Source organism: Carya illinoinensis, chromosome 3 (assembly GCF_018687715.1).
Source record: "Carya illinoinensis cultivar Pawnee chromosome 3, C.illinoinensisPawnee_v1, whole genome shotgun sequence".
In the NCBI taxonomy this organism is placed as follows: domain Eukaryota; kingdom Viridiplantae; phylum Streptophyta; class Magnoliopsida; order Fagales; family Juglandaceae; genus Carya; species Carya illinoinensis.
Genome location: NC_056754.1, coordinates 51181748 through 51242695, shown reverse-complemented (window position 1 = coordinate 51242695; position 60948 = coordinate 51181748). Strand labels below are relative to the sequence as shown.

The 60948-nt window shown below is 36.4% G+C and overlaps 2 protein-coding genes across 4 annotated transcripts; one reads left to right on the top strand and one right to left on the bottom strand.

Annotated features, from left to right (window-relative positions):
* Window positions 1–6850: 6850 nt before the first annotated feature.
* Window positions 6851–9699, top strand: LOC122305179. The gene is made up of 3 exons (XM_043117529.1): window positions 6851–7790; window positions 8570–8754; window positions 9077–9699. Exons 1-3 carry the CDS (start codon window positions 7256–7258, stop codon window positions 9590–9592), a joined length of 1236 nt encoding a protein of 411 aa, XP_042973463.1. The 5' UTR covers window positions 6851–7255; the 3' UTR covers window positions 9593–9699.
* Window positions 9700–10932: 1233 nt separating this feature from the next.
* On the bottom strand, window positions 10933–37830 carry LOC122305178. Of its 3 annotated transcripts, none has more exons than XM_043117526.1 (6): window positions 37731–37830; window positions 36333–36370; window positions 15658–16484; window positions 14412–14532; window positions 12675–12734; window positions 10933–12562 (listed from the first exon to the last, which is right to left on the bottom strand). In XM_043117526.1, the coding sequence occupies exons 3-6, from the start codon at window positions 16419–16421 to the stop codon at window positions 11183–11185; spliced, it is 2325 nt and encodes a 774-aa protein (XP_042973460.1). In that variant the 5' UTR covers window positions 16422–16484; window positions 36333–36370; window positions 37731–37830; the 3' UTR covers window positions 10933–11182. The 3 variants fall into 3 exon arrangements, with proteins under 3 accessions (XP_042973460.1, XP_042973461.1, XP_042973462.1); XM_043117527.1 differs by having other exon boundaries at window positions 15658–16543; window positions 37731–37827; XM_043117528.1 differs by lacking the exons at window positions 36333–36370; window positions 37731–37830 and adding an exon at window positions 16938–18011.
* Between the last annotated feature and the right edge of the window lie 23118 nt (window positions 37831–60948).

Sequence of the window (60948 nt, the reverse complement as noted above, 5' to 3'; positions counted from 1 at the left end):
ATCAATAGATTTCTTGGAGAGTGAAGAATTAGATTCATCAAATACTACATGCATAGATTCTTGTACAGTCAAAGTCTTTTTATTGAATACTCTATAAGCTTTACTATTAGTAGAATACTCGAGAAAGATACCTTCATCAGATTTTGCATCAAACTTGCCTAAATTATCCCTGTCATTCAAAATAAAACATTTGCATCCAAATACATGAAAGTAACCAATGTTGGGTTTTTTCTCATTCCAAAGCTCATAGGGGGTTTTATCTAACTTAGACCTTAGCATAACTCTATTTATAACATAACATGCAGTACTTACCGCTTCGGCCCAAAAATAACTAGGCAAGTTGTTCTCATTGAGCATTGTTCTTGCCATCTCTTGAAGAGATCTATTTTTCCTCTCTACTACCCCATTTTGTTGAGGAGTTCGAGGAGCAGAAAAATTATGCACAAAACCATTTTCATCACAAAAAGTTTCAATATTTTTATTAACAAACTCTTTTCCCCTATCACTTTGGATACTTGAAATAGTATAACCCTTTTCATTTTGAATTCTCTTGCATAATTTGGTAAATACATTATGTGCCTCATCTTTATGAGCAAGAAAGATGACCCAAGTATATCTAGAGAAATCATCAACAATAACAAATGCATAATATTTTCCTCCTAGACTTGCAACTCTATTTGGTCCAAAAAGATCCATGTGTATCAGTTGCAATGGTCTAGTAGTGAAAATATGTTTCTTAGTTTGAAAAGAAGTTTTTGTTTGTTTACCAAATTGACATGCATCACAAATTTTGTCTTTAAGAAAATATGTTTTTGGTAAACCTCTCACAAGATCATTTTTTGAAAGTTTGGAAATAAGTTCCATGTTGGCATGACCTAATCTTCTATGCCATAACCAACTAGTTTCATTTTGAGCTGAAAAGCAAATAGCATCTTGTGAGGTAATTTCTTCAAAATCAATTGTATAAACATTATTGTTTCTAAAAACAATAAAACAAATATTACAATCATGATCATTCAAAATAATGCATTTATCCATTTTAAAAGTAACTGTAAATTCTTTATCACATAATTGACTTATGCTCAAAAGATTATGTTTTAAACCTTCAACAAGTAGAACATCTTCAATTATGAGAGAAGATTCATTACCAATTTTACCTATTCCCACGATCTTCCATTTCGAGTTGTCTCCAAATGTCACGTGTCCTTCTTCTTTAGATCTAAGATCAAAGAACTTAGTCTTGTCTCCAGTCATGTGTCTTAAACATCCACTATCTAAAAACCATTTGTTTTTGCTTGTGGAAGACTTCATGCATACCTATAAAAATAATTAAAATGATTTTTTTTGGTACCCAAGTTCTTTGGGTCCTTTATTTATTAGTATTAGAAGAAACAAGATTTTTAGGTACCCATATAGCCCTAATAGTCATTGTATGATTTCTTCTAATAGGACAAGTATGATAATTATGACCATTTCTATTATAAAAATTGCAAATAGCATGTGACATATATGAAAAGCTTGAATGATTATAATAATATCATTTTTTGACAAAATTATTTTTATGAAAAGAATTTTGAATATTAGTCTTTGATGTAGAATGATTATCAAAGAAATTTTTATAAGGTTTGTATTTTCGTTTTGGCATATATCCCAAACCTGCATTGTCAAAAACACATCTTTGACTACCAAGAAGTTTTTCAAAATTTCTTTTTCCATTCGTAAAGTTTTCAACAATATTTTCTAAATCGGTTTTCTTCTTATTCAATTCAAGATTTTCATCTTTCAAAATGATACTTTCTTTTCTTAAAATTTCAATTTCGTTTGTTAAAAAAGAATTTTTCTTTTTCAAAGCAGTATACTTGATACCCAATTTTTCAAATTCCTCATATACCTCTTCTAAAACATTTTGCAATTCTTCATATGAAGGATTTTCAATATTATCAAGATTTGTTACCTCAATGTCATCTTTAGCCATAAGACAAAGATTTGCTGATTCTTCATTGCTTGCTTCACTATCCGAGCTACTTGAATCATCATCCCATGTAACTTTCATTGCTTTCTTGCCCTTGTTTCGATCTTTCTTTAGCAGAGGACAATCTGGTTTGATATGACCAGATTTATTGCATTTATAACAAATTAAAGTATCATTTTTACCTGAATCTTTCTTGGAAAACTTTTTGAAGGATTTCCTCGGAGGAGTTCTATTTTTCTTCAAGAACCTCTGAATTCTTCTTGTTATCATCGCAACTTCTTCATCTTTATCTTAATTTTCCTCATCTTCATCACTTTCACTTTCATGAGGAACAGTTTTAAGTGCTAAACTCTTCTTTGGCTTTCCTTCTTCTTCTCCTCTTTTCAATGTGTACTCATGGGTGATAAGTGATCCGATGAGTTCATTGACTTCGAACTTCTTGAGGTCTCTAGCTTCAAGAATCGCTGTAACTTTTGATTCCCAACGTTTTGGTAAAGAGTTGAGAATTTTTCTTACTATCTCCACCTTAGAATAAACTTTGTCAAGAGCTGTCAAGCTGTTTATGATGTTAGTAAAACGAGTGTGCATACTAGAAATTGATTCATCATCATTCATCTTAAACATTTCATATTCATGAGTAAGAATATAAATTTTTGATTACTTGACTTGCAAAGTTCCTTCATAAGTTACTTCCAAGTTATCCCAAATTTCCTTTGCCGTAGCGCAATTCATTATTCTATTAAACTCATTTCCATTAAGAGCATTATATAATAAATTCATAGCAGTTAAATTTAAAGTATAAAATCTATCGTCTTCACGATCAAACTCTTCTTCTTCCTTTTTGACATTTACTCCATCAACCACTTTTGTTGGAATATAAGGTCCATTTACAATATATTTCCAGATTTCTCTACCTTGAGATTGAAGAATATTCTCATTCTAACTTTCCAGAATGAGTAATTATCTCTACAAAAGAGTGGAGGCTGACTGTTAGATTGACCTTCACCAAATGAAGCTGCAATGTTAGCCATAAGATCTTAACTCAAAAGATAGTTAATCTTATAATAGAGCTCTTAGCTTTGATACCAATTGTTGCCCAGATGACTAACACAAGAGGGGGGGTGAATTGAGTTGTATTAAAAAAAATAACAATTATAAATTAAATATATAATATAAAATATAAACAAAATATGAAATAACAATAAATATAAAGAGTAAGGGTAAGAGAGAAGCAAACTCAGTATGTTAACGAGGTTCGGTCTCACTGCCTACGTCCTCGCCTCAAGCTACCCCTTGAGGATTCCCAAATTCACTATTCAACCTCCTTCAGGTGGAGATAGAAATCTATTACACATTTGAACAACACCGCTACAAAGGATCCGTGTAGAACACTCTCTACACTTGCAATCACCTTACACGTGGTGATTCAACTATTCCCCGTGTAGAATACTTTCTACACACATAAGGGTTATACACACCCTTTTTCTGATACAAGAGCTGATAGTGGGTAGGTTATCAGAAAACACTCCTTAATGAGTGAAATAAGAACAATACAGCGCAAACTATATCTCTCAAAATGAACAAGGATTAAGGCTCAATGCTTAGAGAAGAGAGAATGAAAGCTTTGAATGAATGTTGTATGCTCTTGGTGTTGTGAATGTGAAGCTCTCAAATGATCTATTTATAGGCGTATGAGACTTCATATTCAAATTTAAAAAGATTCACATGTCAAAGACAATATCATTCACTTTTTCAAAAAATTCAAATAAAAGGTTCTTCTTTTTCAATTGTCAAAGACAACATCATTCACTTTTTCAAAAAAATCAAACCTAATCTTTTACTTTTGGCATATGACAAAATGAGCACACTTTTCATTTTTAAAAAATTCAAACCTAATCTTTTACTTTTTGCATATGACAAAATGAGCACACTTTACTTTTCAAATTTTTCAAACAAAATCATCTACTTGTTGTATAAGTCTAAAAAAGCATCAATTACTTTTGAAAATATTTAAATAAAACATGCACATGTGAAAGATGACAATCAATCATCTTTAATATTTTCAAAGTTCAACCCTTTAATCAAGGCATGCACATACAAAAGATGACAATCAATCATCTTTCAAAATTTTCAAATTTAATTTTCAAAAATATTCATACACATGTGGAAAATGTATTTTAATGTTTTATGATAAAATATTAATTTTGAACATTAATCCTAATTTCGAATTTTGAAGAGATTTACAACATTACTCTATAATTTTAATGTGAACTTGTTCCCTTCTTGCTCATGCTTGTTTCTTTGATGTGCTTGACTTCATTGTGTAGACAACTTGAGCTTGAGACTTCTTTATTCTTTGAATTCATTTGTTATCATCAAAATCTATGTGTAAATATATAATTACACAAAACTTGAAATCTTGGGTTCAACATTTGGCAAGTTGGCATGTATCACACAATTTTGGAGAAGGCAATAATGATGTAAGATGAAGATGACCTTTTTTATTCAAAAGAGAAATAACATAATGGTTTACATGACCAAGAAGAGCATGCCATAAATAATAAGATGCATGAAGGGCTTTATTCGTAAGAACAGAAACAAAAGCGGAGTTGCCGTGCTCTAACACATATAGGCCACCATCACGTTTACCAGTTGCCACCATCCTTCCCGTTTGACGATTCTGGACAGTAAAAGAATTATTAGTAAATATAACAGAGAGAGGAAAATCAGATGTTAATTTACTAATTGAGATGAGATTTTTAGTGAGACGGGGAACAACTAAAACATCCAATAAATGAAGGTTGGGAAGAGAAGAGATGGTACCGGTATGGGTAATGGGAAGGGAAGTACCATTCCCTACAATTACACAATCCTTACCCGTGTAGTTACTTGAGTGGGACAAAGTGGAAGAGTCTGTTGTCATGTGGGCCGAATCCCCAGTATCCAAGTACCAGTCACAAGGCTTGGGCCCATTGAGTCCACAAGAGGCATTGAAAGCCTCGGCAAGGTGAGCTGTATTCTCATCCTGTGCAGAGTCACCCTGTGTATTTCGTTGATTGCACCAGTCAGTATAATGGCCCTCCTGCCGGCAGATTTGACACCGTGGTGGATGACGTGGCTGACCAGAGCGGTGGTGTTGATTCGGCTGCCCGTTACTGCGGTTGGAGGAAGAATGGCCATTCCGAGTGCTCTGTTGCGGACGAGATGAAGAGTTTCGCTGGTTGGGCCGATAGTGGCCACCATGGGTGGTGGTGGTGAAGGCAGCAGAGAGAGGAGAAGCCGATTGTTCAAGGGACTTTTGAAAGAGTTCAAAACTCTCAACCTTGGAGACAAGATTGACAAAACAGGGCAGGGGAGTTTGGGCCATTTGGGCGGTAGAAAAATTGGTGAAATCAAACCCTAGACTCTAGAGAAATCAGTGGGATTTATTAGTGCCGTCAATAGGCCATCCGATGGCGTGTAGTTGATCACAAAGGGATTTGAAGGTGCGGGCATACTCAGAGACCGTACGTGTGCCGCGTTTCATCAACTGCAAATCGTCTTTGAGACGAATTTCTCTTGCTTTGGAGTGATGGCTAAAGGAGTTTTCAAGTGCAAGCCAAACCTCATGTGAGGTAGAGAGACCCACAACCTCAGCCATAGCTTCTTTGGTGAGGGAGGAGAGCAGAAGGCTTACTAGGCGTTGGTCAGTTTGCTTCCACGCCAGGTGTTTGACATTGGGTGTGTGAGAAGTTGGGGGATCAAACTGTGGGGGAGGGTCTAGAGTGCCATCCACATGGCCTAATAACTCTTGACTTTCAAGGAGAGGGAGTAATTGGCTCTTCCACAGGAGGTAATTAGAGGAGGAAAGCTTGATAGTAACCATGTGAATCATGGTGTTGAAGGGAAGAAGGGTGGGGTTAGGGTTGGGTTCGACAGCCATGGAAAAAAGAAGGAACGATTTAGAGGATGTTAATCCGAGAGGCTCATGATACCATATTAATGTTTGATCAAAACCACCACACTTCAATCGTGGTGAGTATGCTTCTAGATATATTCAATATGTGCATAACGTTTAATTACAAAATAGGAAATTAGAATCAATTTGTACAATGAAATTCCTATAATTAAGCTAGAAGATATTAAGCCTTGAATCAATACATAATTTCCTTAACACTTCCTTGTCGCATGAGTAGTAATTCTTCAAACAACATCTCTTCATGATCAATTGGGGAGGCATTTTTCTTGCAACTTCGATCGCATCTTTTCCCAATCGGTTGGTGGAGGCGATGCAAGTGTTCTTTCACGCTCTGCCACCATACTCGAGCTTGTCCCTTTAATTTCATCTTTACAAATCGAGATCGGCTACTAAACTGAACCAGTCAAAATAGTTTTCCAGTTATGTAATCCAATCCTAAAAGGCATAGGCGTTTAATTTCTCAAGAAAATCTAGTACCTCCACTGTTACTCCTCGTGCTACATCATCAAAATTGGACTCCCAAGTTTTCCATGCGCAGGTGGGATGGGTTCTCTTTGGTATACATGCGAGGCATCCATCGAGATCCTTGGAAGGATGTGAGCATTGTGAGGGGCAACATCTGCCCAGGGTCATCACTGTTTTGTCCTCCATCACCGAACATCTTGGATTATTAGTGTCAGATCTTTCGGATTTGTCGAATACATGGTTCCACACAGCATCCATTCGCTTGGTGAGGGACCCCACTTGGTGGACTACTTCTAAAAGGACATCATCATATTACTGCTGTGATAGGCAAGGCGTGCCATACTCCTTAAATTTCGTGAACTCGTGGAAGGGAGCTACGTAGGAAACTTGGCTTTTGATACCAAATTGTCGGCGAACAATGCAAGCTTAAAGGAAAAACAACGTAAACAATCACTCAGGAGCCTAAAACTAATATAATATAAAACTAACATTCCGGAATTCCATTCTTTATTAACAACTACTATTATTAATTGTGGGATTCAACCCTCTATTGATAATTATTAAAAACAATACTACCATCTCCATATATTCCTAATTTACGCAGACTCCGTCAGTATTTGTATAATATAATTAGAAAATAAATGTGTATGCAAATATTTTTTCTTAAAAAAAAAAAAAAAAAGGAAGAAGAAAAAATGGGATGGGGGAGCCTTCTTCTTCTGCTTATGGTGGTTCATCATCGTCGTCGTGAAGTTGAAGTGCCATAATTTGATTGAACTTTCACAATTCAGCAAATCTTCGCATGTTTTCTCTCTACTGAGTCCCATATCTTAAGATTGCGAGATTGCGAAACCATTGCAATGTCTTGGCTCTTCAAATCTTCCCAATCCGACGACCCTGATTCTTCCTGCTCCCACTCCCACCACTCTTCCTCTCCGGAGCACTCCCCCTCCACCTCTCCACCTGCCCTCACACACGACCTCTCCCTCCTCGGCCAAACCCTCGCCACCAGATTTCGCGGCGTCGCCGAATTTATGGCACCATCGCCTGCTACTCCGATCACCCCCACCGTCTCCGTTGATTCATCCGATGTTTCATCATCGTCGCAATCTCTCCTCGGGATCCGCAACGATCTGGTCGAAATCAGCGGGAGCTTCAGAACCGGCCTTTCCCTTCTGTCCAGTAACAAGGCGGTGAGTGAGATCTCGAGGCTCGCTTTGAACTTTTTTCTGTCCCAGAACGACGAAGTTAGAGACGAACAAGCTTCGGGAGAGGACGACGAAGATCGTATTGATGATGGTGTGCCTGGGGTCACCGATGAAGTTGTTGATTTTGTGTGCGAGATTTCGGCGCGCCCCGAGCTCTGGAATGATTTTCCTTTACCACTGGACAACGGTAGCGTTTATTTTACTAAAATAATTTTAAATTTTGCTTTTTAAATCAGTTTGATTGGATTTATTGCTGTAATTGTTAATGTTTTCACTGCATTTTTCTGAATTCGATCATTATTGTGGTATTTTTTTGGTTATTGAGTAAAAAATCATAGCAGCATCGTCGGCTTGCTTACACTGCCTTTTCAATTTCATTCATTGCTGGGAGCTTGGATTTTTTATTGTTTTAAATAATCTAATGCATTGTTTACTATTTTCCTTCACTGGACTTCTGAATGGCTTATCATTCTAAGTCGTGGTGGAAACCCAAGAACTGGGTTTTCTGCTGTGGAAAGGTGAATCTAAAAATTTAGAGGAATATTTGGCCAAGGAATTTGTTAAACAAGATGACCTTTTTCCGCTTCATGGCCATAAACTGGATGTCACCACTCTTGTCTGTGAGGTCTAACATTGGCTTTTTACAACCCTATTGATGCAGTGATGTACTCGGGGATATCAAACGAATTTTTATTGACTTCTACTACAGAAGTCAGTAAAGTGTTATCTGTAATTAGAGCAAAGCTTTAGCACACTGCATATGAAGCTTGAGCTTCATGAAGTTCTTTTGGGTTTCTGTTGTATTTATCTGTCAATGACACACAAACACAGACGCAGTCCAATAAAATCAGGTATGTTTATATTTGTAGTAGATACTGAAAAAACTGTTGGATCACTAAGGCAATGGAAAAAATGAATGTAGAGGCCTAGCACGATTAGTTTATGATCTGGCTTGTTTTGTTGCAGATTTCAACATGTCTGATGCTCAGAGAGAACATGCTTCAACTGTTGAGCGTCTAGCCCCAAGTTTGGCAGCTCTTAGAGCTAAACTTCAGAGTTATATGAGTGAAGAAAGATTTTGGATAATTTATTTCATATTGTTGCTGCCAAGATTAAGTGAACATGATTTTGAGCTTCTATCAACTTCAAAGGCAAGATATTTGTTCCCATATGTTGTCTGCTGTGTTGCTTTGATAAAAAAAAAAATGTTTCCTTTTTAGTCTTATAAGCTCTTGCTTGAACGTGGTTGTGGATGAAGTGAAACTGTTCCCTTTTAGAATGATAGTATTATAGTTCATGTAAAAGATTTTTTTAAAGCGGATATAAGTTTTTTTTAATGAATTTTATTGAGAATTAGACTAGCTAAAAAAAAAATTGTATTCTTTCCCCCATTTACATTTTGGGAGGGTTTTGATGAGTTTTTTTTTTCCTCAAACAAATGCATCTCTTTTAATACTTGTTTCTTCTTTGCAGATTGTGGAATCAAGAGATGCACTTTTGAAGAAGCTGCAAAAGAATGCACAGGTAGAGAATGACAACAGAAAGACTCTTGATAAATCTCAAGATGGCTGCATGGCGAGCAAGCCAGAAGGGAAGAATGTACTATCTGAGGAAGAGGCTTCAACTGGCATCATAAGTGCAGGAGTAGAAATGGATGATGAACAGAATACTGAAAAGTGGTTAGAAGATGAACCTATTGATACAGGCACTACTTTGCGCACCCAGAATAAACTTGAACATGAGGACCTTTCATTCAGTGATCTGGAGGAGGATGATAATGATCTCTCTAATAGACTATCAGGCCTCAACTCTGTCGAGGAAACTAAGGTTTCTTCACCCAGAGGATGCAATGACTGGGTTCAACTGAAGGGAAGTCCTGAGTCTCTGGTTGGTGGTGGCCAGCAAAAGGCAGTCCACTCAAATCCTCAAGATAAAGATTCAGAAGGTGAGGAGTCGAACGACTGGCTTACTGTTGATGATTTTGATTAGAGTTTGGTAGTTTGTTTTATTCCCGATTTATTGTGAAGTTTCTATTTTGTTTTCCTTGGGGGCTGTACAAAAATTTTTAATCAATAGCATCAATTTATTTGTTTCAAGTTTCTATTCATTCTTCGTTTGAAGAAATCTATTGTCAAATGGCAAGAAATAGGTTCTTTAAAATTTCCAATAGGTTTGCGGTATACTTTAGTTAAAAGGAATGAACGAATGAGTCATGGGATATTCTTCTAAATCATAACTTAAAAACGATATTGTCAAGGTTCTTAGCAGCTCCTCTCTATTGCGTCTGAATCCCTGTTATTTTGCTTTGAATCGAATCAGTCTCTTGGCCATTATTTTTATGACCCAGATTACTGTATTTTGCACCAAGATGCAGGTATATTTGGAATTCTTTTTTTTTTTTTTTAATTAACATTATCACTGTTTTCTGGGAATTCTTATGTAGACAGATGTGGTTTGAATCGGGTACGAATTACCGTGCATGGTTTTGAATTTCTTGTGCCAGATTGATGGCTGCCAGTCTTTGAGATAAATGTCAGGTTTCTTGTCTGTTCCCATTCCCATGTTTCCGTCGCGTGCCATAACGATGTCCAAGGCTATTTCATGAGGGGTGTCGTGTGGATATACAACACTATCTCTTGAACCAAATGCAAAAATCAAAGTGCTGTGGATAAAAAATAGCAACATAACTGAATTCATTCAACTGTATCTCTTCAACATCTGATCATATCTGTGAGAGTTTGGAGAGTGAGAGATCTCACGTTGCCGGCGCACAAGGTGCGGGTTTGCACTCAGTATTTTTTTTGAGCCATTGAAAATGGGTTTGCACTCAGTTTTTTTTTTTTTTGAGCCATTGAACATTTTCAATGGCTTGAAAAAAAAAAAGGTGATTTGATTCGGGCCGATTTAATCTGAAATTTAAATAACCAATTTATGACCATTTAATACAAGAAGAATGGATGAGGTGGCAAAATAGAAACATAATTTTCATAAATATATAGATCATAGATTGGCATTCGCTTATCTAAAGTTCTAAAACTAGTTTTTGCTTTTTTTTGGTAAAGGTTAAGGCTCTTGAAATCCACGTAACAGTCATTATCTTATATCATTTAAATAATGGAGACTATCTCTTAGTATCAGATAAATTCTGTTTTATAAAGTTACTTTTACCTATTCCTTACGCACTCTATTGATATGATTGGTAAAAAAGTTATTTTATATTAAAAAAAGTGATATAGCCAATCATATTAATGGAGTGTATAAAGAGTATGTAAAAATAACTTCACATAAAATTTTTGTTTATTTGAAATACAAGATGAATGCCGCGATCCTTTGAAAAAAAGGGAAGACGACTCTAGGATTTTAGATGATTCATATAATATGAAAACAGGCGAGATCCTAGGCATGAACGAACACCTAACTTGCTGCTCCTGTAATATTTACAACTTGATGTTCCTACTAGAATCATGCTTCTTCGGTGTCTTTTCTACCTGAAGCAGGATTCTTCTCTACGACGTTTTGACCAACATTTCACACATCAGTTCAAGGTATCAGCTTACTAGTTTTGTTGATCTCCAAGCATCACGACCTCCGGACTCTCCAACCAGCAGGATAGATAGGAAATTTAAGATCCAATGTGTTTGACATTGGTCTCGATAGTGGGTTAGAAGTGGATCCCATAAAAGAAATTGGACCCCTATGCATGTATCCGTTAGGTGGTCTTGGTTGCACAGGTCTCACAGTGACTGCATTGTGGAAACTATATGCAGGAGGCACTGTCTGGGTTGAAAATGGAGGATGGGCTGTGATGGGATGTGGAGAAGGGAGCAGAGGGCTTGGAGGACCTGAAGATGTTTGGAACCTCGACTTTGGTACTTCGTGATTGATCATAGTTACCGATGGTCGATTTATCTGTGGAACTGATTGCTTGTGAATCTCAACATCTGGCGGGCACCATTCGGGCATATCATCATCATCTTCATCAAAATGGTTCTTTGAACGTGGAACAGCAATGCTGCCGCTACCAGGTGTGGTAACAGCTTGAAATTGGGCTGCGTTTGGTTCTTCCACAATAGGAAATTCAGATGTCTTGCCATGTTCACCAAATTTCTTTACTAGAATCTTCTTCTCATCTAGAGTAAGCATTGGAAGATTTGAAGTTTCCAATCTTCTTTGATTGGAAAATAGCGACTCTACAGTGGGCACGATCCGCGGAAGGGATCCATTCATGTTCCTAAATCCTTGAGAAGCTCCAAAATCAAATTCAGGAAGGTCGTCATCATCAGGCAGAGGTGCAACTCTGTTGACAACATCATGCGGGAGGGACAAGATAGGCCTTTGAAGTTCCAAGCTCTGTTTAGGTCTCTCGGGTCCCAAATTGTGCATCTGAGGAGCTTCAACTTCCAATGACTGTCCCAAAGAATCCTGACGAGAGTCACAGTCAGAACATGATGTTTTAAGTCCCACTGAAACAGATAGAGAATTGCTTTGGAATGAACGTGTTGGCAAGGGTTTAATGATGGTGGAAGAATTATGCAACTCAAGTTGAATGTTGCTAGGCCTGATATTCTTGCTTTCAGAACTTTCACATTTTATAATCTCAAGAGTGGTGCAATCTGCTCCTGACGCAACTGGGAGGGATGCCTCAGCTGGTTGTGTATAATGCAAATTATTTTCAGCAACTCTTTGGGTAGAAGAGTCAGGTGGGAAGTTGACAGGCTGCTCTGTCCAGGAACAATTTTCTTTCTCAGATTTCTTAACAGAATTTGCTCCTTTTTTTCGCCACACAACACAACCAATCAAGGAATCTTGGTTGTCTTCAACAGCAGCCATGCCCTTGAAGAACCCATGCTTAGCAAGTATTGTGATTATGGTCTCACTGCGAGGACAGACATAAAGATCAATACCTGGGGAGAGCTGTGCAAGCCCAACTCTCTCCCCTTCTTTGTACCCTTTTGCAACCTGTCAACAGGAATGACAAGAAATAGAATCATCATCTGTCTATCAGAAAAAATTAAAATTTTATCCATGATGGCTGCCGGTATTTTCCAAAAGTGTTCCCTTGCTGACTCACCTTTTTCATGCCTGCCAGTCCAGTTTCAGATGACCCTTCTTTCCAGCAAAGTGAGATTACCTGAAGATGAATGCTAAGATTTGTTATAACCTAGATTTCGAGGAACTGTATGATGTAAGATAAAATTTTTCTGAGGTAATGCATCTGAAATACATCAAATATATTGTTCATAGGGAATAAAATCAAGAATATAATTTTTTGGCAACTAATACATAACTGAGTACTACTGGAATTATGTGACACATTGAGTTGGTCTCTTATCAACCTTCATAAAACTAAGTAGCCTGATTTTTATTACAACCTGCTAACTTTTCTTTTATCAGATTAGCAACCAAACTGGTTTTAATCAAATTAGCCAATTAATAGTTAATAAACATTTCCTTCTCTCATGCAACCAGACAAATCTCTAACTGTCCATACACCCACAACCCCTGTATATCTGGTGCACAAGTTTCTGTTATTCAAGATCTCTATGGTCCAAACTTCCAGCCAATGGTGGATCAAGGACCAGACTAGACAGGAAACTCATCCGTTATCTACCTGATCCATGTCTACCCAAATAATTAGTGGCAAAGAGAAAGGTCAAAATTTGCTCAAAATGAAGCAAGGAAATTGGCAATTGGAAATTGGAAGCAATTCAACTCAAAAACGAAATCATGACATCAAACTAAACTTTTCTTACAAAAAAATAGATCAAGCACAATCATAACACTAGTTTCCATATGATTACATACATAAGTACGCCATCTGTGTGGTTTTGCAATAGCACAACTTTTTTCCCATTTTCAGTAAGTAATAGCACAAAATGTCAGCAAATCCAAATGTTTGCCAGAACATTTGGAAAGATTAATCTTCCCGACACCCATCACCTTAATACAAGCCAACTCCCTGAATAAAAGGTTGCCTTTAGGCTGTTGAAGGATGTCATAATTATTTATGTATAGCTACCAAAAACTCTATTTGACACCATTTACAGAATAACTCACTGCACTCAAATGTTTCCCTGACCTTAGGCTGTTGAAGGATGTTATAATTATTTATGTATAGCTACAAACAACTCTATTTGACACCTTTTACAGCATAGCTCTATATTGACATTCATTGGTATCACTTAATTTCCAGATTTTCCAAAATCTCCCTATTATTCCTATTAGGAACTAAACATTGACTTTGGAAACTTTATCAATAAAAATTTTGGCAACATTGGGGGTTGGGGTGGAAGAGAGGAAGAACCCTATTCTAATCCTCCCAACGAACACATGAACAGCCACAATATATTTCAATGCCACCAAAATAAGCTTCAACATCTTTAATGTATATTCTTGCACCTCCTACAAGTCGATCCCTTTAGTCATAAATATCATCTATTCTTATTTATATTCATATGATTTTTCTTTTCAGCCAATATGAAGTTCATATAGTAATCACACAAAACCTGCCCTTTGTCTAGTAGCTCTTCAGTTTCAAGTGAAGTCACCGCAGAGTATTTCTCTATCAGAACAAAAGCTTCAAAAGTTTCTGGAGTGCATCACTTTTCTATCCGTAAACAACACAAAGCTCTTCGATTTTTTCTCACCAAAGTGAAGGCAAACCGCAATCCAGTTGCCTCGAGTATTAGTCATCATCAAGCTAGTATATAAACAAGGCAGATTTTGAACTTACTTCCATAAATCTAATATAACCCTGTGAACAGAAGTGCCTATTTCACAATGGTATGAAGAGGTAAGAGTACCATACCATTAAACCTCGGTTGCGCGAACGAGGGAGATCCTGAATATATTTTTCAAAAGCCTCTAACCTCACTTTCCCTTTGACTTCTACAGATTCAGACCACTTGATATTAGGCATCTTCTCACCGCTACAGAAAAATAATCATCATGGACAAGATTAACAGTGAAATTTTTACCTTTCCAAGTTCCAACATTATACATACATGGTGGATGTGATGTTTGGTTGTAGCATATCATCCCAAAACAAATAGGAATGATCGTATACATAATATATTTGAGATGAAGTTCTATTGCGTGTAAACTGAGTATTTTTATTTTAAAAAGAAATCAAGAGTGTTCTAATTGATATCACACAAGGCAGCAGAACTTATGTGCAAGTATGCAATCCAAATGCCAGAAGCAATCAAAGGAAAGGAAAAAAAAAAACCAGCTTTAAATCCATTCTGTCGATAAGAACTCAAAGAAAAAGTGGAAATTTATTATTCCACTTGAAATGAAACAGCGTGTGTAATACCCCCAATCAGATTGAGTAGGAAGGTGGTGAATGGATCCCACAATATTGCTTGGGAAGGTTAAATTCTTACTTAACCAAGGACAAAGTATTTTTTAGAAGGAATCCATTTGTCTTAGGATGTTAGTGTACATGCATTTTCTAGATGTGGTGTTTAACTTTGACTGAAGCTGAAAGTGGCAGGCTTTAAAAAACATCAATATAGTGAAAACCCTATGCTGCTCACAACTTTTGGAGCGTTCACTTACTGTCATAAGAAAACATTGCTTCGATAAACAAAACAATTTATAGAGATTAATTTTTGTTGACTCCAAATGACAGTAGGCCTTATAACAAGTTCACAAGGGTATTTGGTGAAACCTTGGAGAGGAGGAAATGGTTGGGGGGGTTATCGGTTTCAGTCTGCACAAATGGAGAAAGGCACTGGTTCTGCAAGCGATTTAGTGGAAGAGTTTCATCACATCGTAATAAGTTTGTAAATTATATTTACTTTCTTATTTTACATTCTCCATATCACTTTTTCTCTTGAAGACAAGATATCTCTCTTTTCCTTTTTTTGATAAGTAGATATCTCTCTTTTCCTCAAGTGATGCAATCACTATCTAACAAATTTTGTTCCCACCTTTTGTTGGAAAACAAAACTAAAAGGACAAGTGATGTTGACAAATCTAGGAAAAATATTTTATCAATGAGTTGCAAGTATCTATTTAAAAAACTGAATATAAAAAGAAATTGAATGAACCTCTTAAAGAAGGCAACCGCAACCACATTTACAGAAGAATTCAACTGAAGGGACCCATCCCAGAGCTTCTCAGCAACTGTGGGAACTATTTTTCTGACAAGTGATTTACTTTTTTCATCAGACTTAAAAGAACCAGGAATTGGATAATGCCGAGTATCTACCTGCATAGGAGGACAATCCCCATTTCTAGGTACAGTTTCTTCCAAGAAGGAATGCTTAGAATTCTCAACATCTGATCCTTCTACCTTATTCATGTGCATATTTCCATCTCCTTGACTTCCACCCTTCTCTTTTATACAGTTATCAGTCAACCCTGTACCTAAAGAGCCACTGGAAAACAGTAGTTCACTTTGCAGTGACACATCCTTTTCCTTGTGTCCAACGCATGAAGAAGAAAACAAAGAGCCTGTTCCAATATCTGAAATAACATTTACTCTGGGAGAATTTGAAGTCTGACCAATTTGTTTAAAATCAAAAGATTTATTGATTCTGTAATTCATTCCAGCTTGTAAACCAGGACCACCAAACTCAGCCTTTCCTGCAGGTTCATCACAAGATTTCATAACAGACATTTTTTCATGCCCTCCATGAGCTGGAATGAACACATTACGAGTCTGGGATTGCCAGTTTGATTCTTTCAGGATTCCCCCATCCAAAACATGATCTGATTCCGAGATGGTACACTTTGTATCCACAGTTATTAACTTCCTCTTTCTTGATGACTCAGATGTTCCTGAGTGAGGTTGTAGAATCTTGTTCTCCATAGAGGCGCCCTGAAGACTTTTAGGTGTATGCGAATGCCCTCTTGTTTCTCATGCTGCATATGTCTGAAATCCAATACACCAACAAACTTTAGTAAGCCCAAATTATCTTTCTTCCTCTAGGTCTGCATTCAGGACATATAAAGTCAAGTAAACAAGAATCCACTGATTCTGGATTAGGCTGTAGGTAAATCATTGCGACACCCAAAAGTTTCAAGTTTAACAATTGGTCTGAATGGCAAAAGCAACAGAACCATCCTTTTGTACTCTCAATTTCTGTTAAAAAGAAATTACTCTAGTCTGAGATCCAGAACAATCCTTTTGGACTTTCAGTTCTCTTAAAAACAAACTACTCCAGCTTTTTAGGTCATCCAGTTTTTTTTCTTTCCCTTCTATTTGTATCATTACTGAAGAATATTACGTAATGTTTAAACTAATGCAGTAAGGGGTCTTCCTTTCCAAAGTTTGCTAGCATATAAAAAACAGCAGAACATCTAGAGAATGTCCAAAGCCTAATACCTTTGAATCCTGCAGCAAGCCAAAAAGTACCTACGGATCGACTGAGCCCTCTTGAGCAGACTTTGCCTTACAGAGAATAAATAGCATTTCATGAGGCTATGCCACCATTCTCCAACTGTGATTAAACAGCTCTCAAGGCCTCAAACAATGAGAAACTCAAGACTTTGGATACCTATTTTTATTTCTAATATTGTCCAGATCAAGCGCAATAAATATGATCATTTCATCATGATCCTTTTCAGTTACCGAGGATATATAGTGTAAATTTCATCTAGGATAGAAATTATCCCGAAGCCACTAATTAAAAAGCGTTGGTATTTTATTTTGATTTTGGATTGCATCAACTTATAAACACCGATCGAGCCAGCTGGTCTTCTCTCTCTTTTTTTGTTTCAAGAATGAATCAGGTGATTGTGTAATCTCTACTCTCTCTTTGAAGTCATAAAGAATTCATTGTTTCTCAGCAGTGTCCAGGATAAATATCTTCTTTTTTCTAATTTTTTTCTTTTTTCTTTTTAATAATAATTTTGCATGTATTGCTGACACATCATGTTTTAGTTACACCGGTTTAATTCTGGATAGTGATCTGTCATAGTACTGCACAAATACTTGGGATTATTTTATGGTATTTTCTTTTTAAAAGAACATGAGTATCTCCAGAATATATATAATTTTCAGTACTCGCATGATTGGACAAACAATAATAATGATATCTTAGTCAATCGAAAGCAATTTTTATTTATTTATCGACAAAAATAAGGTTGTTCTTAAACTGCAGACTGGTTTAATTGCAGTATTGGCTCATCTAAAGATGTATAAATATTTAAATAAACCAGCTACTTACTATGGTTCGAAGTTGTGTTAATGACGTTCTCGTGAGAGTCATCATGACGTGCAATATGCATGGATCGGAAGGATCCCACTTCATAAAATTAGTCGGTCTCATTTTGACTGGTCAGTTCTTCTCAAAGATTGGAAAGAAATTAAAAAAGAAAACTTCTAGTCAGCCGACTCATGTTTTCAGCCATTTCTCAGGTATTTCATAAAGAGTTTTGAGATGGATGACGCGTACATGTTGATTCCAGTTTCAAAATGGTCTCGTTTGCCAAGTCAAAGAAAGTATGCCCTAAGCATGTTTCAAGCAGTACTCTAAAAATTGTCTGATATTACGTAGGCAGGTCGTATTCTATTCCATTCACAATATGACGTAGTGGTAGTAGTACTGTCGCTTTCAATGGCTGAAAAATAGTAAATATTATCTAGTCAAGTATGTTTAGTGCAGATAGAAATTAGCTATATATCGATCGATGGCCTTCAAAAGTACTGCATGCATACTTCAATAACTGGTTATTCTTGCAGCCTAATCAGATTTCAAGGCTGCAAGAAATCTCTAGAAAATTGTACATCTATAATCCTAACTGAAATCATTTTATCTTATCTTATATCATCATTATAACTTTATCAAATTTCCATACAATTCAACTTTTTTAAATTTCAAAACAAAAATAACATTAAAAATTTATATTACAATAATATTTTATTTAACTTTCAATAAAATATTTCATCGCATCTCGTATGAACTGCATTAGCAAACGAGTTCATGGCAAAGAGAAAAAGTAAGGATGGAACTTGATGGATTTTAAGCTTTACAATACTTTGTAATTTCCTAGCTGGCTAGTCAGTAGGGTTTTAGAAGTACTAAGGATGATCACTTCCTGGATTGTAAGCTTTAAAATGCTGTATTTTCTAGTTGTCATTACGTATTTGGTGATCTACTAATATATATTTGACACAACTTGTTTGATGCATGGATTTAGACTTTGTAACTTACCAGTCTTAGTACTTGTTAGCTAGTCTTCTTTGGGGTTCAAGAATAGTACCATTCTACCGGTTAGTTCTTTTTTTTTTTTTAAATATCAACAATACCTTTCAATATAAATGACTAGGATCTTGCCACATCAGCGTTTCGTCGATCACTTATAAAATATATTGAGTGCTGTAAATACTAAGTAAGCTAGGATGATAAACAAGCTGTTGGTAGACCTAATAAATACTTTGCAAGTGTTGATGTGCCAACCATTTAATTTGAAAGTACTGATTGAGATTTAAAAACTCTAAACAAAAGACTACCGCAAGAATTTTAGTTAGAGCAGTTGTGTTAGGAGTAGTGCTTTACAAGAACTGATTAAATCGATCAGGATCGACTCAAACCGAACTCAGAACTAGCCGAAATTGGCGTACAACCGGTTGACCAGCGGTTGAATTTTGTCAAAACCGCCGTAAGCCAGTTCGGTCCCAGTTTGAGATTGGACCAGACCGTTAAACCGACCAATAGCTTATATATATATATATATATATATATATATTTAAATTATATACATATAAAACGATATAAATAAAACGGTATTTAAGTAAGTGAAACGACATCATTTTGAGACTTAATATTTGAAAAATAAATAAATGGAACAACCCGTTTCACCCTAGGATTTAAACACCCACGTCCTTCTTCTTCTCTCATTTCCTTCTTCTTAGTTCTCATTTCTCCTCTGCCCTCCCTCTCTCTCTCTCTCTCTCTCTCTCTCTCTCTCTCTCTCTCTCTCTCATGCAGGGCCACCTCTCTCACCACCGACTAATCGACCGGAGTTACGCTGAGACCGATGTCGAGGTTTTCTCCCCCTTCACCGGCTGATTTCGGTTGATATTTACACCATCTTAAGGTATCGATGCAGTTTCGGTTTTGGACCAAAACCGTACCAATTACCTTCGGTTTTCACCCCTAGTTAGGAGTTTTAAAAAATACTTAAATAGTAGTAAAATTTATTTAATAAGAAAAATTAGGTTGTTTGGATATTACATATTACAGTATTTTTTAATCTCAAATAAGCTAAAAACCACGTTTAAGGAAAAACATAATTTTTTATGCCCTTAAACATGCTTTTTTGGATAATTTGGAATGTAGTTCAAATTTTAAAAAGACTGTCAATATGTGAAAATAACATACAAGTCTCAGATAATTACAACTTTCAAACTTTTAAGAATATGGTTATAATTTAAAAAAAAAAACAAATTGAATGATCATCATTTCTACCTCAGAAATCATTTTTTTTTAAATGATGTCGCCACGTCACAATGAAGAAAAAGATGATCAATATATTCTTCATTCTTCTTACACAAAAAACACCATTTAGCTATTTGAAAACCTCTCTTCTTCAAGTTGTCAATGGTTAAAAAATTTCCCAAGAGACAACCAACCAACAAAAGAAAGCAACCTTACTAGACACCTTGGCTTTCCAAATAAGAAGGAGACTACTCTTGCCGAAGCTGCTCTCGGTAGAAACTTCAAGATCTTGTTCTTTGGTTTAGCCTGTTTCTCCATGGTAGTACAGGATCAATTTCATCCTCAATGATAAGTTCTTTGGCAGAGGTCTTCTTCAGCTTAACATAGATATGAGGAAGGGACGTTTGCTTCAAACATGAACAATGGGAAATGAGAAAGGGGAAAATGACATCGTTTTCCTTTTACACGTGGACTCAAGGCCGCAACGGGGATGCGACCACGTTGTCCATATCATTTTTTATATTTTTTTACTGATAATCTTTGACCCCATGATTGATTAATTCCTCGTAAAAAGAACTCACTAAAAATCTGGAATTAACTATATGCACCCACTGCTTTGGTCAATCTTCATCTCATATAATATTCCTAATAATTATGAAACTTCACATACTTCCCAATCCTGCACATCTCTAGTAAATTCCACACTCCAACAAAACATATTGTTAGAAAAATGATAAGAAGCAGACACTACAGCCCCTTTATCTCTAGCAATTCTGAAGATATTAGGGAAATCAACCTTAAAAGGTGAATCTCCACACCAAGTGTCATGCCAAAAATAGATCTTTGCCCCATCCCCCACCTTGATTTTAGTATTCTTGACAAATTTCCCAATGAGAGTTTTATTGACAAGTCTTAAGTTTCGCACACCTAACCCTCCACAGGAAACCGGAAGACAAACCTTATTCAAACTCACCAAATGAAACTTTCTTTCCTCCCAATTGCCATCCCACAATAAATTCTTGTAAATCTTCTCAATTCTTTTAGCAACCCCAACTGGTAAAGGGAAGAGAGAGAGGAAATAAGTGGGGAGATAATTAGTCAATGTGCTCTTAATCAAGTTGACTCTTCCACCTTTAGACAAATATAATTTTTTTCAGTCAGTTAACCTCCTCCTAATCTTCTCAATCACCCAATCCCAAATAGACTAATTTGTGGGGAGCACCCAAAGGTAATCCAAGATATCTCATAGGTAATGAAGCTACCTTTCAACCCAAAATATTGCCTTAAACTCCAAGCCCTGTTAAGAAAAACCAACTGGATTGCCATTCACTAATATCGAAAATATTGTCGTTGCAATATAATTTTTAATCCAAGAACACCACTTCTCACCAAAACCAAATCTCCCAAGAAATTCTTAATTTACATGATCAAAAACCTTTTCCATATCCAATTTAACTAAAACTCTAGATTTACCCATTCTTAATCTACTACAAGCATTCGTTTGCAATTAGAAATAAGTCAAGAATTTGTCTTCCCCTTATAAATGCATTCTGGGACTTTGATATAATCTTGTCCATAACCACACTAATACAATTGGCTAACAACTTGGCAATGATTTTATACACCTCATTTACAAAGCTAGTGGGGCGAAAATCCCTCATCTCCACTACACCTACCTTTTTAGGAATGAGAGTAATGAAAGTAGTGTTGATAGTTTCTCAAATTTTAGGAACAAGTGGAAGTCATAAAAAACTTTCATAATGTCATCCTTCATGATGCCCCAGCATGCGTAGAAAAAATCTATAGAGAAACCATCCGAACTCGGAGCCTTGTCCTTAGATATGCCTCTAACCACATCCAGAACTTCTTCTTCCTCGAAAGTTCTCTCCAACCAATATGCACTCAATTGATCAATGGGCTCAAACACCAGCCCATCTAACTTTGGTCTCTATGAGTGTTCTTCCCTAAAGAGCTTCTCATAATAACTCAATTGATCTTCAATCTCCCCAATATCAGAAAGAACATTCTCACCATCTTGAAGAGCTTCAATAGCATTGTTTCTACAATGAGAGTTTGTCATTTTATGAAAAACTTTCGTACAATTATTGCATTCCTTCACCCAAAGGATCCAGGAATTTTGCCTTCACGAAATTTCCTCTATAAGAGAGAGCTTTTCAATTTCTGCATTCACCTCTTTTTTCTTCTCCTCCTCCTCGAGATAAAGGCCTCCCTTAATTTCCTTATCTTCCAGAAATTGCAGCTGCTCCATTAGCTGTTTTCTATTATTTACTACATTACCAGAAAACTCTACATCCCAGCACTTCCAAGTCTTATTTTAGCGCTTTGAGTTTGCCAGCCAAAACAAAACTTGGAGTACCTAAAAAATTGTAAAAGGCCCACCACCTCCTAACCTTTCCTACAAAGCCCCTATCCTTTAACTACATATTCTCAAATTTAAAATATCTTCTCCCACTTACAATGGCCCCACAATCAATAAGATGGGATAGTGGTCAGAAACAATTTTCTGCAACCTTTTCTGCCTTACATTTGGAAATAAGGCTTTCCAAGAAGTCACAGTAAAAAATCTATCTAATTGAGACCTTGCTCTTCCATCTGACCACGTGAATTCTCCTCCTGCCATGGGTAAATCAATCAACTATAGCTCGGAAATAAGATCTGAAAATTCAAACATAGCTTTTGTAATCTGAGAATCCCCTCTGCAATCACAAGGAAATCGAGTAACATTGAAATCCCTACCAAAGCACCAAGGGTGATCCCATCACCTACAAAGTCCAACCATTTCATCCCACAAAATACTCCTTCTAGAGTCCAAGTCAGGCCCATATATTCTAACAAAAGCCCATTCGATTCCATCATCCACATTGTTAAAATGACATGCCACTAAATAATTCCCCACATAATGATCTACTAATTCCACAGTGCTCCTGTCCCACATAACAATGATACCTCCCGAAACTCCATTAGAAACTAACTCGACCCAACCCACCCAACAACAACTCTATAGGCTATTAACCACTGAATGATTAACTTTCTTCAATTTAGTTTCTTGAAAATAGATAACTTCTGCCTTTTACTGACGAACCATATTTTTCATCCAGAGGCGTTTCCTATAGTCATTAAACCCATGGATATTCGAAGAGATGATCTTGGGCTTCATTGGGAACCAATGGCAGCCCTCTCCTTGCCTTAATTACAAAAGGCATTCCCCTCCCTAGTGTTATAGTTGATGGTACACTCCAACCTTTTCAACTCCCTCTTTCTTTTAGAAGCTGATTTGGCCAGAGCAAGTTGGCCAGCTTCAGTGACGAAAAGTAGAGCTCTAAATTGTTCCTAAAAACCATCACAAGAAATCCCCACACAGTTTCTGATTTCTTCCACATTCCTTAACACCCAATCAGAAGAATTATTAGGCCAATTGATGCCAGGATTAATAGAACACAGAGGAATAGTATTAGGATCATCATATTCGTTTGAAACTATCAGCTTTCCTGATTCATTAGAAAAAGAGCCTTCACCTTCACCAATCACCAACTGTGAATCAAAGGAATTGAATTGAGTACAAGGAACCTTAGAAGTAGACTTCTTGACCCCCTACAAACCCTCACAACTAACATCTTATTCCACACCCTCATCCCTGTCAGTTGAAGAGGAACTTGATCCCATAGCTCTCCCTAAAGAATCTCCAGTAGCTATCACCTTCTTCTGAGTTACAAGCTCTTCCTCCAAAACCATGATGGGTTCAAACCTAACAGATCCACCAAACTGACCCTTAGAAGGATAGGATTCAGCTTGAAAGGTTGCCTAAGACGGACCAACCATTGTTAGGGCTATACAAGAACTGGTCAAATTGACCAGGACTGACTTAGACCAACCGTAGGAGCTTGGAATTGGCCGAAACCAGCGTAGAACCAGTCGGCCAACAGTTGAATTTTGTCAAAACAGTCGTCAACCGGTTCGGTCCCGGTTTGAGACTAGATCAAACTGTTAAACAGGCCGACAACTTATATATATTTTTTAAAATTATACATATATGAAACAATGTCATTTTTGGACTTCATGTTTGAAAAAAAAAAATGGAACAGTGCTATTTCGCCCTAGGGTTTAAACACCCATATTCTTCTTCTTCATTTTACTTCTCATTTCAGACTCAGAAACGCCACCTCTCTCTCTCTCTCTCTCTCTCTCTCTCTCTCTCTCTCTCTCTCTCTCTCTCTCTCTCTCTCTCTCTCTCTCTCTCTCTCTCTCCATGACATCATTGCACGTAGGGCCACCTTTGTCGCCATCGAAGATGCTCCAAAACTTATGTCAACAGTTTTCTCCCATTTCACTGGTTGGTTTCAGTTAGGGGTGCAATCGATCCGGTTCGGTCTGGTTTTTGACAAAATTTAGAACCGAACCGGTATGTACCGGTTTTACATTTTCCAAAACTGATTACACATCGGTTACCTTCCTAAACCAGTATTCCGATTTTACCAATTTCCGGTCTGGTTCGATCCGGTTTTTCGATTTTAATATACTATATTATATTTTATATAATATAGTATATTATAGTATATAATACTTTAGTGATAATATATTGTAGTGTATTATAATATACATTATAATTATATTATAGACTATGGTGATATATTATAATATATAGTGATATAATATTAGTATAACTATCAATATGCATTATATAATACTATTATAACTATTAATACAATAAATAAAATGATATAAGATTTTAAAATTTAATAAAATATTAATTAGTAAGATGGCTCAAAAAATGCAACATCATCCTTTTATTGTTCCACAAATGTAGCGTCTAAAGTTTTTCTCTCCGTACATGGTGTGAAAAGTTTACGTTCTCGTTCTGTGTTTCGTTCCGTCGCCGTGGAGGATGGTGTAGTTACTGTGTAATACGACGACGGGAGTTACGGATGATTTACGTAAAGGATTTCATGATTGAAACAAAGTTTTTCTCGGTCGTGTGTGAAGGGGGACTGATTTGCATCACTGAGCGAGGGAAGAGACGCAAGCAGGAGCTACTGCTGGGGTTAGGCACTGCAAAATGGCTTGAGAGAGAGTTAGAGAATTGTGTGAAAGGTGATCGTAGTGATTTTTATACGTCAACAAGGGAAGGTTATCAGAGCTTTATTGTGCTGTGACGTTCAAATGATCGCGGAAACTTTCTGGAAGTTGCCATTTACGGGGAAGGAGGTCGCCGAAATTTCATTTTGATCCCTGAAGATGAGGGGGGAAGGGGATGGAGAAGTATGGGGGAGGTGCTAAGGGAGGCCCGTACTGGCGTAGAGGTACAGAGAAGGCCGTGGAAAGATACGGAGGGGAGGCCGAAATCGTATAAAGATGCACTTACCACGGCAGGGTCACATGCTGGCCTGAGAAAGGGGTATGTTGACAGTGATGTACATCGAGCCCCTCGAGAGAGAGAAATTGGCAGAGACGTGCGCGAGGTACACTGCATGGTGAAGGAAATTCAGGCTCAGTTGGGTTATTTGCAGAGGGAGGTGGCCAAGGTGCTGAGGAGTGTCGGGGCTATTAAAGGGATGGAAGAAACGGTGCGTTTTGGGGATGATTTTAAAAAGAAATCCTATAAGGCCTTAAGTAACGGGTTGGGCCAGAATCAGGCCCGTGACCCTTTTGAGGGCCGAGTTAGGCAAGGGCCTAAGCCCGACACACTTAAACCAACCTGGAAAGAATGGAAAGCACGGGCAGGGCCTTCTCGTCTCGTGCCCAATCCACTTCCGTCGACGAACAGCCTGCAGCAGGTTAACGATGTGCCGGAATCTTTAGTGCGAAGAGGAACCCAACAGAAACTGCAGATGGCTGCTACAGAAGTCGCCGGAGGCTTGGGTAATGCAGAGATGACGCCGGGCCAGCAAGAGAAACTACCGACAGAAATGGAGGTGGACCTCCCATCACCACCGAGAGTTTTCTTCCCTTCCGAAACTGGACAGACAGAGCCGATGGAGTGTGGGGGAGGAGAAGTTGGCTCAGAGTGGCCTCTGGCACTACATGGAGAAAATAATCAGTTCGAAGAGTGCGAAATAGGGGGCAGTGAGGACTCGGCCAGTGAAGATCTCTTCCTTTCAGATGAAGAGAATGCATAGAGGCTCTTCCAGGTGACTAATGATCAAGTAGGGGAGGTGGGTTTCGTGCTTGGGGAAGAAAGTACGGAGGAACAGATGGACTTAAGAGTACAAAATCCTGTTCCATTAAACTGTCTGTTTCTAGATCAAGCTCGTGTCTCGGACTGTGTCTTTAACACGGTGAAGGACATACAAGAAATTGTGGGTTTGAGGTGTGATGGGTATGAGGAGCAGTTTATGGCTTTACTCACCGCTATTGAAATGGGTCATTAACAACAAAGGAAGGCAAGGTCTAAAAAAATGCGGGAGCTCAAAAGACTAACATGGTCCATGAACTCTGAAGGTAGTTCTAGTAAGGATAGGATGAAAGGGAAGGGGCTAGTCTATCCTAAATGAAACCAAAAATTGTTTCATGGAATGTTCGCGGACTTAATGAGGCGAACAAACGGCTGCAAGTAAGAAACTTGTTGCGAGGGTGGAAGGCGGACATCATTTGTTTACAGGAGATGAAGTTGGAAGTAATAACTACAAGAATTATACGAAGTATATGGAGTTGCGTACACGTTGATTGGGTTTATCTGGCTTCAAACGGGGCCTCAGGAGGTGTATTGGTTATGTGGGACCAATGAGTGGTGGAGAAAAGGGCGGAGTTTATAGGGCAATTCACGGTGGCATGCTCCTTTAGGAGTATATCAGATAATTTTCTATAGGCTTTTGTAGATAATGACCGAAGTCTTTTATGGGACAAACTAGCTGGAGTTTACAGCTGGTGGGACCTTCCGTGGTGCATTGGAGGGGACTTTAATGTAACAAGATTTCCCAGTGAGAGTCATGGTAATAGAAGAATGCGCCCGGCAATGTCATGCTTCTCAAAATGCATCTTTGAGTTAAATTTAGTGGATCTACCAATGGCGGGGGGTTCTTGTACGTGGGCTAACAATCAGACATGGTCCAGACTAGATAGATTCTTAATCTCTCCGGAGTGAGAGATTCATTACCCGGAGGTTTGGCAAAAGAAACTACCTCGTTTGTGTTCGGATCATTGGCCTATCTTGTTGGATTGTGATGGGATACAGAGAAGACGCCGATACTTTAAGTTTGAAAACATGTGGCTGAAGTCGGAAGGATTTGTGGATAGGGTGCGACAATGGTGGTCTTCCTATCAAATTCAGGGTACTCCCAGCTTCATGCTTGCGGGTAAACTGAAAGCTTTAAAACAAGATCTAAAGAACTGGAATAGACAATCTTTTGGCGATATAGGGGCACTCAAGGAAAGTAAGTTTAGGGAGGTTCAGGAGCTCGAAAGGTTACAAGAGTATAGGAGCTTAACGCAGGAGGAATCAGCCCAAAAACTAGTGCTGGTTGCAAAACTTGAGCAGATCATTATACTAGAAGAGACTTCGTGGCGGCAAAAGTCGAGGGCTTTATGGCTGAAGGAAGGAGACCGTAGCACTAAATTCTTCCACAGGGTAGCCAACTCTCACAGGAGATACAATAATATTGAGATGCTGAAGATTGATGGGGTAGAATGTAAGGATGAACAGAGTATTAACAATCATGTAGTTGGTTTTTTTGAACAGCTACTTACTGAGCAGGTGGGTTGGCGGCCCAAGCCCAATGGGCTGATTTTTTACCCTATTGACTCTTTGGACAGCAGCGGGTTGGAGAGGCCTTTTGAGGAAGTTGAGGTGTTTGAGGTGGTGAGGAAGATGGCTAAAGATAAGGCCCCAAGTCCAGATGGGTTCTCTATGGGTTTCTTTCAATCATGTTGGGATGTATTAAAGGAAGATCTTATGAAGGTGTTCGAGGAATTCCATTCGATCGGTAAAATTGAGAAAAGTCTAAATACCACTTTTCTTGCATTGATACCGAAGAAGGCCGGGGCTGTGGAGATTAAGGAATTCCGACCTATTAGCCTTGTAAATGGGGTTTATAAGATCCTTTCTAAGGTTCTTGCAAATCGTCTTAGCAAGGTTGTGGGAAAAATCATCTCAAAATCCCAAAATGCTTTTGTAAAGGATAGATAGATCCTAGATGCGGTTCTTATTGCAAACGAGTGTCTAGACAGTAGACTAAAAGCGGGTAATGCAGGGATCCTTTGCAAGCTAGACATGGAGAAGGCGTACAACCATGTTAATTGGGATTTCCTAATTGACATCCTTGGAAGGTGTGGTTTTGGAGAAAGATGGCGATCTTGGATCCATTGGTGTATATCTACGGTGAAATATTCGGTTTTGATAAATGGAAGCCCAACTGGTTTTTTCAATAGCACACGTGGCCTAAGACAAGGAGATCCGCTGTCTCCACTACTCTTTGTTGTGGTGATGGAGGTTTTGAGCAAAATGATCTCAGCCTTGGCTGATAACGAGCGAGTGACCGGTTTTCCGGTTGGATCCCCGGGTGGGGGAGTCCTTAATATTTCACATTTACTTTTTGCAGATGATACCCTTATTTTTTGCGAGGCTGATTACAACCAGGTCCGAGACTTGAAGGCACTGTTACAACCAGGTCCGAGTCTTGAAGTCATGGGGATGGTTGGGGAACATATCCAGTGGAACATCAATTTCAGCCGAGCAGCACATGATTGGGAATTGGACAGTTTTGCAGCATTTTACAGTCTCTTGTACTCACTCAAACGGAGCAACCAGCTTGATGATTTACTATGGTGGAAGCCTACAAGCAGAGGTTTGTTCTTGGTTCGCTTGTTCTATAAATCTCTTTCGCAAGGGTCCCCCATTCAGTTCCCTTGGAAAAAGGTTTGGAGACATAAGGTGCCCCCCAAAGCAACGTTTTTTGTGTGGACTGCGTCCTTGGGTAAGATCCTCACAACGGACAACTTGAGGAAAAGAAGGGTGATCATTGTAGATTGGTGTTGCATGTGTAGGAAAGGGGGGGAATCCGTAGACCATCTTTTACTACACTGTGAGGTAGCTCGAGGATTATGGTATGAGATATTGAGTCGATTAGATTTGGGCTGGGTAATGCCGGAGACAATGGTGGCGATGTTAGCTAGTTGGACAGATTTGAGAGGCATTCAACAGATCAAGACTATTTGGAAGATGATTCTCATTTGTAGAATGTGGTGTGTATGGCAAGAGCGTAATGAACGAACCTTTGAGGACAAAGAGAGATCTATGGAGGAACTAAAAGCTTTCTTTTTTAGAACACTTTGTACATGAGCCATTGCAGTTAATTTTAATGGCCAAAATTTACATGAGTTTCTTGTATCTATTGAGCCTACGTAGTAGGGCATTCATTGTTCTGAACAGGGCTTTTGCCTATTCTTTTCATTAATATACTTTGATTTTACTTATCAAAAAAAAATATTAATTAGTAATTTATCTTATAATACAAAATAATTTTATATATAATTATATATTATATATAAAAATTATATACAATAAAAAAATTATATATATATGAACCGATTCAGTCTAATTCTAGAAAAAGAAAAATTGGAACATGACCCATTTTGATCGATTTTAAGAAAAATAAAACCGGTACCAGACCGAACCAAACTCGGAACAGGACCAATCCCATCGGTTTGGTCCGATTTACCAGTTTACCAGTTTTTTTTTTTTTACACCCCTAGTTTTAGTCAAGATTTATACCATTTCAAGATATCGATGCGGTTTCGGTTTTAGACCAAAACCGTACAAATCCCCTTCAGTTTTCACTCCTAACCATGGTATTGCTATCGGGAGAATTGCTTTCGACCGTTGACCTCTTCTATGAAGAAAGTGCCTTCATCAGAGTTGCCACATGAGTGGCCGTTTCTTAGAAGACTTCGCAGGTTGAGAAGGCCCTTTCGCCGAAATAACTGTATCGAAACACATTGCCAGAGTACCCCCAGAGGGTTTGCCCATCGCCATCGACTCTCTCTGTGAAGATGGACCAACCGTCGGAGCCATCGTAGGAATGGGCTGGAACTTCACCCTTCTCTGACTTGTTTTGCTCTAAAGCCCACCTCTATTTTGATCCTTCCGGAGTACAAGCCTATTTAGTGAGCCTCTATTAGGCCCATCTCTTGGTAAATTAGAAACCAAAGGCCCAGCTAGTCCTCTATGCTTCTCAATTGAGGCTTCATTATTGCCTTTTGAGATATAGCCTAAGCCCGAAATTAGGCCCAATCCATCATCAATTGCCTTCATTTAAGAGTCCAACCTCTCCTTCCACCCCTAGAGCTCTGCCCGAACATGCCATAGTGACCTATCGACTTCTCCTAGTTTCTGTAACTTCTGAAGAATCTCCAGTAACTGTCACCTTCTTCTGAGTTACAAGCTCTTCCTCCAAAACCATGATGAGTTTGGACCTAATAGATCCACCAAACTAACCTTACAATGATAGGATTCAGCTTGAAAGGTTACCTGAGACGAACCAACCGTTGTTAGGGCTATACAAAAACCAGTCAAATCGACCAGGACCGACTTAGACAAATCGCCGGAGCTCGGAACCAATTGAAACCAGCATAAAATCAGTCGGCCAATAGTTGAATTTTGTCAAAACAACCGTCGACCGATTCTGTCCCAGTTTGAGAATGGACCGGACCGGACTGTTAAACAGAATGATAGCTTATATATATATATATATTAAAATTATACATATATGAAACGACGTCGTTTTCAAACTACATATTTGAAAAAAAATGGAACGGCATTATTTCGCCCTAGGGTTTAAACACCCATATTCTTCTTCTTCATTTCACTTCTCATTTTAGACTCAGAAACGCCACCTCTCTCTCTCTCTCTCTCTCTCTCTCTCTCTCTCTCTCTCTCTCTCTCTCTCTCTCTCTCTCTCTCTCCATGACATCGTTGCACGCAGGGCCACCTTTGTCGCCACCAAAGACACCATGAACCAACTAGAGTTACACCAAAATTGATGTCAACAATTTTCTCCCCTTTCACGGGTTGGTTTTAGTCAAGATTTACGCCATTTCAAGGTATCAATACGGTTTCGGTTTTGGACTAAAACCGTACCAATCCCTTCAGTTTTCACTCCTAACCGTAGTATTGCTATCGAGAGGATCACCTTTGATAGTCGACCTCTTCTATGAAGAAAGTGCCTTCGTCAGAGCTGCCACATGAGTGACTGTTTCTTAGAAGACTTTGCAGGTTAAGAAGGCCCTTTCGTTGAAATAACCGTATCGAAACACATCACTGGAGTACCCCCAAAGGGTTCGCCCATCACCATCGACTCTCTCTATGAAGACGGACTAACCGTCAAAGCCATTGCAAGAATGGGCTGGAACTTCATCCTTTTCTAACTTGTTTTGCTCTGAAGCCCACCTCTATTTTGATCCTTCTGGAGTACAGGCCTCTTTAGTGGGCCTCTATTAGGCCCATCTCCTAGTAAATTAGAAACCGAAGGCCTAGCCAATCCTCCATTATGCTTGACTGAGGCTTCATTATTGCCTTTAGAGATATAGCCTATGCCCGAAATTAGGTCCAATCTGTCATCAATTGCCTTCATCAAAGAGTCCAGCCTCTCTTTCCACCCTTGGAGCTTTGCCCAAACATGCCAGAGTGACCCATCGACTTCTCATAGTTTCTGTAACTTCTGAGAATGCCAATCGTTGACCCCAACTACAGAAATCTTCCTATTGATCAAATCCATCGGTCTTTTCTGCTTAAAACTTACAGTCGTCACTACTTCATTGTGTCTGGAAAAAACTTTTTACTAGAACTAGGGATATCATTCACTGGTGCCATCAAAGCTGATAAGTAAGGGGCTTCGTGGGAAGAGGAAGCCCCTATGTGAAGGTAAAACTTTCTCACTTCTTTTCTTGTGGAAGCCTTATTATCAACACCATTGTAGGAGACACCTCTATTTTCAGATAAAGAAAGAGAGGAACTTGAGCCAACAAGTTCTCTTATCTTCCTCACAAAACCTTCCCAACCACTACCATTTCTACCCTCAGGAATAACAATGATACCTTTTCCTTTTCCCGTGCCCAGCTCAACCGACTTCACAAACCTACCATACGAGTTTTGGCTAAGTTGCAAAAGGAAAAATCTATTTCCCTCCCTTCCAGTCTGAAATGGAGCCCTATTACTTAAAAGCTTCAAGCAATCCTCGACTGCCTTGGCCAACCAAACCACCACATCTCTACTGATGAAAAGAGCATTTGTGAATTTTTTGCATTTCTCAACAATGCAAAAAAGATTCCCCCGCCCCCTCCCATTCCCTCCTTTTGATCACAAGCAGTTTAGCTTCAATCCAAACACCACACTCCATCGACCCTTATAGCAAAAACTTAAGAGAAGAAAAGAGCAAAACAGAAACTAAAAGAACAATGGGTCCATAATGAAAAAATGAGAAGGAACAAGAAATGAAAAGATAAAAAAACAAATTAGAAGAGAGATTAATTAGAGGATTATCCCCGACGAGAAGCACTAGGAATGGGTAGACGAAAAGTCATAGGAGAGGGAGAGGGAGGGAGAGAGAGAGAGAGAGAGAGACCAGCAACAAATCTCCTGTGCTATAAGTTATTCCTAACTATAAGTTATAAGTCTTAAATTTATAAATTATATTTCTCACCGTAATCCCAAATATGTACTTAATCCTTGCGCAGCGCCTAGCTTGGAATTTTGACACAAGAATATGCCTTTTATTTTAAGAGAGTACGTCTAACGCGCTAATTTAGAATATATAGTAGCTAGGTTGATTCTTTCAAATTGTACAAAGAGTTTGGCTCTATATATATGTTATACGAGTCAACAGCAAGCTAGTGTACCAACCAGCTTATGGTGCCTTGACTACCGCTTGGAGTCACACTTTTGTTCCAATATTCTACAACATTTAGCTACATTTATTTATATATATATATATATGTCTCATTTCAAATTTAACAATTTTTTTTTTTTTGTAGCCACATCATTAGCAATACGTAGGAACTTTTCGTACAAATATTAGAATATTCATCAACAATTTTTAGATCACCTAATAAAAGGAGTCAGTATTAATTTTGCTGCCCCCATTTCGGCTTCTCTTTCTGCTCCGCGTCAGGATTAACTTTTCGTGTCATGTGGACAATTTTTGTTCCCTATTGTATGTGGTTAGAGATACAAGAAGTATTATTCTTATCCCTGCATGTCCTCTCTCTCTCTCTCTCTAGATGCATGCAATATTCAAGCAAAAACCTCTCTAGATTTTGTTTAGCAGTAATTTATTGTTCCTCCAAAAAGCCAGTTTAATGTCCATTTTTCATTAATATTTTTTATTAGTCACTAACTACTAAAAACTCCAATTTTGCTAAGCTATATATTAATGCCTGATCATCAATTAGGAGAGAACAACATTTAATAACATGAACATATGCAATGGGAGATCAAGTATACTCGGTTATTACAGCTTGCGGTACTGGATTAGACGACTCAAGCGTCCGGCGAGTAATTAAGTAGATCCAGAGCAACTAGCTAGCTAGGCATGCATTCACTTATAGTTGATTAGAATTTTCTTTTGTTAATTTTTTCTCTTTGTTTTTATAAAATTTTCCAAAAAAAATGAATTGAGGACAAAAAGTACTAATTAAATAATGGTATTAAATTAGTTGCGATCGAAAGGATTTTCCAGTGTCTTCAAACATGATGAATAAGTAGATCAGAAAACCTGCATATATATATTGATGCTTTATCCTCATGATTTTCACTCTCTAATCCATTCAATTGGTAATTAAACACTTCTTCCATTATTCAAGAGGTTTTTCTAATATTATTTAGTGTAATTTGTTTCAGATGATCTAGAAATTTGTTGCTCAATTTGAAATTCAGTGCCACATTTCGACCACCAATATCAATAATTGACTGTAAAATTTGTTGGAGGCGAGTTGCTTGACTTCGATCCCAATTTGACATTGAAAAAGTAGAGTGGATCAGTTGAGTTATATATGGTCAAGAGTCCAGAAAAGCTATATAACTCCCTTCGGAGTCTTGGAGTAGTACTCTTAACTCTATTAATGATCAAGCTAGGGGTGCAAACAAGTTAAGTTAGAGCAAATAGTGACTGGTCAAGTCTAAGTTAGAGCAAATAGTGAGTGGTCAAGTCTTGTTCATTCAATTTCTATTCAAACAACGAGCCGGCCTCGAGTCTATCAACAAGTTACATTTTATGTTCATGAACAATTGATCATCTATTGTTCAAGCTTGTTCACAAGCTATACAGAGTTTATGATCATCAAGTTACATTTATGTTCAAAAGCAGCTCAATTATTACTTGTGCATGACCTACGTACTTAATTTTGACAAAATAACTAATAACTTGAGTTACATTTGAGTCTTTGTAAATATCTTTAAATAGTTTATAATTGATATATATATATATATATATATATATAATATCAATTATTATACTCATCAGGATTCAAAGAACATGCATAATATCGGAAACAATATGATTTCCTATGATCTTTTCAAATATTTAAGATAATTATAAAGTTAAAAATTATACCATTAAAAGCAATAAATGCGAATTAGTAACTCAAGTTCACACAAGCTTAAAAGAGCTCAGCCATGCTTTATATATACGTTTGTATTATTTAATAATCAATTATAATTTTGTATTAATAAATAGCCCATTTAATAAACAAATCGAGCCATATATACTCGAGTTTAACCAAGCTGATCTTGAGTGGCTCGTTGATTATAAGTATCGTTTATATTTATAGCCCAACTTAAATTCGTAGCTTAGCTCAAGCCTATTGCAAGCCATCCTCTTTTCCCCACCAAGTTGAGTGAGACAAGGTCTCAACAGTCAACACCATCACCAATATTTGGTGACTACAAAGCCAACCAACCACCTATTTGGCTAGACTTTTGACGATATATACTCGCTGGTCCAATCCGAAACCAATTACCCACTATTTAAAATTTTTCATCGAATTAACCACTCATGATATCTTACCAAGCCTATTTTTCGTTTTATGGAATCAAATTCGATTTTATTTTATTGTTTCTCATGCATCAATTTTCGATTTTTTAAAAATTAAATCCTAATACATGAGACACGTGTTTGGATGCATACTTAAGGTTGGTTGTAATTGAATTAAGAGAAGTTGCAAAGTAAGGTTCCCATTTATAATAATTTATTATATATTTTAAGAAAATTTTGTTTTATATTTCAATATTAACAAAATATAGTTTATACATTTCAGAAACTATTCTTATCATGGAATTTATATTTCCCTAGCCTTATATATCTACTTACTGCATGGACATTAGCTCACTCACTCTCAATTCTATGATCAGTACCTTTCAAAGCTACAAGATGATCTCTCAAGTTGAGATTTTATGGTAAATTGTTGCCTAGCTGATAATTATTGGAGAATGATCATTCTTATTATTAGCTCACTCACTCAATTCTATGACCTTTCAAAGCTACATATATGATTAGGCGTTAAAAGGTATCCGTGAAGTCTGTTTTAACTGCGCGCCCTCCATCTTGTTTTTGAAATTTATTCAATTATATTAATGTTGAGTTTAGCTACCTATAAAAAAATAATGTTAAAGAGTTTAGGTGTGTTGAACCAAGATTTTCTAGGGCAAGGAAAATGAACCTTTGGACTAGAGTATTTAAATATTAATATAGTATTTTATTTCGTTAGCTTGAGAATTGTGGTGTACTAACTCTATTTTGAAAGAATTAACTCTATTTTGAAAGAATTTAGTAGGATAAATGATATATTATGGCCATTGTGAAATAGAGTACTTATGCAAGTTGTATTACATCATGATGGTTTGGCATGCACCATGCATGACCCTTTGCAGTTAATTGGGGCGGGACATTTTGTACTCAAACTAGATGATCTCCAGTTCCTCACCACAACAAAATAAACCAGAAATCAACTTTCAATTAGGAGAATTAATTAGCTTATAGCGTCATGACCCCCAATCGAATTAAATTCTCTCTAACCCCCCCCCCCCCCCCCCCCCCCCCCCCCCCCCCCCAAACCCCCCCCAAAAAAAAAAAAACAAAACAAAACAAAACAAAAATAGCTCGCAATATACCAATATAACTAGCTAGGTACCCTCCATCAAAATAATATCCTATTAATCTTGTAGGTTCCCTATACAAACTTCACAAATTATATTTACCTGATTAATTCTTTTAGTTTTACATGGAAGGATCGATGTTGGTGAAAGAATCATGGAGGATTGTATAAGATATTACTGAATCGACACGATATGTTAATAAGAATAAAGGAATATTAATTTTGGAATGGGAAATTACCTGGTAATTGGCTTTTGCTGCTATGGTATATATAACATCTGGAAAGAGAGAATAACCGCAGGTTTAGAATATAAAATAATAATGCTACTGCTCATCTGTGACAAGTACTGTAGATAATGTATATAATGTGTGAGGAATAATGCGTCAAACACGATCTTTTTCCCCTTTATTGTTATGAATTGATCATTGGGTTTAATTTGTACCTTAGCATATATAGATATTATATATTCTACTTGACTTAGATACAAGAAGTTCAGAGATTTTCTTTTCTTTTCTTTGGGGTGTTTGACTAGGACTTCTGCGGCCACTTGTATGAATGGAGTACTGAACCGCTGCATCCATTTGGTTCAGTAATATATAATTTCCTTATTCAAATTTCAAACACTACAGTAGGCCAGATAAAGAAAGATATGATAAAAGCAATAAGAATACTTAACCATCCCATCTATACCAACAGTACATATAAAGTCATCCACGTTAAAAGGAAAATCATGAAGACAAATTAGTCGGCGATACCCCAACGACAGCTTAAGTTCAAGAGCCCAAAACTTGTGTCAAAACACACTCATGCATACATACGTAGATAAAATAATGCTGAATTCTACCAAGTAAGACAGCTAGAAATGGTGTTAATCTCCTATTGACATGTCATATCTTGTTTGAACAGTTATATGGTTAATCACGCGAAGGAAAATTGATCCAGAATAGAGATGGGTGTGAAAAAATTAAGGTCTTCCGTAAAGGTCTCTGCAATACCTTTCAAATGGGGGGGGGGGGGGGGGGGGGGGGGAAGGAAATCCTGCTCCAGCATTAAACTATTAGAGAGGAAAACATGAACTTCTTGTTCAAAATGTCGAAGCTAGAAAACGACCTAATTATAAGAGTCCTCCTAGTAAAAAGAGTACATAAAATATAACTTCGAGGAATTTTTACCACCAATAAAGAGTTCTGACGACTTCTGGTCACTCGGACTCAAGCTATAATTAAATATATTGGTTACGGCTGAAAGTTCCATATTTACCCAGGTAATAATCTTGTGGTAATACTCTAAAAACTCCTTCGCTTTACCAAACAAAAAGTTTTTGAGTAATTCAAGCGTTTAAAAAAACCCATTCTTGAAGCCCTTAAAAAATAAAAAATAAACCCCCATTGTTGAAGCCCTATATAGATTCTTAGTCAACTAACCCAAAACTCAATGATCAAAGCACAATAAAAGACTACCTCTTTTTTACAGACTACAATGTTTGCATGTGGATCTGAAGCAAATTTCTCTATCAAGAAAATCCAATACCAAGAAACCACAGAAATATATCAAGGGCAAGCAACAGCAACAGAGGCAAACAAAGAATTTCGTAATCGAAATTGCTCGGATATTCCAAGAAAATCGAGATTTCTTACCTGGGTTTGGTCCTTGCTGATGCCGGGAGGGGACGCTCTTTTCTAAATTTCTCTGAAGGAAGAGCATCTGAGGGTTCCGTACACTCGAGGGAAGCCAGCCGTGTAATACGAATACGGATGCAATCTTGGCCTTTGCTTTTAGGAGTTGTCAGGTGTCACAGGCCTGGGAATGTTAACCTTACCCGCCTTGTCTCACCAAAAAGTGACTGCTTAGGACCAATAATGATTATCGGAGGTTTTTTTGGCACTGAGATGAGACAGTAATTTTAATTTTAGATAAAAAAAATAAAGATTAAATAAAATTAAAATAATATTTTAAAATTTTAAGAAATTAAATTATTTATTATATTTTATATAAAAATTATAATGATAAATGAGATGAAATGGAACCATTTCTACGTCTAAACTAATCCTTAAACTTTTAGATAAAAAAAAAATGTAAGAAATATAATTTAAAAAAATATCTAATTGTTAAATAAAAAATTAATACTTTTGTTTCAAAATTAAATTGCTTAATTTATCTTTTGATTAAAATTCTTTATTTATTTTTAATTCTAAGAATGATCAAATTTATCACTCTATTAAGTTTTGACATTTTGTTATTAATGTCTGATCTGGATATAAGAAGTATTTCACCTTATTTTATCTCTCATCATATTATTATAATTTTTTCAAATTTTTATATAAAATCTAATAAATAATTTAACTTTTTCAAATTTTAAAACAATAATAATATTAAAAAATAATATTCTAATTGTTGGGGGGAATTTTCGTTAAGGGACTAAAGCCCATGCTGACAGCTCCAAGAAGACCTTGGTCGGAGGAAGGGGAGAGGAACACACCAAGTTCCGTCCCAGCAACACCAGGAGAGTACGTCTTATTAAATGAGGACACCAAACAACCACACTATATTAAATGACTGACACCAGGAGACCACATCGTATTAAAGATAGCATGGCAGTGAAGGCTCTGAGAGAGGTCTCCCTCTTCCACAGAATGCAGGGTATGGCCACCTGACTTGAGGAGCCGAGTATAAAGGGACGTCCAGAATGACAAGGTAAAGGGATCTATTCATGATAGAAAGCTGTGATTAGACTTCTATACTTTGCTTGAAAGCACTTCATGAAGAAGAATACTAACTTTGACATCAGAGGCTTCCTAGGCCACCGAAGCCCACTCCTTTCCCTGTTGCAGGACTAGGATTGAGCGAAGGCCTGGATAGTTGAGTAAATCGGCCCAAATGCGTACAAAACACGACGTTAACAGTTGGCGCCGTCTATGCGATTCAACAAATTTTTAAGTCAAGCACGTCTTTCATATGCATGCGAGAACCCGTTCTCAGTTGGTACGGGATCAAGACAAAGCGATGACAAACAACGTTGAAGCAAGAATGGCTGCTAAGGAGCAGCTCATGGAAAGAAACACTAACGAGGTGGATGCCTTTCGAGAAGACAATCAAGCCCTCAGGGATAACTTTCTCAAAGAAAGACCCCAGTGCCAGCAAACACCAGAAATCCAGAAGGGAAGAAGAGGGTGACAATGCCCTGGAAGAATGAAAGCGCATGCAAGATGAGCTGCGTAACCTCCAGGAAAAATATGAGGAGGTTGTGATGCCCCCGACTCTCATGTACAGACACACCAGAATTGAGGCCTCGAGATGATGATAATACGGGTCACACATCTCAACAACTAGTACTAAGTGTGTGCACATGCAGAAATTGTCCAACAAAAACACAACGGATAAATTAAATAAGTCAACTAAGTACCAGAATTTTAAATACAAGTTTATCAAAATAAAAATATTAATGAAAATTATACAGTTATCCATAAAAATAAAGTAAAAAGTCAAATACATAGACAAAATGGAAATAAATCCCATAATCCAAAAAGCGACCACATGTCACTCTTTTGAAGGAGCTGATCCCTCAGGCTCAACGTCTTCATCTATAACAAAATCTATGGTTCTATAAAACGGAACTGCAAAGTGTCAAATATCGTCAGATTGTAAATCTCAGTAAGTAATAAACCAAATAACCCAAGAGTTGAAAATACATTCATGCAACCAACAAAATGCGTGCATATGATGAAATATACATGAAACCCAAAAATCATTCTTTCCTAAAAATAATTATTTCCAACACACGCCAAAATCTCATTTTGGCCCAAAAACCAAATCCATTAAATAACATCCGTCATTTTTCCAGAAAATGACCTAATATAAAAATCCATCATTTTCCCATAAAGTGGTTGACATATTCATTTATTAAAAACAATCATTTTCTCAAAAAATGACCTATTAACCAATTAACATTATAGGCGGGAATCACAAGTGGGACTGTAACAGCCCGCTAGAAATTCAATTGTGAAATTTCTATTAACTTTAGGAACCTCGTGAAAACCCCATAAGTTTTCACGAATTCATTAATCGTATAGGTTTTTGTCTAACTACATAGTTAGTGCTATTATTTACTATGGTATCAGAAATGTGTTTTTGATTATTGGAGATAGTTAGAAGTGTCAAAATGTATTATGGTTTGTGTCATTAGACTCGGAGGGCTATTTAAAGTCTTATGGTGCAATAACATTTTTTCATATTTTCGGACAAAACGTCTGTTCAAAACTGTAGATATTATTGGATAAAAAGTAATATCTTGAGGTAATTTTCATGAATATTATTGGGTAAAAATATTTTGAGTTGATTTTTATAGATATTATTAGATAAAAATATCTTAAGTTGATTTTTGTAGATACTATTGGATAGAATATTATGAGATAATCTTTTATAGATATTTTGGGTAGGAGAAAACTACACTCAACTCTCAACTCCAGCCACATCTCTTCCATATCTCATCCATAATTATCTCCAGCCACCTCTCCCCACGAAATTATCTTCATTTATGCTTTCCATTGAAAGAATATCAAACACTCTCTCTCGGACAGCTTTTAGGAGTTCTTTTGCACACCCATTTCGAAGCTTTTGTAAGTGTTTTATCATAAAGTCTCCTTCATATAAGTTGTTCCTCTTTGAGTCTAGTTTTCGTAGATGTATTTTTCGTATCATTCCATGGTCATTTGGTCAGTCAAAAGTATTTTTAACCATAGAAAGGTCATTCTGGGCGTGAATCTGGAGAGTATGTTATAGTTTGGAGTTTTTGACCAAGCTAATGGATAGATATTGGTCCGAACTTTTTATGGAATATTGTTAACATGTATATATGACTATTGGTTGAGGATTTTTGCATGATTAAAGGTTTTGATGAAAGATTTTCTTAGATTTAGAAACTTAGAAACTGGAAGAGGAAAAACAGTTTCTGTTTTGAGAAAGTTTAACTCTTTGGTGGTCTAAACCTATTCTAATGACTTTGATAATTTTATTGGAGGATCCTAAACATCTTATATACATGTTATATTATTATTTTGAAGATATTTGATGTTAGTTTCAAAGATATGAAATTTTATGCAAAGAGATATTCAGATAAGCCAAAGTGTGGATATTCTTGGCTAAATTTATGTTTTGGTTAATTTGTAACCATGTGATCTTGAATTAGAAGCTTGTATATATTTTAGGACATCTTTTTAAACCATGTAATGGTTTGGTTTGAAGATCATATATTTATAAGTCATAGATCAAGAGATTTATCAAAACTAGTTGAGGAAAAAGTTTCTGTTTTTGGACTAAGTGTAAAACCAAAAACTCCAAATTTTATTTTGTGATTTTGGTGACTTTAGTTTGATGATTTAAAGCATGGTTGATGTTAGGATGATATTATGAATATGTTAGAAGTAAGATTTGATTTTTGAAATTCTTGGAGATGTTTTGATTTAAGGTCAAAACTTGTGATTCAAGTGCTTGGATCTTTTTACAAAAAAGTTTGGTGTTGATTATTAGCTTTTTCTAAATGGATGTTTTAAGTATGGTTTTGAACTTAGGATTGGAAGATGTTTGTTGCAAAATTTTGGTTTAAGCATGAGTTTTGAAGTTGGAAGGAATTGCAACAAAAATCAAGGGAAATGACCTATGGATTTTTTTGCCATAGTATGTTTTCCATAGTTGTGTTTTGTTTTAAATTTTTCTGAGTTGATATTTAAGTTTATGACAAAATTTACATGAGGAATGTAAATTTTGGAAACTTTTGGAGTTAGTATGCAAAATCCTTAAGTTATGGGTAAAACGGTCATGTTCCTACATGCAAAGAGTAAAATAGAAATTTTATTCTTTAAGTTAGTATTTTCCATATTTCAATTTATTAGTGATTTAGTACTAACTTTTAGAATCACTAATTACAGTTCCTCGTGATCGCGCTTAAGGTTTTATAAGAAACGCGAAGATCGAGGTAAGTTAGCTTTTAACTTACTAGCAGTCTACTGTGTATGTGTGCTAAGTAAATTGTCTATTATACAGAATTTATACAGAATTTATTCTGTCATCAATTTTTATCTGTTACACAATATATTCTGTCATGTATTACTATACATTACAAATATGTCATGCTAAATATGTTGTTTGTTATATGTTATGCCATGTTACGAAATGTTACTATCTCAAGTTGGTTATGTATCTCAAATTATGTTCAAGTCACGTTATGTTACATCAGGGCTTCAGTCCTTTCATATTCCAGTCACGTTTCATCTTGAGTATATTCAGTTTATGTAGAATACATGGGGCCACAACAACTGTGGAGTATGTATTTTTAATGTTAAGTCAAGTTTGTGTAGAATACATGGGGCCACAACAACTGTGGAGTATGTATTTACACGTAGAATACATGGGGCCACAACAACTGTGGAGTATGTATTTTTCATGTTAATTCAAGTTTCAGAGCAAGTTCATGCTAAGTCAAGTTTCAGATCAAGTTCATGTCAAGTCAAGTTCAGTTCATGATTCAATTTAAGCTATGTCAATTATGCTATGTTGTACGCTAAGTTATGCTTTAATTATTTATAAATTTGATTATGCATTTATGCTTTTACTGTCATACATGCATCATTAGTCTGTATGGAAGTTTTTTGTTAACTTGCTGAGATTTGTAATCAAATCTCACTGTGGTAGTCCCAACTACCATTCCCCCCGAATGGTAGATCTTGTTACAGGACCTGAAGGAGGATCAGGAGCTGACCAACTAGACACAGTCGACTGAACGACGGTGCGTCGTTAATGTTAATATAGTAGTTAAATTACTACTTGTACGATGGAGTTGCATCTCCAGTACTATTGGATCATAACTATTTTGGAATAGTGTTGTGATCTTAGTTATTCAATGGATCTTTATGTATGAAGTATGTTTTAAGTATTGGGATATTTTCAGTTTGGTGCATAGTATTGCTAAAGAAAAAAATTATCCGCTGCGAATATTGCATAATGTTAGATGCATGTTAGGATTATTGCATCTTATATGTCATGAACGGGGGCAGGTAACCTTGTGTTGCATGTCTCGACGCTTCAAATGTCCGTCCAATCCCAAACGGAATTTGGGGGCGTCACAGGGACTCTACCACCATTCCTACTTACCACCATCCCTACCGCGTGCACCATAGGCAGGAATCATAGGAGAGACTAACACCATCAATACGGCTCCCACTGTAGGCGAGAATCACAGGTAGGACTACCACCATCCCTTCTGACCACCATCTCTACTGCATGTACCATAGGTGAGACTCTACCACCGTCCTTACTTACCACCATCCCTACAGTTCCTTTATCCTCTCTTTTAATCTATCAGAGCATTGTAGGTGGAAATCACAGGCGGGACCATACCACCATCCCTACTGCATGCACTAAAGGCGGGAATCACAGCAGAACTACTACTATCCCTGCTTACCACCATCCCTACAGCTTCTACTGTAGGTGAGAATCACAAGCGGGACTCTACCACCATCCATACTTACCACCATCACTACAGTTTCTTTTTCCTCTTTCTCAATCCTTACCAATCATTTATCATAAATCAACCCAAACTTCTTTCTCACATGAAAATTTAGTTTTTATGTACAATGCATAAATATGCATACCATAATGCAATAAAAATCATGATACCAAACACAACATAATACACGCAAACACAATTCATCTCAATAAACAAACCATTCTCAAATCCAACCCAACCTTCATACTCCTCAGACTTCAAGTTCGGCACAACCAACCAACTATAGAAAAGTTATTAGTGCAAAAATATAATTAAATCTCAAGAAAATTTTTAGAAAATTACTTACAGTGCTAAAATATAATTTTTGGATGATCAAAGAGGTGCAAGAGGCGGCGGTACAGCAACGTAACAATGCAATTTGGGCTAAGGCCATGGATCTCAAAATACCCAATTTTGAACGAGGACAAACAAAAACTTAGAATGGCTAGGGTGGGGCTTAGAGGTATTGGTGAAACTAATAGTAGTGGTGGTTGGCTGTGTGTGGTGGCGTGGATGGCAGTTGAATGACAAAACACCCAAATCGGAAATGGGAATGTAGGGACTTCAAGGGTGGCGAATCAGGGCTGAAGTTGGGTGGATTAGGTAGCTAAAAGGTTCCCGGTGAGGTAGTGAGAAGATGGTGGCCCAAGGTTGCACCACGGCGACACTGGAAGGCAAGAACTACACGACTTGAAGTCGTGCATGGAGGCTAACAGCGGTGTGAGAGGGGCTGGCAACGAAGGGGTGAGGTCGCCGACTAGAGAGGAAGAGATTGGGTGGGGGTGGTGTTGGCTACGCCTACATGCAATGACAAGCTGGAGGGGACGAAGAAAACGGACAAAAATGAGAAAGGGGGACGTTGCACACGGGAGGAGCAGAGGAAAAAGAAAGAAGAAAAAAGAGAAGAAGCGAAAAGAAAAAGATGAGACAAAGAAAAAGGGAAAAAGAAAAAGGAAAGGAAAGAAATGATGTTCAATCTTCACAACTTGGGTCATAAAATTGATCTAACGAAAAGAATTTCAAAACAGTAACTTAAATTAAAATCAAAACAACTAAATAAAATAAATTGGTAAATCCAACAATAAAATAATTTAAAATAGTGAGTAATTTAAATATTATAACAATAATTATTAACAAGGAAGACACATTGAAATAAATTTCACAACTTAAAATATCATAAAATAATATAACAAAACTCTTATAAATTTTAAAACAAGAGGACCAATAATAAAATAAATTAAATAATTATTTACTTAAAATACACGTAAATACAGGGTATCATAGAGGTAATGAGAAAAATTGAGAGTTGTTCACAACAAATCATCTACTTGTCAACACGGGCTTGCCGTACAGTGCGAAGGTGATAGCGGTCCTATTGCCACCGAAGTTTAGAATCCCACCTATAGAAGTAAACAATGGGACCCGAGACCCGGTCGAGCACTTCGAGACCTTCAAGGCCCACATAATGTTGTATGGGTTTCCCGGAAAAGTGGCGTGCAGAGCCTTCTCGCTGACCCTGAGGGGACCTATGAGAACATGATTCAGCTCCCTAATGCTTGGTTCCATCGAGAACTTTGATGAGCTGGGCGCCTATTTCTCACTCACTTCATGGCTAGTTGGAGAAGGAGACGCCCAGCCACTTTCCTCCTCACCATCAAGCAAAAAGAAGATGAGAACTTGAAAACTTATCTGGCCAAGTTTAATAAGGAGTGAATGACCATAGAAGATCAGGATGAGAAAATTACATTGGCAGCACTGCCTGGAGGAGTCTGGCCCCGATTGACAATCATGGCAGAGTTGGCAAAGAAGACCCCCATGACTCTCCAAGAATTTATGAACCAAGCTGACAACTTAATCAATATCAAGGATACCCTCCACGCCCTGACAGAACCTAGATGACGGGAGGTAGAGGGAGCACACAAGAAGGGAAAGGCCTTGACCAAAGGTCACGCCCAGGAAAAGAAGGAATGTAAAAAATGGGAGTCAGGGAGGGAAGAGCCCATCGTAAAAGGCCCACCGTACAGGCACGGCCACTCAACGTTCACTGTCATGAAGAAGGAGAAGCGATCAATCTTAGAGGAATATCGCTACTACACCCACCACCAAATGACCTCCTATAATACCGGACAATGCCGGTCACCTCAAAAAATCCATGCTCCACTGCAATATCCCCCTTCCCAGTAGCGGGAGCACCCATGGAGAGGACACTCCTGGTAAAGGAGTCCTGCCAGGGCGTACCGACAAGGGAGGCAAGAGAGCCTGAGGCGGAGGGACATCGAGCGCAAACCACCACGCCCCCCTCAATAGATTCCCATGGGAGAGATTCGCACCATTGCAGGAGTGTTCGTCAGTGGCAGGGCAGTCTCGTCCAGGAGGAAAGCCCATGCTAGAGAAGCCCGATACCGAGAAGTTTATGCAGCCTCCTACCATCCCACGAAGTACCTCAGAATTGATCACTGAAATTCCCAACGTACCCTTGGAAAACCACGAAATTGTCTACCAATTTTCTTAAACAAATAAATTAGATCTTAATTATTAAGATTATGAAATGAATCAAATATTTTAAAATAAATAATCAAACTTATAAGACACAACGATTGGTTACGAAGGGAAACCCTTTAAAGAACTCTTTAAAGGTAAAACCCTACGGGACAGCCAAACCCAGGAAAGTCAATCTTATTATTTGAAGAATAATTACAAGCAATAATCAATTACAAAACTTTTACAATTCAATTCTCTTACTTGCCTAGACAAACGATCTTTTTGTCTTCTACCGCAGTAGCAGCCAAAATCTCTAGCGATCTTCAAATGTTGACTTCCCTTCTGGAACTCCAGAGGCTAAAATCTAATCGATGTTCATTCACACTCAAAGCATGATCACACTCAAGAAGATATGAAAAACTCCATGAAAATTCTCGAGTGAATTTTCTCTCATAAATGCTCAGAATATCCTCTGTGAAATTCGTGGCTCAAAGTGATTGAAAAGATACAAAACCCAATTCCTTTAAATAGAAAGTCTGGAAAGAGTTCTAGTCACAGTAAGACTCTGCTGACGGTTAGCAACAGTCGCGAAAATGTGTTCCGACGGACTGCTAACATTTTGTGATAACATCTTCTGTTATTGACTAAACTCTATTTAGTTTTCTTCTGGATAAATACAAATCTTCCAGAACTTGATTTTAATCTCAAAAACTTATCTAAACAACACCTAAGACTTCTAGATAGACTCAACAGATACAAATCAATACTTATTTTACATTCATCCAAATTTAATCAAATAATGATAAGATAAATCTTATCATTTAGTCATCTAATCCTAATCAATTTTTACCTTTACAATCTCCCCCTTTGGCGGATTGGTAACAAAACCAACTTGATGAATTTCTTGCATATACAATATTCCCTTTGACGGATTGGTCACAAAACCAACATGATGAATGTAGTGTGTACCTAAGACAAAAACAACCAGTAGACCAAGATCTCGTGAAAAAAATCTTAATACAGTAATGAGAAGAAATGACATAGAACATTCCTTGAAACTAGTCTCAATAATAATCAAAAGTTATATGTAATGTAAACCTACAAAAAGAGAGTGTTCTAGTCATCATCAATAACCATGTTCAATACTTAGTTCTCCCCCTCAATATTCTGCTACTCCTTCTAAAGTATATAGTTCTCCCCCTCAATATTTTGTTGCTCCCCTTTTTTATTTTCAGCAAATTCATTAAACTCCCATGAAATTCCCAACGTACCCCTGTAAAACCACGAAATTGTTTACCAATTTTCTTGAATAAATAAGTTAGATCTCAATTATCAAGATTATGAACGAATCAAATATTTCAAAATAAATAATCAACTTGCAAGATACAATGATTGGTTACAAATGGAAACCCTTTAAAGAACTCTTTAAAGGTAAAACCCTACGGGGCAGCCAAACCCAGGAAAGTCAATCTTATTATTTGAAGAATAATTACAAGCAATAAACAATTACAAAACCTTTGCAATTCGACTCTCTTATTTGCCTAAACAAACGACCCGTTTGTCTTCTACTGCAGTAGCAGCCAGAACCTCTGGCGATTTTCAAACGTTGACTTCCATTCTGGAACTCCACAGGCTAAAATCCAATCAATGTTACTTTATCCTCAAAGCATGATCACACTTAAGAAGATATGAAAAATTCCATAAAAATTCTCAAGTGAATTTTCTCTTATAAACGCTCAGAATATCCTCTCTAAAATTTGTGGTTCAAAGTCCTTGAAAAGTTACAAAATCGAATCTCTTTAAATAGAAAGTCTGGAAAGAGTTCTAGTCACAGTAAGACTCTGCTTACGGTTAGCAACAGACACGAAAATGCATCCCGACGGACTACTAACATTTCGTGATAACTTCTTCTGTTATAGACTAAACTCTGTTTAGATTTCTTCTGGATAAGTGCAAAACTATCAGAACTCGATTTTGACTTCAGGGACTTATCTAAACAACTCCTAAAACTTCTAGATAGACTCATCATTGTTTAGATACAAATCAATAATTATTTTTATATTCATCCAACAATAATAAATAATATGATAAGATAAGCCTTATCATTTACTCATTTAATCCTAATCAATTTTTGCCTTTACAATCACCCCTTTGGCGGATTGATGACGAAACCAGTTTGATGAATGTAAATTCCCTGAAAATATGTCAATTATCAAATCACAAAAAATATAGAAGATTATAAAGAGTTGTGATTTAATAAAAATAGAATTGACAGTTATCCTAATCAAAACACATGCCAAATTGTATCTGCATTACAACCACACAAAAAAAACTAAACTGGAAAACAGAAAAAAAAAATAAAGTAACAAGATAAAGTTTTTCAGTTTTTTTTTTTTTTCCAGTTGTGTCACTGTACTCCCCCTTTGATGCTGCTGCTCCCCCTCAAACTTTTCTCCCCCTTTTTGTCAACAATCAGCCATGGAGATCTATGTTTCATCATCAGAATCAACTACACTTGCCATAATGTGTTGCACATCCAAAGAAAGTTGAACCAGGAGATCATTTGCCTGCACATAATCAGAGCGTACTGCAGCCAATTGTTGCTCCAACTTGGACTGACTGGCCTGCCACTTAGTTGTGAAGCCATCAATCTTCTAAGATAACAAAGAGATTTGCTCAAGAACTTGAGAGATGGGCATGGAAGGTTCAGGTGGAGAAGATGCTAACTCAGTACTGAGGGGGCGCTTCTTAGTGATGACAGCCTCTGATTTAACCATGGTTAAGGCTGAAATAGGCCCTGGCAGCTTCATGGTAGGTTCATTTGCTCGAAGTGGAACTTTCGCAAGCATGACCAATTTAGTAATTAGACTTCCAAACTGGAGATTTAACTCTTTTTCCATATATGAACGATGAATAATATCAATGACATGCCGTGGAAAATCAATAGACACACCAATAGCTAGAGCATACATAAAATAAGCTCTCTCTAGAGAAATTTCTGTGTGACAACTAATAGGCCAGCGATTGGTCAATACTATTTTGGCCAGGAGCCGATATTGAGGGAGCATATTATGAAGAGGCAGTCTGTGCATTTTGCAGCCCATTTAGGGCCAATGAGACCAACAAACAGATTGCGCATCGCAGTCTTTGTTGGAGCTCCCATGCCCTTATATGGGTATAGAGGGGATTCCACCTCAGGAAGAGTAAATAGACTTCAGAAAATAGCAGGAGATACCTCAATTTGAATCCCTCAAACAGTAGAGATGATGCTATGATCATCTAAATTGAAGTGAGCGATATTTAAATAAAATTCCTGGACAACCTCGACGCAAGGTGTAGGAAAGGGATGAGTGAGCTTCTCTCATCCTCTTTCAATGAATATACGGTGAATAATTTGGAAGTCATCCGTAGGGAAGTCATTTATGCTTACCTCTCGTTCACCCAATACGGGTCTCTTGGAGAAGGTATTCCTATATGCATTCTCGGCTTCAATGGATGTGAAGTGATTAGGAGGTGCTTCTGTGGGCATAGGCACAGATGGAGATGGAGATGGGGGAGGAGCTGAAGTGTCTCCTAACTGCATTGGTTCAAGTAAAGGTACATCCTCACTTGAGGAGTGCTCGAATGGTACAGGAGGAGTGATCTTTTTGCGCTTTACCCTTTCTTTGAATCTCATCTGAAGTAGTACAATAATCAAGTTTAGAAAAAAAATTTCAAACTTTTTTAGAAGATAAGAATAGATTGAGATTAAAAACCCATATGAATTTTTCTTAATAACCATTATATTATTATTTTTTTTAAATAGAATGTTGAGAACAAACCAAAAACTATTTATGCATAAAACCTTACTATGTATAGATAAGAAAAAATCATCCTAACAATTGCCCAAAACAAAACGGAGATGAGTCAGGAAATAACACAAACACTTGGTGTGCACCCGTGGAGAACAAAAACAAAGAGTCCGTGTGCAATGAAACTTTGTCCTCAATACATGTATAGAGTGGATGAATCAACACAAACAACCCATTTACTAGTAGTGCAGCTCAACCAAACAACCAAGATTTCAAAAAAAATAAAACCCTCCACAAATACTTTTGTTATCAAAATACCGAAACTGAGAGAAGAAAAGAAGAAAAAAAACAGAGGATCCAAGAATACTTACCTTGAAGATGGAATGAGGAGGAATGAAAGTGAAAGGAGCACCGTGTATGGAGGCTTGTGTGGAGGCTTGTGTGGAGGAATTAAGATGCCGTGAAAATGGGTAAAGGGGAGGCTATGAGGGTCGAGGCTGAGTGTAGGAGAAAAAGGGCAAGAGGTATGCTAAAAGGTTTTTAAAAGAAGACCCCCCCCCCCCCCGGGCGCACGTGCTAGACCAAAAAGTCCCACTGGGACTTCTATACTTAGAAATAAAGGAACCCGATACATCTATTTAACACACTGGAAAAAAAATTTTAAATTTTTTTTTATATTAAAGGAACAAAAAAAAATAGATCCGAAAAAAAAAACTCTATATTTTTTATTAAATGTTTTTTTTTATAAAAAAAAAATAAGAAGGAAGGTGAAAAGAAAAACAAGATAACATGCCTATAAACACCTTAGTTTAATCAAGTCAAAAAATACAAAAAAAAAAAAATCAACAATCCTTAGCACACTCATGTTTGCAACAGTCACTTTTTGGATGTTCATTCCTCATAGAATCAGTAATGTCAAAGTTCATGTAAGTGTGTGAGTGAGTATACTTATACCATAGCATGTTATGTACTCCTTTTTTTTTTTTTTTTTTTGCTTCCCTTTTTTTTTTATAGATGCTTTCAAGAGTTTGTTACTTGACCTTAAAAGTCAAACTTTGTGCTAGAGCCTAAATACATAGTTTGTATACCCCCTTTGTTCATGTTGGTTGTTCATCTTTTTCCATAATGAGTACAGCAACGATTTTTTCTGTAAGAACTCAAGGTGATAAATCGGTGTAGGGTGTTTGTCTTTTTTCACAATGAATAGACATCGACTTTTTCTATATGGATCACTCTTTGTGTTTGGCAAGAAGAGAGCTCTTTAAAAATGTACTAGGTTCAACTAATATTAGTCAATTCAAGGCATGAACTCCCTCTTTGATGAGCATCTTAAAAAAACATATTAATTATAGGATGCTTACATATAGGTTCCTCACAGTGCATTGTAAATGAATTTTGCCAAATTGACCTATAGGGTTAGTATACTTAAAGAGAACTGCACAAAGAAAAGCAATACATAAAATCAGAAAATTTTTTAAAGCAATTCCATACATGCTCAAACTGTGATGTATCAAACATGTACCTTAAAGAAAACACACAACCTAGTTTTATTTTTATTTTTTTTATTTTTTATTTTTTTAAACTGAAACATTCATGCTTTAAAGGAAAAAACTGGAAGAAAATATCCTAAAACTAGTATGATAGAAAACCTCTCACTTGGGATCACATATACCAATGGCTTTTCTTAAAAACTCAAATCTAAGTCCATCCAAAGATTTAGTAAACAAGTCAGCCAGTTGATGTTCAGTAGACACATGTTCCAAAGATATTATTTTCGACTCAACCAAGTCTCTTATAAAATGATGTCTAATATCAATGTGCTTGGTTCGAGAGTGCTGAACAGGATTTTTGGAAATACTTATAGCACTTGAATTATTACAATATATTGTCATAGTATCTTGAGAAAACCCATAATCATCAAGCATTTTTTTTATCCATAATAGCTGAGTACAACAACTCCCTGCAGTTATGTATTCAGCTTCAGCAGTAGATAAGGAAATAGAATTTTACTTTTTACTCATCCAAGCTACAAGATTTCTACCTATATAAAAACACTCACCCATAGTACTCTTCCTATCATCAACATTCCCAACCCAATCAGTATCTGAATAGTCAACAAGTGTAAGATTAGTGTCTTTTGAGTACCATATCCCATAATCAACAGTTGCATTAAGGTATTTTATGATTCTTTTTACTGCAGTAAGATGAGATTCTTTAGGATTAGCTTGAAATCTAGCACACACACCAACACTGAAAGCTATGTCAGGTCTACTTGCTGTAACATATAATAGACTTCCTATCATGCTTCTATAAAGAGTGGAATCAATATTTTTACGTGTGCAGTCATTGCTGATTTTCACTGAAGTGCTCATGGGAGTGCGAGCATTGCTTTTTCTTTCCATTCCAAATTTTTTCACAAGATATCTTGCATATTTAGATTGTGAAATAAATATTCCTTGTTTCCATTGTTTTACTTGAATACCCAAGAAAAAATTTAACTCACCAATCATACTCATCTCAAATTCAAATTTCATTTCATTTGCAAAGTTATAAGCAAGAGATTCAAGTGTTGCTCCAAAAACAATATCATCAACTTATATTTGAGCAATTAAGATTTGTTTACATGATCTTCTTATGAATAAAGTCCTATCAGCTTGTCCTCTAACAAAATCATGATCAAGTAAGTAAGCTATTAACCTTTCATACCAAGCTTGAGGTGCTTGTTTTAGTCCATACAGCGCCTTCTTCAACCTGTAAACATAATCAGGGTAAAGATGATTAACAAATCCTTTCAGTTGTTCAACATATACCTCTTCTTGTAACACTCCATTTAAGAAAGCACTCTTGACATCCATTTGATATAATTTAAAGTCTAGATGACAAGCAAGCGTAAGTAGAATGCAGACAGATTCCAGCCGGGCCACAGGAACAAATGTTTCATCAAAATCAATCCCTTCTACTTGTGTGTAACCTTGTGCAACCAGCCTTGCTTTATTTCTCACAATAGTACCATGCTCATCGGATTTGTTCTTAAAGATCCACTTAGTCCCAATGATGTTATAATTTTCTGGTCTAGGAACCAACTCTCATACATCATTTCTAGTAAATTGATGGAGTTCTTCATGCATGGCTTTGACCCAACTTTCATCATTTAATGCTTCCTCAACTTTCTTGGGTTCAACCTGTGACAAATAACATACAAAAGAAACTTGATTTAGTACTCTTCTTCTAAGCCTCATACCTTCATCTAGCTCACCGAGAATATTTTCTTTAGGATGATTTTGAGTAACTCTTGACGAAAGTTCTTTGTTTTGTGGATTTCGTGATGTCTCCTTTATATGATCTTCCTCATTTTGCACTTGTGAGTCTTCTCCACTGGTCTGCCCAAGTTCCTTCATATTTTCAAGCTCCTTCATGGTAGTTTTAGCTGAAAAGTCATCCACAACTACGTTAATTGATTCCATAACAGATTGTGTACGTAAGTTGTAAACTCTATAAGCCTTACTATTGGAGGAATAGCCAAGAAACAATCCCTCATCACTTTTGCTTTCAAATTTATGATTGGTTTCTCGGTCTCTTAGAATATAATATTTACTACCAAAAATTTTGAAATAGTTTACCGTAGACCTTTTATTTTTCCTTCAAATATCTGCACTTGATTCATATTAAAACAATGTGGTCTTATATGACCTACTACTCCACACTTATGACATGTAGGGACAAATTTACCATGTAGATTTTTTGAATAAACTGGCCTAAGTTCAGCATGATTTTGAAAACTCTTACCTTGACTTCCCTTAACAAAAACAATACCTTTGGAGGTTGTGGCAGCGGATGATGAGATCAATTTTTCTTTCCCTTTAGAAGTTGTGTACCCTAGGCCAGTTTTGTCACTACTCATTTTTTGAAAACTCAACATCTCTTCTAATTTTTGTGTTACTGTTTTTTCTTTAACATTTTCCAATTTCTTTTCTAGTGCAATATTTTGATTCCTTAATCTGGCTATTTCACTCTCAGAAATTTTTAATGTCTCAGACATGTTGTTTTTCTCACTCTCCATATTAGTGAATTTCTTATACAGCTTCTTGTTGAGTTTTTTTAATTTGATCACTTCTTCACACACATCATTGTAAGCCTCTTGTAAACTCAATTCCTGATCAACATCAACAATTGATACATTTGAATCACTAAAATCACAACTACTTTCAGATTTTGTCTATATAATTTCAGGAAAATCATTCACAACAGTAGAGAAAGTTATAAAAGATTTTTCATTATCAGAAGATGAGTTTGAACTTTCAGAATCTGAAATATCGCTAAGTATGACATTCAACACTTTCCCTTTATTTTTATTGAAGTTTGGACACTCAATTCTTATATGACCATACCCAGAACATTCATGACACTGAACTTTATCATTTTTCTCATTTTTTTCTTTCTTCCAATTTTCAGATTTATGTTTTTTAACAAAAGCATTTTTTCCTCATTTTTGTTTACCATTTTCTTTATTAAACATAAACTTTCTGAATTTTCTAGTAAGTAAAGCAATCTCTTCATCATTTAGACTTTTTTCATTAGAAACATTTTTATAATTTTCTTCTATAGTCTTTAAAGTAATGGACTTACCTTTTCTTGTTTGAGGAAGTGAAGATTCATATGTTTGCAAAGAACCTACCAGTTCTTCTACCTTTATTGCATCTAGATCTTTACTTTCTTCAATTGCAGTAACTTTGGATCGAAATCTTTCAGGTAAAGACTTTAGAATCTTCCTTACAACTCTTGAATCTTCCACTTTTTCTCCAAGATTAAACCTGGAATTCACAATATCATTCAGTTTAGCATAAAAGTCATTAAAACTTTCTTCTTCCAGCATTTTAATCTCTTTAAATTTAGAAGTTAACAATTGTAATTTTGCATTCTTCACAATTTTTGTTCCTTCATGTGTAACCTCTAGGATATCCCATGCCTCTTTAGCAATCTCACACATGGAGATTCTCTTAAATTCTTCTGGAGATACAGCCATGAATATAGCATTCAACCCCTTGCTATTCCAATTACAATTGGTGATTTCTTCTTTCGTCCAATCATCAATATTTGTTTCTGGTCTGATCCATCCTCATACAACCGAATACCACACTCGCTCATCCAATGATTTGAGAAAGGCTCGCATGCGTACTTTCCAATATGCATAATTTTCACCATTGAAGTGCAGTAGGGCAGTCAGTGATGACATATTGCAGGGGCACGGATCACACTCGAAAGAGTGAACCACGCTCCGATGCCAATTAAAATTTCCAACATACCCCTGTAAAACCACGAAATTGTCATCCAATTTCCTTGAATAAATAAGTTATATCTCAATTATCAAGATTATGAACGAATCAAATACTTTAAAATAAATAATCAACTTGCAAGACACAACGATCGGTTATGAAGTGAAACCCTTTAAAGAACTCTTTAAAGGTAAAACCCTATTGGGCAGCCAAACCCAGGAAAGTCAATCTTATTATTTGAAGAATAATTACAAGCAATAATCAATTACAAAACCTTTGCAATTCGACTCTCTTATTTGTCTAGACAAACGACCCGTTTTTCTTCTACCGCAGTAGCAGCTAGAACCTCTGGCGATTTTCGAATGTTGACTTCCCTTCTGGAACCCCAGAGGCTGAAATTCAATCGATGTTGCTTTATCCTCAAAGCACGATCACACTTAAGAAGATATGAAAAATCCTATGAAAATTTTCAAGTGAATTTTCTCTCATAAACGCTCAGAATATCCTCTCTAAAATTCATGGCTCAAAGTCCTTGAAAAGTTACAAAACCGAATCCTTTTAAATAGGAAGTCTGGAAAGAGTTCTAGTCACAATAGGACTCTGTTGACGGTTAGCAACAGACGTGAAAACGTGTCCCGACGGACTGCTAACATTTCGTGATAACTTCTTCTGTTATAGACTAAACTCTGTTCAGATTTCTTCTGGATAAATGCAAAACTATTAGAACTCGATTTTGACTTCAGGGACTTATCTAAACAACTCCTAAAACTTCTAGATAGATTCAACATTATTTAGATACAAATCAATAATTATTTTTACATTCATCCAACAATAATAAATAATATGATAAGATAAGCCTTATCATTTACTCATTTAATTCTATCCAATATTTACCTTTATATCCCACTTACTCAAACTCCCCTTAAATTTCACAATATCAAAATATTCCAATTACTCTTCCAATACTCTCCATTTTTGTCACTAATCTGACAAGACACAAAATAGAATAAATATCACTTATGTGTGCCAAGATGAAGACACTAAGAAAGACATGATGAACAACTCCCATGTGTCTCAATTTTTCATGGATTAAATGCACATGATGTATGCGCATGAATGTATGTTAAACAATGAGCAAATGATTGAGGCAACTTGGTTGAGATAAAAAACAAACACTTGGTGAGCATTCCATGAAAACCGAATGACAAAGGCTAAGGAACCACTCAAAAACCGTCCTCAATACATGCAAACAAAATGCTCAACTGAGCAACCATAGTGATTTCAACATAACACAACCAAATAAATCACATATAATGAATATCTCCTCACAAATCGGCTGAAATACATACCAACCCTAGAAACTTGAGAAGACCGAAAATCACATAAGCCTTACCTTGATTAAGATGCAAAGATGAGTAGAACTGGATGATCTTCAGAATTTCAAAAGACTAACTAGTGATATAAGTGAATGAAGGATTCGGTTGGGTCTCAAAAGAGGAGGAAAGGTGTGAGTGAGATAGATGCCATGCAAAACAGGAGAGAAAGGGGGTGGGGGGTCGGGGCATGTATGAGACAAAAGACAAGAGAAACAAACAAAAAAAAAAAAAACTTAAGGCACATAAGTGTCGTGTGCCTATGCATGTGCCCAAGAAAAAAAGAGAGTCCCACTGGAACTACTGCAAGACCAACACAAGAGGCAAAAATACAGAGTTAGGCTCATATCTCAAACAAACCAAAAAAAAGAAAACTTTATATTTTTATTTTTGTATTTATTTTATAGAAACCAAAATAAATAGAGATTTAAAAAAATAAAAATAACAAAAATTTGAATTTTTTTTATATATAAATATATGAATAAGCAATAGGACAAGTAACATGCCTAAATCCATCTTAGTTCAAACATAGTGTAACTCACAAAACAAATTCAATGAAGTACACCTTTTTATTCGCAACAATCACTATGGATGTTCACTCCTCATAAGATCATTAATGTCAAAGTTCATGTGAGTATATGAGTGAGTATACTTATACAATAGTATTTTTATGAATTCCTTTATTCAATATATTTTTGATACATTTACTTATGAAGGATTGCTTCTTATAGATGCTCACAAGAGTTTGTTGCTTCACCTTAAAAGTCAAACTTTATGTTAGGGCCTAGATACATGAGCATCTCTTCCAAACACTAGTTTGTACACCCCCTTTTTGTGTTCATATTTGTTACTCATCTTTTTCCATAATGATTAGAGCAACGATTTTTTCTTTAAGAACTTAAGGTGGTAGATCCGTGTAGGGTGTTTATCTTTTTCCTCAATAAATTAACACCAACTTTTTCTATATTGATCAACTCTTTGTGTTTGGCAAGAGGAGAGCTCTTTATTGATATACTAGATTCAACTAGTATTAGTCAATTCAATGCATGAACTCCCTCTTTGATGAGCATCTCATTAAATAATATTGTAAACTTTAATTATAAAAAACATACATATAAGTTCCTCACTATGCATTAAAAATGAACTTTGTCAAGATAATCAATAGGATTAATATGCACAAAGTGAATTGCACAAAATAGAGAGATGTATAGGTTCAATAATTTATTAAGTGATAACACAAGTGTTCAAACTTTGACATATCAAACATGTACTTTCCTTAAAGAAAATTTTTGAACTAAATTAGAATTTTTTTTATATTATATTTTTCTTATTTAAAACTAAAAAACAGAACCATAAAAGCAAGACAGAAAAATAAAATATATGTCCTAGACTAATGCAATAATATAAAGAATGCAAGAACATGCAAGTAGTCCTATCAATTAATGTTACATGGCATCTTATTTGACCACCCACTTTGCTTTAAATTTTGGTCTATTCTTTTTATCACTTTGTATGATCTTTTCTTTATTTTGAAAGCAAAAATCTGCTAGTTCACCAATTTTGAGACTTAAAAAATTGATTTGTTGACTCATATCACAAACTTGATTCTCTAGACTATTTCCTTTCCTTTTTGAATTTTTTTCACATCCAATTTTCTTCACTTTATTCAAGTTAAAGCAATTTGGCCTTATATAACCAACAACACCACAATAATGACAAGTAGGAATAAATCTATTATGCAGATTTTTTGAATAAACTGGCTTAGATTCAGCATAATTTTGAAAACTCTTATCTTGATTTCCTTTAATAAAAACAATACCTTTGGAAGTTGTAGCAGCGGATGATGAGACCAGTTTTTCTTTCTCCTTTTAAGTCGTGTACCCTAAACCAGTTCTCTCACTACTCATCTTTTGAACATTCAACATCTCTTTTAATTTTTGTGTTGTTGTTTTTTCTTGAACCTTTTCCAATTCCTTTTCTAGTGCAATTTTTTGATCCCTTAATTTTGCTATTTCAATATCAGAAATTTTGAATGCCTCATACAAGTTATTTTTCCCACTCTCCATATCAGTGAATTTCTTATACAGCTTCTTGTTGAGTTTTTTTAATGTGATTATTTCTTCACACACATCATTGTAAGTTTCTTGTAAATTCAACTCATGATCATCAACAACTAAAACAACCTCTGGATCACTATTGTCATCATCACTTTCAGATTTTGTTAGCTCAATATCAGAAAAATCATTAACAACAGTAGAAAAATCCATAAAAGTATTGTCATAATCAGATGATAAACTTGAAATTTCAGATTCTGAACTATCACTATGTGTGACATTCAATACTTTTCCTTTACTTTTATTGAAATTTGGACATTCAATTCTTATATAACCATAACTAGAACATTCATGACACTTTACTTTATCAGATTTTTCTTTATTCCATTTTTCAAAATAATTTTTCTTTGCAGAAAATTATTTACCTCTTTTTTTCTTTCCACTATACTTTTTATTAAACATGAATTTTCTGAACTTTCTTACTATAAGATCAATATCCTCATTGTTAAGATTTTCTTCATCAGAAAAATCATTTTGATCCTCTTTTACTATTTTGAGAGCAATGGACTTACCTTTTCTTGTTTGAGGAAGTGAGAATTCATGCGTTTGTAAGGAACTGACTAGCTCTTCAAGCTTTATTGTATCTAAATCCTTACTTTCTTCAATGGCAGTAACCTTAGGCCAAAATCTTTCCAGTAGAGATATGAAAATCTCCCTCACAATCCTTGAATCCTCAACCTTCTCGCAGAGATTAAACCTGGAATTCACAATATCATTTAGTTTAGCATAAAAATCATTAAAATTTTCATCTTCTAACATTTTAATCTCTTCAAATTTTGAGGTTAGCATCTACAATTTCAAATTTTTTACTATTCTTGTGCCTTTATGTGTAACCTTTAAAATATCCCAAATTTCTTTAGCAATCTCACACATAGAGATTCTTTTAAATTATTCGGGAGATACCGCCATGAAAATAGCGTTAAGTCCTTTGCTATTCAAATTGTAATTGCTGATTTCATCTTTTGTCCAAGCATCTATAGATGTCTCGGATTTAGTCCATCCTTGTTCAATCAAATGCCATACACGTTCATCCAAAGACTTGAGAAAAGCCCTCATACAAACTTTCCAATAAGTATAGTTTTTCTCATCGAAGTATGGTGGAACGTATAATAACGTCAACATGATTTACAAGAGCACGGATCACACTCGAATGAGTGAACCATGCTCTGATGCCAATTAAAATTCCCAACGCACCCCTATAAAACCACGAAATTGTCTATCAATTTCCTTGAACAAATAAGTTAGATCTTAATTATCAAGATTATGAAACGAATCAAATATTTTAAAATAAATAATCAAACTTACAAAACACAACGATCGGTTAAGAAGGGAAACCATTTAAAAAAACTCTTTAAAGGTAAAACCCTACGGGGCAGCCAAAGCTAGGCAAATCAATCTTATTATTTGAAGAACAATTACAAGCAATAATCAATTACAAAACTTTTACAATTCTACTATCTTACTTGCCTAGACAAACGACCCGTTTGTCTTCTACAGCAGTAGCAGCCAGAACTTCTGGCGATCTTCAAATGTTGACTTCCCTTCTGAAACTCCAGAGGCTGAAATCCAATCAATGTTCCTTCACACTCAAAGCATGATCACACTCAAGAAGATATGAAAAACCCCATGAAAATTCTCAAGTGAATTTTCTCTCATAAATGCTCAGAATATCATCTGTGAAATTCATGGCTCAAAGTGTTTGAAAAGATACAAAACCGAATCCCTTTAAATAGAAAGTCTGGAAAGAGTTCTAGTCACAGTAGGACTCTGCTGACGGTTAGCAACAGTCATGAAAACATGTTCCGACAGATTGCTAACATTTCGTGATAACATCTTCTGTTTTTGACTAAACTCTGTTCAGCTTTCTTCTAGATAAATACAAATCTTCCAGAATTTGATTTTAATCTCAAAAACTTATCTAAACAACACCCAAGACTTCTAGATAGATTCAACATTGTTTAGATACAAATCAATACTTATTTTACATTCATCCAAATTTAATTAAATAATGATAAGATAAACCTTATCATTCATCCAAATTTAATCAAATAATGATAAGATAAAACTTATTATTTAGTCATCTAATCCTAAGTAATTTTTGCCTTTACAATCCCTAACCTATGATCTCCTTTGAAGAAGCTGATGAGGAACGGGTGTTCTATCCGCATGACGACACACTAGTCGTCACCATGCAGATCTCCAACTTCACAACCAGAAGGATCCTCATCGACAATGGCAATTCCAAGGACATCTTATTCTGGGAGGCATTCACTCTCATGGGGA

What these genes read in the sequence shown, in the direction of transcription:
- LOC122305179 (XM_043117529.1), top strand. Translation starts at nt 7,256, where the DNA reads ATGTCTTGGCTCTTCAAATCTTCCCAATCCGACGACCCTGATTCTTCC. An exon ending in TCCTTTACCACTGGACAACG is followed by an intron (nt 7,791 to 8,569) that starts GTAGCGTTTATT and finishes GTTTTGTTGCAG; the next exon opens with ATTTCAACATGTCTGATGCT. An exon ending in AGCTTCTATCAACTTCAAAG is followed by an intron (nt 8,755 to 9,076) that starts GCAAGATATTTG and finishes TCTTCTTTGCAG; the next exon opens with ATTGTGGAATCAAGAGATGC.
- LOC122305178 (XM_043117526.1), bottom strand. Translation starts at nt 16,421, where the DNA reads ATGGAGAACAAGATTCTACAACCTCACTCAGGAACATCTGAGTCATCA. An exon ending in GCGGTTGCCTTCTTTAAGAG is followed by an intron (nt 14,533 to 15,657) that starts GTTCATTCAATT and finishes ATTTTTCTGTAG; the next exon opens with CGGTGAGAAGATGCCTAATA. An exon ending in CGCGCAACCGAGGTTTAATG is followed by an intron (nt 12,735 to 14,411) that starts GTATGGTACTCT and finishes ATTCATCTTCAG; the next exon opens with GTAATCTCACTTTGCTGGAA.